The sequence below is a fragment of the Lathamus discolor genome, chromosome 2 (assembly GCF_037157495.1).
Source record: "Lathamus discolor isolate bLatDis1 chromosome 2, bLatDis1.hap1, whole genome shotgun sequence".
Classification (NCBI taxonomy): domain Eukaryota; kingdom Metazoa; phylum Chordata; class Aves; order Psittaciformes; family Psittacidae; genus Lathamus; species Lathamus discolor.
In genome coordinates, this window is record NC_088885.1 from 103,189,715 (window position 1) to 103,261,803 (window position 72,089).

At 36.6% G+C, this 72,089-nt stretch overlaps 1 long non-coding RNA gene across 1 annotated transcript; it reads right to left on the reverse strand.

Moving 5' to 3' along the window:
* Nucleotides 1-3,879: 3,879 nt before the first annotated feature.
* Nucleotides 3,880-35,579, reverse strand: LOC136009338 (uncharacterized). The gene is made up of 3 exons (XR_010610505.1): nt 35,512-35,579; nt 28,892-28,953; nt 3,880-3,976 (listed from the first exon to the last, which is right to left on the reverse strand). It is a non-coding gene; the product is annotated as an uncharacterized LOC136009338 (long non-coding RNA).
* Nucleotides 35,580-72,089: the final 36,510 nt, after the last annotated feature.

The window sequence follows — 72,089 nt, forward strand, 5'->3', positions numbered from 1 at the left end:
TATTTTGCAACTGTCTAGCACTGTCAGGAAATTAGTATAAGGAAACAATTCTAAAATAACCTACACAACAAGATTTTTGTTGTTGTTTTGCCATATAATTTGTTATAGCCTAAAATCTCTTAAAGGTCATTCTGCAAGGAAGATAATTATGATTTTGCTTTGGTAATGAACACTTTAATTGTTTTGACCTTTTAGAGTAGATAGCCATAAATATTCCTTCCCTCTTCTCTCTCTTGCAAGAATATTTTTTAGTCTAAGATCAGATAATTTGCTGTCTTAATACAATTGTTTTGGAGTTATTATGATGTAGCTCATGGTAACAACCTCATGGTCTCTTAAAACTGAAACAGTCTCAGCCAAAAAATTGCTTTTGAGTGTACCCAAAACAGAAGACATTGTACTGGAATAGCCCATGAAATCTTCATCTGCTCTTTCTCCATTCTTACTCAACAATTTATACTGCAGCATACTTAGAAAATATTTACTGTGCTCACTTGTGGAAATAATTGCAGTGAAAAGGGAAGGGTGCTTTGGGCCTGCCTTATTTCTCATCTGCTCTTTCATTCCACACTGTCAACGTAGTCTTCATTCTTCACATTGGAAAAGCAAGCTATGCTAGAGGGATGACAGAAGCTTAAGAGCTAAGACCTATAATCCTATCTCTGTAGGAAGTGCCCAGCTCTTTTGTGCATAAGTGACTATCTGCAGTTAGAATAGACCTGCGGTGACTTCACTTGCAATGAGGAGTTTGGCAACTATGAGGTACTGGGCTTGCTGGAATGAACCGGGATAAGTTCTTACTGCCTAAGAAAATGTGTGCCTTTCCAGTCAATTACTTTCTCATGTGGAGGGAATGCTCAGTCTTCACATTTGGATTAATGCTGTATCAGTCCTTAACTAGTCTGTCATGTCAGGGTAAGTGGAGGGAGGAAGATATTTACATACTGCCTCCCTGTTTCACCTAACAGTCTGTTATGAAGGTGTAACGACTCTGACGTAACTGGATTCCATCTTTTTAAAGTGGGTTATAAAACAGAAGTCTGAATTACAAGTGAGGAGGGACTCACAGATATTCATTGCTGTGCAGAGAGTGTTGAGAATCATGATCCAATTCACCACAGCTGGATTTCTTTTGCAGTGCAGTTTTGTTTACTTTCCTACCACTACAAAGGACTGCTGTATGGAAATTTTTGGCTTATGAAAAGGTGCATATTTATCCAAAGTGAAGGTATCAGGTTAAAACCCCCACATTACTCCGCATTCTTTTGCTGGAATGGTAGTAGTTTAGCTAGAGAAAACTGAGCATATAAATCTGCAACTATATGAAACCATCTGGTTTGCATTATTTTCTTCAGTACAAAAGAAATCCAGCTGTGTTTAAAACCCACGGAGGTAAAAATACTTCCTTCAGAAAATGGAAATCCAGTCATCATAAAGCAGATAGTGACAAAAAAATAAAAGGTAACAGCTGTAGTGGAATGCTCTCAAGGGAGAAACATATTCAACACCTCCAAGGCAGAGAAGAGAACTGAATATGAAGGAGAGGTCTGAATGGAGTTGGTGGATGAACAGAACAGCAAACTCAGTTCTTTCAGAAGGAAGTGGTCATTTCCTGCAGCATTTTGCACAGACGTAAAACTAATTGGCATGATTTGAGAGTGCTAACCAGAGCATGGCTCTGCAAGAATGCAGAGAAATAGCAAAGGCTACTCCACAGCCTCAAGAAAAATGTGGCACTGCTAGCACTGCCAGCACTGCCAGATATTTTGCATATGTGGTAGAGAATGTCTGGAGACATTTTGTGTGGAACATGTATGGTGCCTATAAGCTTCTTGAATTTGGATTCAACAGGAGAGACAAATACCCTTTTAAATTGTGTTTGAAAATACTATTAAACTACATTTTACACATTTTTTTCTGATTTAGCATAATTTAAATCAGCAATAAAGATGCTATTTTAGCTTAAACAACAATTGAAATAGTTTGTGAGGTCAGTTAGCGGTGTTCAATAGTAAATACTGATTTAATACTCTTTCTAATGTCTCAAAGTCTCATGCAAAGAAGAAAGCAAAGGGATTGTTGATGGCTTATGACTGAAGTTTCAGTAAAATTGCAAATTATTTTTGGTTTCTTTTTTAATGCTGTATTGAACAATTTATGTGGCTTAAGTAATAAATATTAATGTGATTTTCTATATATTGAGAATTTCTGTAGAAGAAACTTTTTTTGTGCTTTTTATATCAGTGCAATAATCTTTGTAATAACAATACAGGTTATGTATTTGTGAATCCAGTTGCTAAAACACCTTTTATTTCGTAGTGAATGGGACTTTAAGCTTGCCTGAAAATCTTTTGTAGAGTGGCCCTCGCAATGCCACCATCCATTTTTACCATGACAGAGTAATATTATATCTTATTCAGATCATTATCTAAACTTTGATAAATATAGGGAGACTCAGCCTGCAGTGTAGGGATGATTTTCTTCAGAAAGACATACACAACAAATGCAAGGCCTCTGTAAAGCATGTGCTGACTTTATTCATATCTTTTTAAAGAAAATAAATTATTGTGGGTGTATTTAGATGTCTGGTGGATTAGTATCAGCCCTGACCTGAAATCTTATCTGAAAGCCACTGAATTTCTTTGCAGGTTAATATCTGGGACACCAGATTTTCTGATTAAAATATATGTTCTTGACTGGTATGTTAGTCTAAAGCTGTGCTGCTCTGCTGGATCTATTACAGGACTATTTCCCGAATCTCCAGTTCTGCCTTTCTGCAGTGCTGAATTGCTGTTAAATCTGCAAATTTTATTTCTGAAACACTGCATGTCCTTTTCAAATGAAAGAGATTAGTCTGCCCATATTTGGTCTCAAGTGTATTCCTTGGCAAAACAATTTTCATATGTTTTGTTTCACAGTGGTGGCTCCAGTGCAGACAGATCTTGAGACAGGAGTGAAGGAATAAAATAAGTAATTATTGTTTGTTTTTTTTTTTTTTTTTTTCCTGCAGGCTTAGGAAGTGGGAGATACAGTAAAGCTATTAAACTCAGAGATATACTACAATCAAGGGCATGTACGTCAGTGTCTCTCCGTTATAAGGGAGTATTCCTCACATCACCTGCACACACATAGTAATGCCTACCACCCCACTCCTGTAAGGAAAACACAGTCTACTTATACAAACTGCTGAACCTGATTAAGGCAATCTGGCCTTCCAGGTGGCTTCTGCCAGTTTATATACTGGGCATGGCGTGCTGTGGTATAGAATATCCCTTTGGCTAGTTTAGGTCAGGTGTCCTGTGCCTACTTCCATCTGGCTTCTTGTGCTTCTCCTCCCTGGCAGAGCATGAGACTGAAAAGTCCTTGCTCAGGGTAAGCATTAATAAGCAACAACTGAAAACATCAGTGTATTATCAGCATGTTCTCAGACTAAAGCTGAAACACAGCACTGCACCAGCTACTAGGAAGAAAAATAACTCTTACAGATTAAACCAGGACAGGCATCCACAGCTTCTCTGGGCAATCTGTTCCAGTGCTTCACCACCCTCTGTTAGAGTTGATAAAAACCATGACAACATGCTATGTGGAAACCCACTTTGGCTTTCAAAAGGCATTGGCTGGCTTAGGGATAGATATTCACTCTCCCTGAAGATCCTTCCCTATAATGTATCAATGATCCCAGCTTTTACTTTCTCAGTCAGTAGGTCCCTGTGGAAATCATTGCAGTAACACTACTGAAAATCAGATCTAAGGAAGAAATCCACTCAGTCACCTTTATTTTTTTGTCATACAACATGATTCTCTTCCAAGTCTGTTTCAGCCTTTGCAGAACCGGAACTGAGTCTGTTATATCTGCAGGACACTTCCTCATTCCCATCCACAGCATCATCTCATACACTGATTCCTTATGCAGTATTTAGATTTCTTCCAAAGGGAGTTCTGCAGGTGGACAACAAGAGCAGAATATTCAAAAGGCCTGTAATGCAGATCAGAAAAAAAATTGTAATTACCTACTGAGTTAATTAAATTTTTTTACCTGCCCTCTCAGGGGTATTTTTGTAAGAAAAAAAAAGAAAAGAAAACCAAGAATTTGTCTGTATAATTTTTTTAATGACAAGGAATTACAAACCTGGATGACTTGCACAGAGTTAGGATTATACCCCATATGCTATTGGTTATATAGGTTTGGCCCAGAAACAGTTCACTAAAGCTAGATTAATATTTTTTGTTTATCTGACATACTTTAAGGGAAAGCAAGCAAAACATGCCAGAACACACTGGATAAAATTTAACATATCAGAAGTAACAAATGAAAAATAAGAATTAAATGATACTATATGGAATCAGATTTTTTTCTTTCAAACTGTTTTTATTCTTTTCCAATTTTAAATTTAGAAACTTATCAAAAACATCAAACTAATTTTTAACAAATTAATATTTATAGTGGAAAATATGTTAATTATACAATTTCTAATTATCCCTGTTTGTTTTCACCTCATTAGCTGCCAGCAGACTACTTTGCTGCTTTAGGGGAAAGAGAACCTTGACAAAATGAAATGAAGGCTGGAGCAATTCCAGAACTAAGTGTTTGTGCTCACTTATAAATCTATTTGTTCTGGCACAATTTGCTTGCTTTCCTTTAAAGTATGTCAGATAAACAAAAAATATCCTCCTTTTTAATTAATTACTGTGAAAATTGAGCTTTATTTAAATTCTAAAACAATTCCTTAGCATTAGTTTTCAGCTACAGAAATACATTTTCATTGACTAAGCTCATTGAAAAATTAATGTAATTCCAATTTACTGCATGCAGCCTGAGTTCCTAGATCCATCCTGGAAAGAGAATGTTGTTGAATGGTTTAACAGGAATCCATTCATAAGCATTTCCACATAGAGAGAGACATCAGACTTCTTCCTAGGTTTTACTTTGGATATCTGAACAAGAAAAGTAATGGTTGCTTAGACTTGGGAGACAAATTCTAGTCTTAAAGATGTTTCTGATTTTAAAACGTCTGTTTACAATTAGAGGTGCATTTGGGATAAAATGAGACCTACTCAGAGACATGCTGGCTTATATCTAGCAAAAGATATTGAAGGAGACATAAGAAGGTTCTTGAATTATATAAAGTAAGTTAGGAAACTGTTGCTATGCTATGAGAGTAGATTGGATGGTAGAGCTACAGTAAATACAGAAAGCTCCAGCATGTGCATGGGGCTGTTTTTCCTCAAGGGCAGGACTTTTTACTTTTCCTTATTGAACTTCATGAGGTCCCAGTAAGATAATTTCTCCAGCTTTTTGAGGCCCCTCTGGACAGCAGCTAGATTCTCTGCTATATCAGCCACTCCTCCCAGTTTTGTGCCATCTGCAAACTTGCTGAGGGTACAGTTTCTCCCATCATTCCCATCATAAATAAAGATGTAGAACAGGACTGGACATAGTATTGACCACTGGGGTACATAGCTAGCTACTGGTCCCCTGCTACACTTTGTTCTACCAATAGCCATCCCCTGAGCCCAGTAATTCAGACAGTTTTCAGTCCACCCCACTGATTTCTCATTCAGTCCATACTTCATTACGTTCTTTATGACGATCTTATAAAAACTTAGTGGAAACTAGTCAAGTGGAAGTTTTTTGGTTGAGCTTGATTAAACAAGGTTATGATTTGGTACATTTGTGTGAATAAAGATCATTTACAAAATTTCCATTTCTCTGTATTTGAAGTATGTCTTTTAATTATATAATGTTTTTACAAGATTTTAGCTAGTTTGAACTATCCTCACATAAAACATGGAAATATATTCACCTGAGAGCACACAGCACATGTTAAACCTTGCCTTAGTCACATAGACGCAGTTATGAAAGTTGGGAATTAATCCCGTAGGGATGTTAATGCACTTTTTTGACAACTGTTATTAACTCTAACAAGGTATTTAAATTGCAGATATCCTGCTGACTGAATATTCAAAGGGTGATTGACAGCCAATCACCAGTGTGCCAGATGCATTTTCCTATTCCAAGTGTATCCTATGTCTTTATCTTCAGGATAGTTTATTCAATCTTAAAGCTTTGGTGTCACAGATATTTTAACTCTTTATAGCAACAGTTTCCATTGTCATGAATTCAGCATTTGTATCAGGGAAAAGTTTTTGCTTGTTAAACTTTTTTTATAGATTAGTGTTGAAAGTTATAGATCTAAGCATAGATTCCTTTGGGACTGTTAGTAGCACATGTTGACCACTTATACAGTATACAGAAATACATATTCTTACTTCTTAATTAGTTTACAATCCACAAAATCACCTTTATAAGACAGCTAAGGGTGGTTTAAGGTTCATTGATGGAAAGATTATTAAAAGTTGTTTAAAAATACAAACACACTTGCAGCTACGTTTAGCTACCTAAGAGACTGTTTGTGTCAAAGACTGCTACGTTGGTGGGGAAGTATTATTCTTTACATAACCAATATAATCACTTGCCCATTAGATAATATATGTGTGTCTAATATTTTTGGAAGGGGGTTCTTGCTTATTTTAGTTAAAATATATTTTCATCTAATTTGCTTGATGATACTAAAATCTGACACACACCCTTAGTTAGTGGCTGCTTGAATTCTTCCTGAATCTCTTTTTGATAACTATTAACACACGTACCATCTTTCATTTTTACAGCAGTAATTCATTTTAGTGATAGTTGGTCGATAGTCTGTACCTGAGTTTGTAGTTCAGAATATTTGAAATTAAAACTTCTTTGGAACTTATTACTATATAGTGGCTGGTTCTTTCTTTTGTTTGGTTTGCCTTTGGATTAGGTTGAGGGGGTCTTACCTTGTTGTCTTTGTGTACTGCTACCTACTTAAACAGTCTCTGATACTTTAAAATCACTGAAGTCTTGTGAATATTTCTAGACAGGTATCCTGATTTTTCTTTTCATAGGAATAGATCTTGTCAGGCCTGTGCTAGGTTTGCTAGGTCACCCCTTTCAGGAACTTATGCAGATAAATAAGGTGAGAACAAATGTCTGGTAGTTATGTGTGTGCCTATAATTAGAGAAGAGCTAATGAGTTTGCAGCCTGAGATCTCCCTTGGTAATTTGTTCATCCTAGGTGAAAAGAACAAAAGAAGACTGAGGAAGGACTGGGGCTCTTTTGGGGAGCCAGCAGTGATTTATTGATTATGTAGTGAAACCTCTTCACTACAGCACTGAAAGTCTAAACATGATGTGAAGGAAATACGTGGGCTTAATATTCACTCTACTATTGAGATTATTTTAGTTAGGACTTATCACTGAAGTCCACCTCTACAGATGACTTTTAACTGCATGTTGGGGGGGAATTCACTTTGAATATTTCTCCACTTGCCGAGTCTATATTAGAATTACCTAGGTATAAGCATATCACTACATTTTAAATAAATAGAAAGGTTATTTTTCAAAGTAGTAAAAAACTACTTGTAAGTGTAATGTTATAAATGTGATGCATAGGGAGGGGTTGATAGCTACTGCTCTCATTTTTGTCTTAAAACAGAAAAATCCCTTTATGATCATGTTTGGCTTGTTCTCCTTTTTGAAACCTAAAGAGAAGTCTCTTATTGGGTTTGCCTAACACTTAGAGTATTTTTCTTGTGTCTAGCCACAGACTGACTTTTTACTTAAAATTTGTTTTCATTTTTTTTTATGTGTCCTGATATAGAAAATTAGAATGCAATAAATGAAATATGACTTATGTTGTTGAAAACTAAAAGTGTTTGTCATTGACAGAAACTTTTTTCTTTTTTTTTTTTTTAATTGTGGAAATATTAACAGTTGCTATTATACCATGTGATCTATATGACTATTGTATGTTGTATCACAGATCTTGCTTAAGTGAATTTAACCAATGATATTAAAACAATGAATATTATAAACTGTACATCTTCCCCAACATAAAAATCTTGTTCAAGCTTGATGTTTTTTGCATTTACTAAGAGTGCAAATCACTCATACAGTTTCTGTTACAGACCTTTCTTAGGAGAGTAGAGAAGAACTGGCATGTCAATGCCACTTGAAGTTCATTTTAAACATGTATTAAATCAGTATCTCACACTGTCATGTATGAGAATTTAGGGACCAAGTGAAACTGTCTTGCAGCTCACTGTATAGAAAACCAGACATTGTCCTTGAAATTTCACATATACAGAGGAGTTTGATAGAATGATCAATAACAGCAAATACATAGAAAACAGATACTAAATTTTCAGTTATTTGGCCTCTACATTGTTAGTCGTGACAGAATGAACACTGAAAGATCATAGAATCAAATCCAAATCTTGTTAAAATCTACCATGGTCAAGTTCAGGATATTAGGCAGTTGACCTATAGATCAAACTCCTTAGTTTCAGATGAGTGTGATGTTTGTATATGGCTGTGCACTACTGAGGTCACAAATGGTTGTAGATGAAATGCTAGAGCTGTTTATGTACATAATGAAAATGAGATATGTGAAAAGTTAGGCTGAAATGAAAGGTTGGCATTTACTGACCCAAACGTCTTTGGTCTTCTAGTAAGGGTAACCATTTAATTGTAACTCAGCTTTTCTTACCACCGTCTTGAAATACCATTCTGAAAATATTTTTAGACTGGATTCCTAAAATAATCTGGAAAACAGGTGAATGTTTTCACTACTCTTGCAGAGTAGCTACTGCCCAGAGCTACCAGAAGTTCCCATTTCTCTGTATGAGCATTCATCACTGAGCTGAACTATGAAGAGATGAAACCAAGTTGCTGGCAACTTCACTGAACTAGTCGAACTCTAACATTTGTGGTAGGTGACCCTGCACCAAAATTCTTGCCAAAACCCATGTATTTTATTGGTCTTCATCTTGTTAATTTGCAGGAGGAAGAAAACTGTTGAAACCAAGCCATGGTTAATGCAGCCTTGTTGATTCATTTATAAATATTGTAGTTTCTGAAGTATTTGGGAGGTATATTTGATTGTCATTCCAATAAATTGGTACTCTGCTGAATGATTACCTTCTCAGGGAAAAGATGAAAAAGAAATTACTAGGCCATTTTGCCAGAGGAAGGATATTGTTCTGTTACAGAAATGACCAGCACACAGAAACATCCCTAATCTGCATTATATACCCATAGTCTGGGGGAAGATATGAAGTGAAAGAACATTAAAATATCAAACCCCATATCACTGATCCTCTTTTGAATTCTAGAAGGATGTAGAGAGATCAAGAAAAAGCTTTTGTGCAACAGCTAAAATGTTTCTTTTCACTGCCAGCCTGTACAAAGCTTTCTTGTCCTTCAGTTTGAGGCAAGTAGCAATGTGGTTGTTGCAATATATAAGAATTGGTAACAATGTTCATTTAAATAAACATGAGGACTGATACGCCTCCATTTCTTTCCAGTGTTTTAAATACCATGGGCCATCAGTGAGCTCTTTCTGCATTCATTGTATAGAACTGCCAAGTAATGCTGTATGTCAAATAGGTCTTTCAGGAATAGTATACTTGAAGAAGTCATATAGTAGAATACTTCAAGTATTCTACTAGAATATCATTCAAGTAGAATACTTGAAGTCATCTCCAATCGTGAAGAACCTTGCTGAACCATTCTGTAGGTAAATGCTTGTACCTATTCTTTACTGTCATATCCACAAACTGTAGAAGTAATGGGAAATGTTATAAGTCATAAACTTTTGGTCATATAAATCACAAATTGTTAATATATTGTGTTTGAACTGTTTAGACAGAGCAATAATATGCAGTGTAAAATCATTGCATTATGTACATACGTACATAAATGCCAGTGCGTGATAATATGGAGTAACTTTTTTGTTTTGTTTTGCTTTGTTTCTGCCCCAGAATCAGTTAAATATGCTACCCTAAAATAATAAAGTTCCTGTGAGCATGATAAAAAGGATTTGCGTGTATTGTGACATATGGAGTGACCCTGCAGTTGCATCTGCATGTTTGAAACAATGAGGTCAGAGTTATACAGTTCTTTAAACCAACAGAAAAACTTTCATCCCTTACAAAACTAAAAACTAGGAGAAAAAAAAAAAAGTGGCTTCAAAACTGGTGTCTCTATGAGGGTATATTGAAGTTGTTTGTGTGATCTTGTGTACCTATGGCTGTAACTCAAAACTCTGTTATTTTCAAGTTTGAGAAAAATAGTAATTTTTCTGGTTTTATAAATAATTCTTCTGTTTTAAATTACAACGGTCCTTAAGCCTATTTTATCCTTCCTCAGTTTCTGTGTGCATAACCTAAGTATTTCCAATTAAATTTTGTCTGTATATATGTTGCATATTTTTAATTTAACATAACTTACCAAATAGACCACTGTGTTCTTGTTGGGCTTGTGGTTCACTGCCCTCATGTATCATGACAGAAAGGTCTAGTCTCTAACTAACATCTCAATTCCCTTTGAATGACTCACAGAGATACAGACTTTTCATAAGCTCATTCTTGCTGTTTAATTTGTTGTCTTAGAGTTGACTGACTAATCTGATTTCTTGGCCAAAAAAACTACAGATTTTTTTTTTTTTTTTTCAGAAATATAGCAACTACTATTTCAGATGATAATTAGACAATCTGAAAGAACACATGTTTTATCTGTTAATGTAATTTACAAAAGGACAATTGCTGTCTCCTTTATAATCTTACAAAACTGTTTTAAAAATTTTAGCTTTAAGTGTTCCTTACCTTCCCTAGGGAAAAAAATAATAAAAAAAGGAACGTATTTCATGGAAATTGGCATTTATGACACATGATACAGTAGCAATGCAAAGATTTCTTTCTGCCTCATAATGACCCAGAAATATATTTATTTCATATACTATAGCTATGACGTACCATTTTTTCAGACTGTATGTTTGACTGCTTTGAAAGAAGAACCACTAACTTGCAGAGGTTCAGTTGTTTCTATATATTTGAATAAGTGAAGCAATTAGTGCTGTTGCAATAAACTAAAATTATGTTTTAGGTCTTGTTTGTTATTTACTTTTAAACAGTATAAGCACAATGATTTATTTCTTTCATGTTGGTCATTTGTTTGTGTTGGCAAATACCATAGACTTTATACATTTTATCTGATAGCTGGAGTACCAGGCTACTATGTGAGATACCTAGGAAAGAGCTCAATCAGATGACCAGCCTTAGAAAAACTTCCTGTCTTTGAGAATTTTAAGGCAGTCTTATATAAAATTCTTCTACACTCACTTTTCTCCTGTCCTTAGCTAAAGTTTAAGACAAAATAACCCCAAGAGTTCTGTCTTCAAAATGTTTTTGAAATCGGTGAAGATTAATCATTGACATAAACCCTAATGTCAGAGCAGTTCACAATCGGCTTCAGTTACTGTGAACCTCCTCAGTCAACATTTAACATATAATCAAATAATTTTCCATAGTATAAGGTATTCCAACATTGTAAACTGTTGATCAAGACCTGTTAGGCAGTAAATCTTTTGGGGTTTACTGTATTTTGATTAAAATTTTAATTTTGATTCTAACATAGCATTCAATCTTCTGTATTTTCAATCTTTATGATTTTGGTAACAGTAATTCTCCCAAACTTGTAAAGAAAGTCATATTTAGGTTTGGTTTTCATGTATTTGACAGATTTGCTGTTTATCTAAATTGTCTGGATAATTAATCCTCAGTTACTGATAAGCAGAAGTATTCACACTTTGGAACAATAAGGTGTTTATTTAAATAGGGATATAAAAATATGCAGTCTTGGATTTTTTTTTAATAAATGTCTATATTATCTCTTTAATTAGGATACCATTGACTTTTATTCAGGTTTTCCTGGGAGCTGGTTGAATGTTGCTCTCTAGAAAAACTCTCTATGTAGATTTCCTTAGTAAGTACGCAAGACAATTTAAGTATTAAGACTCCATTCTTGCATCACGTAAGTTTTTCAGGCCAAAAGTCACATAAATGTGTTCAACAGCTCTGTTTACAACCTGTTTCCTGATGATACAATTCTGATACAATTCTCAAATGTTGAAAATGGTAAGGCTTGCAAACTTCTTGCCTGCAATGAAAATTGTCTTTAATATTGAAGTGTTAGAGGTAAGGAGGAAAGGAGTAACTTTCAGATCTATTTTGAGAATAGTATCATGTCTCATTTGCATGCATAAAGAGAATAAATTTGATTTAAAATCTGTTTCTTGTTACTGTTTTCAATCAAATATTGAAAAAATCAAATAGTATTCACTAAAACCTTGGTAGTAATGAGAAAGTAACATCTTTGATAACAACTGGACAAATAACATTAATACTGTAAAAAGATTTGCTTCTTAAATTGAATTTTTCTGTTGGTTTGGTGGTTGATTTTCTTTGTAAACCAAGTGAAACCTGTCCTTGGAGACCACATGCGCTATTATGTAAACTACATGTTGATCACCAGAGTATCAACTGATAAAGTGGAAGACCAGTAAAGATGACTTTTTTGAGGAAACACCATAACCTATAGTGTGGTCAGTCTATGGCATGATTGGTTTATTCATCCTAAAAAAATAATATAAAAAGATAAAATTCCTAATAAAATAGTAAGATTATATGTGGAAGCATTGTGTCCTGGGTTCAACTGTAGCAGTTATTTTAATCCTTAGTAGCTCGTGCAGTGCTATATTTTGGATTTAGTCTGAGAACAGTGCTGATAACACACTGATGTTTTTAGTTGTTGCTAAGTAATGCTTACTCTGATCAAGGACATTTCAGTCTCTCATGCTCTGCCAGTGAGGAGGGTCACAAGAAGCTGGAATGGAACAGAGAAACGACAGCTGACCTAAACTAGCCAAAGGGGTATTCCATTCTACAGCACATCATGCCCAGTATATAAACTGGGAAGAGTTTCCTGGAAGGCCCAGTTCACTGCTCGGGTTGGGCTGGGCAACAGTCGGAGGGTGGCAAGCAATTGTATTGTGCATTACTTGTGTTTATTTTGGGAGGATTTCTCTCCTTCCCCTTTTAGTTTTATATTCTCTCCCCTTGTTATTTCCCTTATCGTTATTATTGGTGGTAGCAGTAGTAGTTTTGTATTATACCTTAGTTACTGGACTGTTCTTACCTCCACCAGCAGGGTTTACATTCTTTCAATTATCCTCCGCATCTCTATGGGAACATGGGGGAAAGAAGAGTGGGGAGTGAGCGAGTGGCTGTGTGGTTCTGAGTTACTGGCTGGGCTTAAACCACAACATATTGGGAAATATTTGCTTTAACATATTTTGAAGTGCTTGGTGGGATCAAATAATACATAAAGAAGCTTCTCCATTGACTTAATTCCCCCCTTCTGGAGACATTGAAAACCCGCCAGTACATATTCTTGTGTGAAGTGCTCTAGGTGGCCCTGCCTTGACAAGGGGGGCTGGACTAGATGATCTCCAGAGGTCCCTTCCAAGCCTAAGGATTCTGTGATTATTATGGGTTATAAATGTATTAAGTAAAAGCTAAAAGAACATATTCTTGCTCCTAGAAACCTTGAATGAAGCACATTTTAAGTGAGGTAAAATTCACCGTAGAAATATGGAAACATTTTTTTGGAAATGGAATGGAATGGAAGTCTGCTTCTAGGGGACAGCCAGTTATAAGAAAAGATGGAGCTGATTAGCCTAGGTATGTATATATATATGAACTTTCCCAGTTCACATATGAAAGGGCTATGCCATTGACTCATCTATAATCAAAATGAGAGGCCAGGGAAACAGATATTGTTTTTTATTATCAGGGAACCAGGTTCCATTGCTGAAGTTAATGCTGGTTTATGCTGCCATATGGATTTTTTCTGATGAAAGTTGGAACCAAGAGAAAACCAGGCTTTTCTGCACTCCAATCTAACCTTTTCTCTCATTAAATGAAGAAGGAAAGCATTCTAAGAGTTAAGATTTTTTTTGGAAGACAAGAGCTGTGTTTAATTTAGGGCTCTTTTCAACAGAATATATGTCTCAGTTGTCAGTCCTTGAAATGTCCTGCTACATACGGCAACATAGTTCTCATGTACATCCGGGGAATTTCTAGCCTTCCTGTTTCCCACTGCTGTTCTTTAAAATAATTGTTCCCACTGGGACACAATTTGCTGAACCCATTCTTTTCTGGCTGCACTAACTTTATGACCTATGCATTTTTGACACACACCTGGAGAAAGGGCAGATGTAGATATAACAATGCAAAAAAAACCCTAGAACTGTAGGAGAAGGGGTAGGATTAGTATATTTTTCTTATATCCAAGAGAATACTGATTTTTCCTAGACTTCTGTGTTGTGATATCTTTGTGAAAAAAAGGACAGACCTACAGCAGAGTATAACATCATGAACTGGCATAGCTTTGCTCAATAATTGCACAGTTGTTTTCTACTAAGTGTTGCATTTTCTGCATTGTGTAATTTACGGACATGAATTCACCTGATGTGTCAGTCTGAGAAGATAATTTTTAATGAAAATTTCATGAATTTAATTATGACATAACATAATGACATAGCAGCCAGCATTAGATGTGATGTCACTCAAAATGCTAATTTGAATTTGAAATGTTATACTTCTCCAGTTTCTCATTCAGCTGTTTAAACTAGCTTTGCTTAAATCTGTGTTGTATCAGATTGCTTTATGGGGTCAAAGTTATATGAGTGCATTAAACCCATTCACCATAATATTCTTTGCATTTACATTCGATAAAGTATAATCACAGATAAGCAGAAGGTAGGAGCCCATACAGTCTTGACAAGAATTTAAAGAGGGGCAGACTGAGAGGAAAAGGTCATTGGAAGAGAAAATAGAGAGAGTATTTTTATCACTTGATTTAAGATCTAATCCTCTCTCACATACCAAGGCTATATAAATGCTCCTGCTACCTCATTGTTTAGGAGTGACTGCATCCTCTGTGGTTGTTACTTCTGTATACTATGGCCTTGTGATTTAATTTAACTTTTCTTCTTAAATGCTCCTATAATAACATGTATAACTCTCTGAGCCTTTTATTGTCCAAATAGCAAGAAAACATTTTTTTTTTCTATGAACTCTGCTTTGTCATAATTGGGGCTGTTGAAAAGATGACATTCTTATATTGTCCAAATTATTAAGATTAATCTGTATACTAGAAATATTCCTTCTTTGGAACATACAAAGCAAGAAGACAAACCTTAAATCCAGAAACAGAGGAACTATGGCAGATCAGTGAAATTCCTTCAGTAATTTAGTTTGAAATGTTTGTATTGGAGTCGTCGGAAAAAAATTAAAAAAAGCATACACACATCATTATTATACTAAACAGTGTACTAAATGTGATGAATTAACAGTTAATAGATTTTAAGAAAATCTCTTTGTAATTCAAACTGCATTTTACAATTTGCTAAAAAATAATAATAAGAAAAACATCAAACTTGGACTGTTATACCTGTGTAGGTTTTTGATGTACTACTTTGTGTTAAAATCCTGAAATTTGGCTAGTGGCATGGTGTCAAATAGAATTTCACAGCTGCAGTGGAGTTTAACAGTAATGTCTTAGTTCGCCCAAGCCTTGATTTCAAAGTACCTGTAAGAGTAACTCAGCCAAGATCAGAGCTGGAAGAGATTTACCATTCTTTAGAGATCAGGTTCAGCCTTATGATTTTAGAAAACATTTTATCTCAGTCTGTGTATAATAAACACAGTTGCTAATGACTGTATTTATGCCTTCAGATGCCTTTCTTAAAAAAAATATTTATAGGATTCCTTTTTTTTTTTTTAATTGGGAATACTAGTAAGACTGAAGAAAAATTATAAAATCTACTGGTAGGAATATGATGAATACAATAATCCTGCAAACAGATCTTGATTAAGTTCTGCCTGTTTCAGGAGGCTAATAAAGAATTAGTTTAATTTAGAGGCACTATATAGAGATAAAGAAATTTGAATTTTTTTTTCTGACTTTCTGTTTGTAAATAGCATGTAGGAAGTTACAAACAAACTGAGCCATAAAGAAGCTGCTTTCAAATTTGATGAGTTCCTGCAAAATTACTTTAAGAAACATTCTTCCTTCATTTCAGTCTTCTTCCTGTTTAGTTTACTTTGACTTTATCAATTTTTGTTTTCAATTACTATGTCTTAATTATCTAAATATATAAAATGTAATTTCTTCAAATGGGATATATCTTTCTTTTCATGTCCCCTTGAAACTAATTAATTTTTATCAACTATAGTTACATAATATAGTTAGTTGCTTCATTCTGTGAATTTGGGGTAATAATTCATGAAACACATTAATGAAGTTAATATGTCTCAATTTGTTTTCAAGCATATAAGTAAAGATTGGTCTTATCAGCTTTCATTTCACATATGTTTTCAAAATTAAAAACATTTCATGGTAGCTTTTATTTTTTCTATGTATAAAATTAATCCATAAATGTATCGTACTTGTGTAACAGTCAGAAAAAATATTCAAGTATTAGTTGAAAACTGGAAATTTTCTCTCTTTTCTTTCAGTCTTGAAAGATAAGAATTAGAAAAAGGGTGAAAGCTCTTCAAATTTAATTTCTTTTTTTTTTTTTTTTTAATCCCCTCATTGTCATCTTGGTCAATGAGAAAATGAGCATGAGCCGGCAGTGTGCGCTTGCAGCCCAGAAAGCCAACCGTATCCTGGGCTGCATCAAAAGGAGCGTGACCAGCAGGTCGAAGGAGGTGATCCTGCCCCTCTACTCTGCTTTTGTGTGACCTCACTTGGAGTACTGTGTACAGTTCTGGTGTCCTCAACATAAAAAGGACATGGAACTGCTGGAACAAGTCCAGACGAGAGCCATGAGGATGATCAGGGGTCTGGAGCACCTCCCGTATGAAGCCAGGCTGAGAAAGTTGAGGCTGTTGAGCCTGGAAAAGTGAAGGCTGTGTGGTAGACCTCATAGCAGTGTTCTAGTACCTGAAGGGGGCCTATAAGGATGCTGGGGAGGGGCTCTTCGTTAGGGACTGTAGTGACAGGACAAGGGGTAATGGGTTAAAACTTAAACAGGGGAAGTTTAGATTGGATATAAGGAGGAAATTCTTTCCTGTTTGGGTGGTGAGGCACTGGAATGGGTTGCCTGGGGAAGTTGTGAATGCTCCATCCCTGGCAGTGTTCAAGGCCAGGTTGGACGAGGCTTTGGGTGGCATGGTTTAGTGTGAGGTGTCCCTGCCCATGGCAGGGAGGTTGGACCTAGATGATCTTAAGGCCCTTTCTAACTCTAACTATTCTATGATTCTATGAAAATATTTCCATCTTTGGTGAACTGTAGAAAATTTGAAATTTTCTATAGAGAATATAGGTTTTAAAAAGAAATTAAATTTATAACACTTAACTGAAAAATATACGTGTAATCAGAAGTATTGACTAGATCTATGTCTACACAGCATTCTTTCTGTTCGCATTAACATGTTGTGAAGGCAAAGTAGTTAATCAGAAAACAATAACTAATGTTTAATACTACTTAATTCTAGGACCATACAGTAAATAGATGACTTCAAATAGTAAGAATCATGTTCATTCGCTTACTACATTGATTACCTGTATTAAAAAAAAAATGTACAAACTATATGGACCCTACATATAAGATAATGTTGAAGCTTACAGTTACATTTCATAGAGTACTTTGTCCCATAAATAAAAAAAAAAAAATAAAAAAAAAGAAATCCAGCTCTATTCACTGTTTTTTTTAAGTGACTGAGTTTTTTTTTTTTAAGTTGTCAAAGGCAAGGTGAGAGGCATATTTACTTTATAAAACAAGTTATTATACAATGTGTGAGATTTGTCATAGCAAATATTGCGAATAAGAGGTGACACAGTACATGTAAGCCTTGCTGGTTACAGTTCTGGTTTTGAGACGGTAGTTTTGTGAATTTTTGCTAAATTAAGAAGGTATGGAAGAAAATAAGTTTTAGCAATATCAAATGGCTTTAGTTATTCAAAGGTGTCATATATACTTTTTTCATTAAATTGTTTCTCATTAATATATAATATTAAAAGTATTTCTCTGACTCATAATACTATATCAGACTTGAAGTCACCACTGACTACTTTGGAAAATGTGTCGGGCCATTGAAATCCTGGCAATGCAGCACTTTGCTCTTAAATTTCATATCAATTTTGGTAGCTGATCTGTTTAGAAAGAATAAGCATGATAAGCTTTAAATCAACATGTATAATGGTATTCAAATATGCACTGTAATTCTGAATGTGCACCAAGATTATTGTTTTATTATGCAAATTAATTTATAACCTTCTTTATTATCAAGAGATGTACTTGGAAGCTGATTTAAAGGCCAATATTTAAATGAAATATGTTTGCTGAAGCATATCAAGGACATCTAACTGAAAGATATACTATTTTAGTACTAGTGGTGACAATATCTTCCTGATGTTACAATAATAATTCAACTAATTTTTAAACTGTCTAAGGAAAATTTAATATACGTTATTGCTGTGCTGGTATAAGGACACATTGAGGAAGTTATTATTCTGCTGGTTTCACATTCCTTACTGAGATTGGATAAAGAACCCATTTATTATTATTATTATTATTATTATTATTATTATTATTACTTTTTTTTATTTTTATTTTTATTTGTTAATTGAAGATTTTGGCTTCATTACGCATATGCATTATTCTTCTAAGTTTTAAATGTATACTGCAAGGAATATTGGTGTGTAGAAAAGGTCATTGAAGTTTTTAAAGATCTATTGTTCACACTTGGTGAATGCTCTAATTTGTACTGTCATGTCTATATGTACATTATAAGTAAGGGATGTCTTATAATGTACCAAGGGCAAAGAACCTTAATCACACATGGAATTCCATAACAATTTTGAATATCTATGGGTCTTTCAGCGTATGCACTCTCTGAGTAAAGAACACTGTCCTCTGGAGGCAAAAAACTTGAATACAACACAATTCATTTTAAAAGTGATAATATTTATCGAATGCTATGCTAATTGCATCGTGAAAGTCTTGTGTCTCTTGGCAAGTACTGTGAATGTTTTAAAAAGTTAGAGTACAATTAAGAATTTTGTGGTTGAGCAAATGTTTTTTTCACTTGATGTTTGTGTGAAAATGTTATTTTTTAAAAGTTGGAACATATCTGGATCTGAGTATTAGATTCACCTTTATCACTTTACCTGCATCTATATATGAACAAAAGACCTGGAGACTTTACATTTAACTGAGAGTTAAATGCAAATTTAATAGTATGAACTTTAGATTTAATCTACATACCTGTGGTAATTTCATCCTAAGCAATGTAATTGCTGTCACTATCTTTAATAAAAAAGATTTGTTGTTTCTCCCACAGTAGTTTTGGGTATCCTAACCATTTCACATAGACAAAGCACTTTGAAACCTTTACATAACAAATGTAGCTAAGAAATAGCTGATTGTTTCATTTCCTATTTTTTATGTGGCATATGAACAATTCTTCAATTTTCATAGAAAAGAATAATAGAGTAATTGAGAACCCTTTTCTTTATTCTTTGTCCATTTACAAAAAATTAGTGGATTCAAAGCTACCTGGACTTAATCACAAAAATAATAATGCTTGTCTCTAAATGATCACAGAATCACAGGATGGTTGAGGTTGGAACGGACAGCCATGGGACCTCTAGTCCAACCTCCCTGTTCAATGAAGCAGGATCACCTTGAAGACATTGCTCAAAGAATGTATCCAGACAGCTTTTGAATATCCCCTGGGGAAGGAGACTCCACAAGCTCTCTGAGCAGCCTATTCCAACACTCAGTTACCCTTACAGTAAAGAAATTCTTCCTCATGTTCAGGTGAAACTTGCTGTGTTTGTACCCATTGACTCTTATCCTATCACCAATTATAATTTATGTCAGCAATAACTTTCATATTCATTTGAATATGGACATGTTTAAGCTCACTGTTTGCCATCAAAATGACAAATATGGAGAATGCTTTCCTGGAACTGATTGTCTTTAAGACAGCTGATGGGAGAGTAGGATGCAAATACCAAAACACTAGTGGAGAACGAAAATATTAATTAAGATTGTGCTTTTCTCAAGGATGTGGGTCATTGTAACATCTGCTTGTATTTGCTAAGCAGGCTGTTAGTAGACGAATTTACATGGAGATTTCAAAACTTCAACATGAACTTTTTTCATTAAAAAGAACACAGTGTTGAGATTTTTACATATAGTCAGTGAAAACATAATATGTACTTGCAATGATATCAAAAGGAGAAATTAAAACCATCATCAAAATTTCAGACTCTTTAAAAGTAATTGCTTATTGGCTGTCATTTTATTAAATACTAAATCTTTGCCCTAAATCACTAAAAGACAATTTGCTTTTGTAATTTTGCCCTTATTAAATTCTTCTGTACCTGTTACATTCTTCATAAAAGAATTCAAAATACAATATATTTTTAATATATATATTTTTCCAGCTTGGAACTGAATGTAGATGTGAAATATTCTGTGCATTAACTAACTGTGCAACACACAGCCTTGAAAGTCCATTCACACATATTCATCTAAATTAGCTGTTTGTGTAACCTTTTTTTGTTCGTACAACCTATAACCATGGTAAGTTTACAATAGCAGCAAAGCTCAGTAATATTTAGTAAAATAATTATGCTTCCTTCTCTAGGTTTCTTTCAACACACAGCTTTCTTAGTATCTCAGTCTTAGTATCTGTTTTCTTAGTATTTCAATCTTTGTATCTCAGTCACGGTATCTCAAATATAACAAAATGTAATCAAATATAATCCTCCATATTTTATAGAATTTCAAATATATAAATTAATATTTGCTATTTCTGATTGATACAGCAGACTATGTCTCTCTTGAAAGCCAGATATATTAGTTGTGCTAATAAAACTGTATGAATGATAGTTCTACCACATAATGTAATTTATTCCATAAAATAACAAAAAAACTTAAAAAAAACCCAACCACCAGCTATACTTTTTCATCAAATAGATTGCAAGTACATATTTTTTAATGGGATAGAACATTTACACTGAATGACTGCTCATGGAGAAATTCACTGCTGTGCCAAAGTCCAGGTCTTCCTTGTTAAAGTGCGGTTAATGTATTGCGTATGATTTTTTAATGACAATCACCTTTAGAGTCATAGGATCATAGAAGAGTTTGGGTAGGAAAGGACCTCAAGATCATCAAGTTCCAACCCCCCTGCCATGGGCAGGGACACCTCACACTAAACCATCCCACACAAGGCTCTGTCCAACCTGGCCTTGAACACCACCAGGGATGGAGCATTCACAACTTCCCTGGGCAACCCATTCCAGTGCCTCACCACCCTTACGGTAAAGAACTTCTTCTTTATATACAGTCTAAACTTCCCCTGTTTAAGTTTTAACCCATTATCCCTTGTCCTATCACTACAATCCCTAATGAAGAGTCTCTCCCCAGCATCCTTGTAAGCCCCCTTCACATACTGGAAGGCTGCTATGAGGTCTCCATGCAGCCTTCTCTTCTCCAGGCTCAACAGCCTCAACTTTCTCAGCCTGGCTTCATATGGGAGGTGCTCCAGCCCCCTGATCATCCTCGTGGCCCTCCTCTGGACTTGTCCCAACAGTTCCATGTCCTTTTTATGTCGAGGACACGAGAACTGCACACAATACTCCAAGTGAGGTCTCACAAGAGCAGAGTAGAGGGGCAGGATCACCTCCTTCGACCTGCTGGTCACACTACTTTTGATGCAGCTCAGAATATGGTTGGTTTTCTGGGCTGCAAGCGCACACTGCTGGCTCATGTTCATTTTCTCATCAGCCAACACCCCCAAGTCCTTCTCCACAGGGCTGCTCTGAATCTCTTCTTTGCCCAACCTGTATCTGTGCCTGCGATTGCTCCGACCCAGGTGTAGGACCTTGCACTTGGCATGGTTAAACTTCGTAAGGTTGGCATCGGCCCACCTCACAAGCGTGTCAAGGTCCCTCTGGATGGCATTCCTACCCTCCAAAGTATCAACCGGACCACACAGCTTGGTGTCATTGGCAAACTTGCTGAGGGTGCACTCAATCCCACCGTCCATGTCACCGACAATGATGTTGAACAAGACTGTTCCCTGAGGGACACCACTCGTTACCGGTCTCCAGCTGGACATTGAGCCATTGACCACAACTCTTTGTGTATGGCCATCCAGCCAGTTCTTTTTCCACCATCAAATTGATATCTCTCCAATTTAGAAACAAGGATGTCATGTGGGACAGTGTTGAACGCTTTGCACAAGTCCAGGTAGGTGACATTAACTGCTCTACCCCTGTCCATCAGTTCTGTAACCCTGTCATAGAAGGCCACCAAATTGTTCAGACAGGATTTCCCCTTAGTGAAGCCATGCTGGCTGTCACCAAGCACCTTGTTGTTTTTCATGTGCCTTAGCATGCCTTCCAGGGGAATCTGCTCCAAGATTTTGCCAGGCACAGAGGTGAGACTGACTGGTCTGTAATCCCCTGGGTCATCCATTTTCCCCTTCTTAAAAATGGGGGTTATATTTCCCTTTTTCTGGTCATCAAGAACTTCACCTGACTGCCATGATTTTTCAAATATGATGGCCAGTGGCTTAGCAACTTCATTTGCCAGCTCCTTCAGGACCTGTGGATGGATTTCATCAGGTCCCATGGACTTGTGCATACTCAGGTTTTTAAGATTGTCTCAAACCAGATCCCCCCCACAGTGGGCTTAAGGTCTTCATTCTCACAGTCAAGAAGAGTACATTAATGTTGATTCATTAAGGTATATTACACATATTGAGCTAAAAATATATACAAAATTATTTTTTTTAATTAAGGAAAATGTTTTTTCAGTGTAATAGATTGGAATATCATGACTGTGTTACTGAATAGATCAGAAAGAAATTTTAACTGTATTCTCCTCTCTTCTCTCTTTTCCAGCTCTCCTTTCTGATTTCTTTGCTCTAATACTAGCTGGGTTTTGACTACTCCAGTTGTTTTGGTTAACCATTATTTACAACTTTTTTTTTCCTTTAGCGGAGGAAACTTCTTCTGTGCTTCCTTTCTGTACTTCATCCTGTAATGCTTGTCAGTGATGACCAGTTCAAGACTTCTTAGACCATTATCAGAGTAAATCGTGGAAGAACTGAAATATGTCTTTCAGAAGGGCTGTGTTTTGTTGTTTTGGGGGGTTTTTAGTTTTGGTTTTTTGTTTGTTATTTTGTGGGGTTTTTTAACCTGAGGTATAAATACTCAGTCTGTAACCAACAAGATTCAATCTTCACCTGAGGACTGAAAGAGCTCTAAAAGCTAATCAACAGCTGTTCACTCAGTAAAGGTCATTTTACATAAACATCTGCCATATACAGAAGGAATAGTTGTTGCGTATGTTTAAAGAAACCTGGAATGGTTTTCATCGAAGTTGAAAGCTATAAATGGCTACTTTCTGGGGATATTATTTCAATTTTATAAATTCTATTCATAGAACAGTAGCAGAACACACACCTAAGTGTAAAAGAAACCCCTAGTTTACAGGATAGCATGGAAATCAATGATTAACATACACTTAACTCATCTAGTTAAGTAACCAGATGAATTTGTATGAGATGATTAGGGTAGAAATACTGTTTAAGGACATAGAATTTTTTGCTACACATACTTGTGTATCTTCAGAAACATATTAGTCCAGCAAAATCAAATGCATAACATCCATCTCCTCAATAACAGGTCTCTTTCTTTTTGTCTTAATTGCATCATTATTTTGCTAATTGGGCCTCCTGAAGCTAAGCGTGCTTTGAAGCGCTGATATCATTACAGAGATGGTGTTTGAAAGATATTAAGGAAATCTCGAATGATAGTTACAAGAGTTGACAAACTACTATTATGAGATAATCTAAAAAGAAGTATTGTCATTACACATAATTTTCCTCTTAAAAAAAAAGTTAAAAAGGCCTAATTTCACATTCATTCCCAAGTGAAAGCATGATATTGAATATTTTTTAGTATTGCCTCTAACATTGTTTTTGCTCTCCACTGTGAATTAAATGCAATGAAAACATGCAGGATTTTAACATTTGAATAGATTTCACATTTTCTGTTTCAGCATGCAATAACAGATGGAGCTTGGCATTGTATGTTAATCACAGCACTTGTGTGACAGGCAACTAAAGATCTAAATAGCATGAAAAATATGAATAAATCTCATAACTTTGCCTAAGGTTATTTTTTTCAATCATTGGGAATTTTGTGATATATAGAAGTATGTAAAGTTAAGTTTTCTTTCAGAGGCCAGTGTTTATGATTTTCATGGACTGATATTGCGTAAGAGAAATTTAAGACAGCAATGAAAGGCTCATTCTTTCCAAGACCAGCTATCTTCAACGAAAAGTTTTGAGACCATACGCATATAGTCATTATCATAACTAGTACAGTGACCTCACAATGCTTTTGTACAATACTTGTATTTCCAGTATTAGATCTGTTAAATATACTAACATAATACAAAAGGATAAACCATTAGGGGTTTTTTTTGTCAATTGTATGCTGTATTTCCTAAATACTTTAAAATAATATTGTATGCAGCAGCTGCTACATATTCTTCCAAATTATTCTGAGAAATCTCAAATTTAAGTATTATTTCAAGAGACAAGATGAGATTTGCTCTCATGTGCTTTCAGCTGTTATTGCAGGAATAATCCAAGTTTTGACATTCAGTGGTCCAGGAATTTTGCCAAAACAGGAGGGAGTAGAGAAAGAATACTTTTCTCTGAGGTACTTAATCTGCATATAGATAAGCTTCTTCACTTTGTGAATCATAGATATCAATCATTCATGTTCATCAGTGTCTCATACATATTCATTAGAACAAACTGTTATGCTTGATTAAAGCTGTTACAAAATGACAATGCCATGTTTTGTTTTTATCTCAGGTCTCTCTGTGCTGAAAACTCCACTGGTTGTTTCCATCTCATAATCTGACACTTTCTGCTATGTACGAAGAACCAAAACTCCATATGAGTTTGCATGGATTTACACTCTGCATCCAAACTACTTAACACTTTTTAAGCTGTTGTAAAGGGATCCTGGAGGTTTTCTATTTTCTAAGCAAAGATTTCTGCAGCGTTCAAAGACAAGTTCCAAGCTTTCACGGATTAACTAGAAACAATTTAATGTGTTAATTAGCATGCAGGTACTGGGAGGAATGTTGCTAGGTAGGAAAGTGCAAGCACGTTTTCATATTTTCCCTAAATGTATTTTGTGACTGGATAGCTATTCTTATGCTTTCTGAGCTTCCATTTGGACTCATATTCTCAGTGATGCCACATCTGGTACAAGATTATGGGAGAAAAACAGAGCCCCTGTTTTGACTAAATTTATATTCCAGGACCTTGAACTGTCATTTATGCAGTCAGTTATGTAGAATATGAAGCTTTACTGATTTTAGTAGAAATACACCTAAGAGAGACAAGCCTAAAAAATACATGGATGAGTTTGTGAAGCCTTCAGAATATATCACCCATCTTTGCTTGATCTAGAAAGATAAAAAACCCTTTTGTTCAGTACAAAGATTTTCTCTGCAACTGTTTCTTCAAAAGACAATGGTGAGTTTGTTGTCATTTAGGAAAAGCAAGCACTTTATCTTTCAGCCTGGAGGCAAATGTTTTACACAGCCTGTCTGCTCTAGATCTTCTCTAACACAAAATTTGATAATCCTGATGAAATGAGAAGTGAAAACTAGCATTTTATTTTTTTCTTAAATGAATGAAGAACTAGTATTTCCTTAAGAAAACACTTCACATTCTTTGCAATTGTAATTCCATTATAATGACCATTTGTCATCTAAAACTGACTTGATCAGTGAGTTAGGGAGACCGAAGTGTATGTCTTTCGTTAAACCTAAACTTAGTTCAATTTTTTTTTCATACTCCAGTATTTTAATACTCTGCTAAGATCTGCAGCTGATTTTCTGCAAACTTGCTGTCAATCATCCTTAATCCTTGTATTTATATAAATATTTATATTCAATGTAGATAACTGAATAACATCCTAATTATATTTTCTACATTATTTTTTCAAGGCATGGATATCTCTCTGAAATCCAGTCCTCTTTGCCACTAGACCTACATGGATTTACTGTCACCTGCAGATTTAATATGCATGCTTCTAAATCATCAAAAACTCTCATGACATTTTGCTTGGTATCAGATTTAGAATATCAGAATTCCACCTTCAGTACCCTTCCAATTTGTAAGGTATCTATTTTGAACTTATTTTTTGAGTTTATATCTAGTCATAGCTTCAAATAGTGCCTCTAATATACTTATGCAACCATGTGAGATACAGTTTCAAAAGCATTACTGTGGAGACTATATATGACTAGATATATCAGTATATAGAATAGCATACTGTCCTATCTACAAAGCTTTTTAACCTCTTATAAAAAGAAATGAAGTTTCTTTGAAATGATTTGTTCTTCACATATCTCTTTGTTGCTTTCTAGATGTCTGTAAATTATTTCTTTCACTGCTGAGAAAATTAAATTTAAGGTTATAGATTTGCAGTTTTCTGCTTTTTAAGGCTAAGCACTGTATCTGCTTTTCCACACTTGATTCTTCAGCTCTCCTTATCATTTTCTCAAAGATAACAGTACATGGCTTTAAGCTTAACTCGGCCACTTCGTCTCCTTAATTACTCTAAGTTAAATTTCACAGAGCCCACCAGAACAAAAACTATATTTGAACAGTTTCTAACCTTTTACTTTAGCCTAGTCTAATTTCTTCTATGTTAATTTAGAGCATTAATTATGTTTGCTCACATTACCATCAGTTTTTTTATATGATGGAGATTGAAGCAAAATGGAATTTAATATTTCAGTCTTGTTGGCTCAAAAATCTAAGCTGTGTGCATACCCTTTCTGGTACAATGCTATAACACAGTGTTATATTTAAGGGAAATAATACATTGCTAGCTGGTGCAGCTATATTTGTTCAGAAAAAAATTAGAAACAAAAAATTTGATAGAAGAATTTGGAACTTGGAAGACATGCTATTTATCTAAATATTTTGTCCTAATATTTAGGAGCTTAATTCTTTCACACATACAATAGTCTATTACAGCAGTGAGTGAAATTAAAAGGGGCTTGAAACACAGTTGCATCTGGGTATTTTGTCTTGAAGACTAATTTTAGTCTTCTGTCCATCAAATCCATTTAAATTTCCTCTCAGTTAAACCCAGTAAAATCTGTACAGAGACACTCAACAAGTGCACTTAATTTCTTCTTCTCTGCCTTGTTGCAGCAAGTGATTCAGAGAGCATGAAATATTGTGCCTATGTCCTAGGCTCAGCAGTAGCAATAATTTTTCTCCTTCTTAGTAGCTGGTGCAGTCCTGTGGTTTTGACTTTCGGCCTGGGAACAGTGCTGATAACACTGATGTTTTTAGTTGTTGCTAAGTAATGTTTACTCTGACCAAGGACTTTCTGAGTCTCATGCTCTGTCAGGGAGGAGAGGAAGTCGTAAGGAAGCAGAGACAGGACACCTGACCCAAACTAGCCAAAGAGGCATTCCATACCACAGCAGTTCATGCCCAGTATATAAACTGGGGGCAGTTACCCGGAAGGGCTGTATCACTGCTCAGGTCGGGCTGGGTATCAGCCGGTGGGTGGTGAGTGATTGTATTCTCTTCTCTTGTTATTTCCCTTATTATTACTAGTATTGGTGGTAGCAGTAGTGGTTTGTATTATACTTTAGTTACTGGGCTGTTCTTATCTCAGCCGCTGGGAGTTCTTTCAATTTTCGTCCCCATCCCTCTAGGAGCAGGGGGAGGAAGGTGGGGAGTGAGTGAGCAGCTGCGTGGTTCTGAGTTGCTGGCTGGGCTTAAACCATGACAGCCTAACAGAGGGATGGCTACATTCCTTGAAAGGGCCATCCACAGAATCTATCCGTATTATCAAGATATTTCTTATTTGCAGGAGTCTGCACATAAAGTAGAGTACTGTCTACACATAAGAGGTCCTATTGTTTTGTGAGGCTCACTCCAGAAGTGAAATACATAACTGAGAAAAGCTCTGAAAATGAGCAGACAGTATATAGCTCTGTGGCTAGTTCTATACAGAAAAATGCTTGGATTCCTGCCCATGATTCTACATGTGGTTGTTTGATTTTTTTTTTTTTTTTTTAATAAATTACTCCAGTTATTTTGCCAGGATTAATCTAGAGTAATATAAAATAACCTGAGATTAAACCCAGATTTCTTGCAGAAGCATGCTCTAATTTCTAACTCTAACAAGCAAAATTTGAATTAAAATTTGATTAAAACTAATGATTGAATTAATAAAGAGAATCTCTGACTGTTAAAGATTAATGAGTATTTCGCTTGAAGAAAAAAATAAAAAATATGGGGGCATTAAAAAGGTAGAGAAGATGGTGATAGATGAAGAAAGGTAAGGAGGAAAAAGGAAACATGATCTACTGTGAGCAAATATTGGCAAAATATGGCCACCAAAATTTTGACAACTCAGTGCCAGGAAATGGTACGATTAAGCAGTAATCAATTAATTAGGGGTGCATAGATCAAACAATTAATTGCATAAACACAAAACTAAGTGAAAAAATCATGTAGGTGCAGCCAATTAAGTTGAAAAACTCGTGAGAAAAATACACAGACAGTTGAGTGGAATTAAACAGGCAAAGTTTAAGGATTAAGGATTACTTTAGCAAATAAAATCAATAAGTAGACAATCAACAGAAATAGCGAATCAGTTAAGCTGGATAAAAGGTAATTGCGTTATTAAAGAAGTCATCAATGGATCAGTAAATTAATTCTCCAGAGAGTGATGTAATCAGAAATGTAAGGACAACCAATCCAGTCATTATTAGTAAGCAGTCAGCAAGGCATGAGAGCAGCTACCTGGTGAAAGTTTAGTGGGTGTTCTGGGTACCATCAGCAGTCTCAGTAGACTCCAGAAATATACCTTTCTTACTGTATTTATCACTACAATGTTCCATTGTTTCTGTGTGAGGAATCATACTTTATCTATAGAAAAAAAAAAAAAAAAGCTTTTTTAGAGGAAAATCTGTAAGTAAAGCCCTAGGAACATCAATAGCTCTTTGAAAATCTAAAGGCATATAACCTACAACATCTCTATTGGTTTAGAATAACCATAGTTATTTAATAGTGAAATTATAACATGACAATTCTACTTAGTTCATAAAAAGGCAATAATATAGCTCAAGATTTTTTTCAAGAATATCTGCTTTAGGGTTTCAGTCATTTGTATTAAAAAAAATCAGTTTTGCTGTTTCTACCAAGTAGTCACCTGAGTATCTTCTGAACTTATGTCTGTAGACAGAAAAATTATAGTAAAATATTTTACGTAAGATATTAATGCTGTGGTTGCTTTTATATGTCTACAGGTATTTAAAGTTTGTTTTAATATTAGTAATTTTTTACAAGACTGACCATGTCAACAAATGGGATATTTTAAATAAACTTCTGCATTTTAGCTCTGTATAAAACATATGCAAGATTTTGAAGTAAGATAAATGAACTGTAAGTTTTAGGGTAGAGCTAAGGATTAGAGATGTTAAAAAGAAGCTCTCTGAACTGGTGCGGCCGTCTGACTACTACCCACTGCTGGTTTTTCAGGTTGGCAGTGACGAAATTATTACGAGGAACGTAAGGGCAATGAAGAGAGACTACAGGGCCCTGGGACGGCTGGTTAAAGGGTCTGGAGCGCAAGTGGTGTTTGCCTCCATACCTGTTGCAAGCGAGGGTGAAGGGATATATAAGAAGACTCTGCAGGTTAATGTATGGCTACGTGACTGGTGCCAAAGGCAGGGGTTTGGGTTTTTCAGTCACGGGCTGCTGTATGGGACACCTGGTTTGCTGGTGACAGGCGGGATACACCAGTCCCAGAGAAAAAAAAGGGTTTTGGGGCAGGAGTTAGCAGGGCTTATTGACAGGGCTTTAAACTAGTTATGAAGGGGGGAGGGGATTTAACTGGGCCTGTTGGGGACAAGCCTAAGAGGAACATGCTAGGGATTGAAGGATGGCGGGCTAAGGAGGACTATCAATCTCTTGTTTCACTTGTGGGAAAGGATAGCTCTTTAGACCCTGTCCCGCAGGGGAAAAAGGGTACTAGGACTGGCTCCCTGAAATGCCTGTACACCAATGCACGCAGCATGGGGAATAAACAGGAGGAGTTAGAAGTCTGTGTGCGGGCTAAAGGTTATGATCTAGTGGCGATTACAGAGACATGGTGGGACAGTTCACATGACTGGAATGTGGTCATGGATGGCTATGTCCTTTTTAGGAAAGATAGGTCAGCAAAGCGAGGTGGTGGAGTTGCTCTTTACGTGAGAGAGCAACTAGAATGTATTGAGTTCTGTCCGGGGTCGGATGAGGAGCAAGTGGAATGTCTGTGGGTACGAATCAAGGGGCTGACTGGCACGGGTGATACAGTTGTGGGGGTCTATTACAGACCTCCTGATCAGGACGAAGGAGTTGATGAGGCTTTCTACAGGCAACTGGAAGTAGCCTCGCGACTACATGCCTTAGTCGTCGTGGGGGACTTTAATTACCCCGATATTTGCTGGAAGACTCACACAGCCAGTCATTCACAGTCTAGGAGGTTCCTCGAGTGCATTGATGATAATTTCTTAATGCAAATGGTGGACGTACCAACTAGGGGAGCAGCGCTGCTAGATTTAGTACTCGCCAACAAGGAGGGTTTGGTCGAAGTGGTGATGGTCAATGGCAGCCTTGGCTGCAGTGACCATGAGATGGTGGAGTTTAGGATCCTGTGTGGGAGGAATAGAATACCTAGCAAAGCCACAGTTCTGGATTTCCGAAGGGCCAACTTTGGCCTCTTCAGTCAACTGCTAAGGGAAGTCTCATGGGAAAGTGTACTAGGCGGTAAAGGGGCTCAAGATAGTTGGTTAGCATTCAAGGACCGCTTCTTCCAAGCTCAGGATCGGAGCGTCCCAATGAGTAGGAAGTCAAGTAAGGGATCTAGGAGACCGGCGTGGTTAAACAAGGAGCTGCTGGGCAAACTCAAGTGGAAAAGGAGAATCTATGGATTATGGAAGGAGGGGCTGGCCGCTTGGGAGGAATATAGGACAGTTATTAGAGGATGTAGGGAGGCAATTAGGACAGCTAAGGCCTCCTTGGAACTCAATCTTGCTAGTCGGGTTAAAGACAATAGAAAGGGCTTCTTCAAATACATAGCAAATAAAACTAAAACAAGAGGCAATATAGGCCCACTGCTGAACGAAGTGGGTACCCTGGAGACAGAGGATATAAAGAAGGCAGAGGTGCTGAATGCCTTCTTTGCCTCTGTCTTTCCTGCAGACTCTCCCCGAGGGCCCCGGATTTCTATAGCCCCAGAAGGAGTCAGGACAAAGGAGGAGTTTGCTTTGGTAGATGAGGATTGGGTTAGGGATCAGCTATGCAAACTGGACATCTGTAAATCGATGGGTCCGGATGGAATGCACCCACGGGTGCTGAGGGAGCTGGCGGAGGTCATTGCTAGGCCACTTTCCATCATCTTTGGTAAGTCGTGGGAAACGGGCGAGGTGCCTGAGGATTGGCGGATGGCAAAGGTCACACCAATCTATAAGAAGGGCAAGAAGGAGGACCCGGGTAATTATAGACCGGTCAGCCTTACCTCCATCCCTGGAAAGGTGATGGAACAACTTATTCTTGACTCCATCACTAGGCATATCAAGGATGAGGGGGTCATTAAGAACAGCCAACATGGTTTTATGAGGGGGAAGTCATGTATGACCAACCTTATAGCCTTCTATGAGGAAGTGACTAGGTGGAGGGATGATGGTAGAGCGGTAGACGTGGTTTTTCTTGATTTCAGTAAGGCATTTGATACTGTCTCCCACAGCATCCTCATAGATAAGCTGAGGAAGTGTGGGCTTGACGATCAAGTAGTGAGGTGGATCGAGAACTGGTTGAAAGGAAGAAGGCAGAGAGTTGTGGTCAATGGCGCAGAATCTAGCTGGAGGTCTGTGACTAGTGGAGTTCCTCAGGGGTCGGTGCTGGGACCGGTGCTGTTTAATATTTTCATCAATGACCTGGATGAGGGAACTGAGTGCACCCTCAGCAAGTTTGCTGATGACACAAAACTGGGAGGAGTGGCTGACACACCAGAGGACTGTGCTGCCATTCAGCGAGACCTGGACAGGCTGGAGAGTTGGGCAGGGAGAAACTTGATGAAATTTAACAAGGGCAAGTGTAGAGTCTTGCATCTGGGGAAGAACAACCCCATGTACCAGTACAGGTTGGGGGTTGACCTGCTGGAAATTAGTGAAGGGGAAAGGGACCTGGGGGTCCTGGTGGATAGGAGGATGACCATGAGCCAGCAATGTGCTCTTGTGGCCAAGAAGGCAAATGGCATCTTAGGGTGCATTAGAAAGGGAGTGGTTAGTAGGTCAAGAGAGGTTCTCCTCCCCCTCTACTCAGCCTTGGTGAGGCCTCATCTGGAATATTGCGTCCAGTTCTGGGCCCCTCTGTTCAAGAAGGACAGGGAATTGCTTGAAGGAGTCCAGCGCAGAGCCACAAAGATGATTAAGGGAGTGGAACATCTCCCTTATGAGGAGAGGCTGAGGGAGCTGGGTCTCTTTAGCTTGCAAAAGAGGAGACTGAGGGGTGACCTCATCAATGTTTACAAATATGTGAAGGGTAGGTGTCAGGATGATGGAGCTAGGCTTTTTTCAGTGATATCCAGTGATAGGACAAGGGGCAATGGGTGTAAACTGGAACATAGGAAGTTCCACGTTAACATCAGGAAGAACTTCTTTACTGTAAGAGTGACAGAGCACTGGAACGGGTTGCCCAGGGGGGTTGTGGAGTCTCCTACACTGGAGATATTCAAGGCCCGCCTGGACAAGTTCCTGTGTGATGTACTGTAGGTTACCCTGCTCTTGCAGGGGGGTTGGACTAGATGATCTTTTTAGGTCCCTTCCAACCCTTGGGATTCTGTGATTCTGTGATTCTGTGATTAGAGGTTGCAAATTACTCAAAAGGGATGTGTAAATTCCTTCATATACCTCTCCCAGTTACTTTAATTGCCTGACTTTCCAAAGTCTTGTCATTCTCACACTGCTTAAAAATTGTCAATGGTACTGGTTTGTGTGAAGATCTTGTAATGAACATTAATTGCATAGTCTCATTTCTGTCCTCCTTTATCTCTACTTGAAACATAATTTTGAAATTGAACAACATTGTAAGAAGGTGAAGAATTACCATATTGCAATATATTGCAGCACACAAAATTTCGAATCTTAGAAATAGCATTAACCAGGAATTAAATCCTGGATACATACCAAAAGTTAAAGTTCAGAAATATTGCAAAAGGGTGGTAATATTCCTCAAAACACACAGTGCAAACCTATGGAATTAATATTTTTGCTTAAAGTGAAACATAACACATCATCATGAATGAATGGAAATGTTGAACTAAAGCATTCACTGTAATATTTGCCTTGCCATGATACCACAAGCAGCTGGTGAACAGAAGGATATGTAAAATCTTCCAGGTTTTGAATGGGATCAGTACAGAGCCACCACCTTGCCTCACGAACATCAAAAAGCAAAGAAAATTCTAACTTATTGCCTAAGAAGTGCAAATATGATGTCAGAATAAATAATCAGGAACAGTCTTAATAGGAACATTTAGGAGACTTTCATCAGCAAATGTCTTTTTGTTGAGCTTGAAATCTTTCACTTAAAACATTACAGGTTTATACTTTCCCTGTATGCAGAAATAGATTTTGTGTGTCTCTGAGCTGCTCAATATAGGGAAGATCTGTATTTCCTGCCCTATGGCAGTCCACTGGCCAGCTGTGTCCCAAAACCTCAAAAAAAGGAATGCTTAAGCTTCTTTGCCCAGGAGGTAACACACTGACTCATGGCTCTGAAACAATCTGTAAATAAGTGGAGCTTAGAAATTTGAGTTAGAACCTGGTAATCATAATCCTTGATATATCACATAATTTTGCGTTTGCACAATTACAGATCAGATAGGCAAATGACAAATGTTATCTAATCCTTTTCCTGATATCAAACTTCTAATACTTTTTCTAATATTAATCCAAGTATTAAAAAAAAACCACTTTAGCCTTGTGATCTCTTAAATGGGAATGTCCTGGTTTGAGACCTCAAACAGCATGTGAGTTGCATTTAAAATTCCTATTTTTCTAAACTTTTCACAGATGTATGTTTCATTGTAATTATAATTTAATACTGAGCTTTAAATAAGTATCTTCAGAGATATGACTGAGTAGGGAATTGTCCTATATATACTTACGGGAAAATGTGAATGTGTGTACTGATGGAAAACCTTTGCCTTGTAACCAAGTCCTTCAAGAAAGCCAACAAGCTTATGTAAATACTTCCTGCAAAAGTCCAAATAAAAATAGCTTGAAGTTTCACTATACGCTGCAGGAAACAAACCTAAGTTTTTACTATTTTAGGTGTCTGCAGGTAATTTTAATTATAGAATCAGCTTTAGTGATTTTCAGAACTTCTCAGGGGATTACAGTTGCCTCAGTTGGGGTTTGGCACATTGAATTCCAATTTTTGTTCCACAATATTATTAAGTATGAATCACAAACAGCTTGAAAATTGTTTGCAATATGTTTCAGTATACACTTACCCTAAACGGGGATTGAGACATCAATAAGGAACAAAAAAAAGTAGAGAACACTTAAATCTCCCCTAGGGTTCACACATCATTCTTGTCTGCTGGCAGAACATCTTGTGCGTTATGTGCTATAGGAGTTATTCCTACATTTTAGGCTAACTGCAGTATGCTATTATCTTAAGGATTTGCTAATTCCAAACAAAAAATTGCAGGGAAGAAAACAAACAACAAACAAACACAACTCGGCATCATACTTTTTTTGACATACATATTTCAGCACATATATTACTTCTGAAGAAAGAATCTTTTAAAATTATTTGGGGGTAATAATTTCAGATCTATTAGTTCTGTCAGCTCCCAGCTCTTGGAATCTTCCTCCAGCCAATGAGGAGGCTTAATAAGCACTTTGGTCCATCCTGGGTCTATACCCTGCTCATGCTATATTATGAATCATTTATACAAGGTAAAAAGTCAGCAACAGTAAAAATTATTCTGGACTGACAGTGCTACTTACCTATGCACTTACTGTTACCTATCTAAGACAACAAAGTAAAAGTGATTTATTGAAGGATATAACATGACTTAAAGATTTTGAAAGAGAAGTTTAGTTTCTGTGGATTCACTCATCTCCAGTACACAGATGTCTATATGTACAATTATGAGCACAGGCAAGTATTAAGAAATTGACAATTTCCCCCCTCAAGCAAAAATATTATGCCACTGTCATGGTTTAAACCCAACCACAAACTTTGTTCGCTCACTCCCCCCTTCTTGCCCTCCCCCTGCTCCTGGAGGGACGGAGAGGAGAATTGAAAAGAATGCAACTCCCATGGGTTGAGATAAGAACAGTTTAGTAACTAAAGTATAACACAAATCACTACTGCTGCCACCAATAATAATAATGACAAAGAAAATAACAAGGGAAGAGAATACAACACCTCAATACAATCACCAGCCGACCAATAACTCGCCCCACTCCCCCCAGCCGAGCACCGACCAACACCTCGTCCAACTCTGCAGTCCCCCTAGCCCTTCCGGGTAACTCCCCGTTCCATCCTGGGCATGACGTGCTGTGGTATGGAATACCTCTTTGGCTAGCTTGGGTCAGATGTCCTGTTTCTGCTTCCTCCCAGCTTCCCTCCTCCCTGGCAGAGCATGAGGATCAGAAAGTCCTTGGCCAGACCAAACATTTGAGCAGCAACTGAAAACATCGGCGTTATCAGCACTGTTGCCAGGACAAAAAAATCAAAACACAGCACTGCACTAGCTACTAAGAAGGAGAAAAATTGACTGCTACTGCTGAACCCAGGACAGCCACAAAACAGGATTTTTGTCCCTAAAGGTCAGATTTTCAGCTGTTATAAGCAGTCCTAACTCTCTTAGCAGACTTTCTACTGGTGTAAGCCAGCACTTTTAATATGACACTAAGACATTGTATATGGAGGTTTTGCTTCTGCATTTTATCGTAAGAATGAAGATATTGTGACCTTTGTATGTTACATTACATACTTTTTAATTTCAATGCATAGTTGATTGAGATATAAAAGATCAAAATATTTTCAAATAATCTGACACAAACCTATATATAATTTTTAAAAATTGATAAGAACTTAGAGCCATATTAACTTTTTGCCTTAATGCAATAGAAATAATACATTAATAAACTTAATTATTTAGGGTTTACTTTGTTCCATTTGCATTTTGATATCAAAGTAATTGAAGATGACAATTATGTTGGATGAGAAGTTATGCTTGGCATTGACTGTAAATTCTGGCATTTGGAGACATTAAATTAGTTTGACTTATGTTTACTGATGTATTAATTATTTTATGTTTTCTGACTGGATTCTAATGGCGTATTTAGACATTACTTCAGTACTGTACATTAGCAGATGAATGTTAAACTTTCTGGAGACCAGTACTAGGGAAGATAATTTTTCTTATATATTTAAAGTATGTTTGGCTTGCTGCAGTCTAAAAATAGGATTTGTTCATCTATTTGATGCAGCTCACTAGTCTCTTGAAAAAACCTTTGCATTTAAGAATATATTCAAGAAAACCTTCGTATCACCTTGAAGTTGGAAGGGAACGAAGAAGATCCAGGGCACTAGAGGTGATCTGGTAAGTCTCAGTCTCCAGGAAAATAATGGAATAAAAATCTCTTAAATGCTATTAATAAGTACGTGAAGGAAGGGAAAGTGACTAGGAATAGCCAGCATGGGTATCCCAAAGGCAGCTTCTATCTAAACAACCTGATAACCTTCTACAAAGAGACGGCTGACCTGTGGTTGAGAAAAGAGTAATAGATGTCATTTGCCTTTGACTTATTTCCCATATTATCTTTGCAGCCAGTGAGATATGGTTTGGAAACATTGGCTACCAAATGCATTAAAAATAGGCTGGAGTGTTGGGTTCAAGGCTTGAGGTCAATGATATAAAGTCCAGCTTGTGACTAGTTAGTGGTGTCCCTTAGGGGTCAATATTGAGTCCAGTACTCTTTAATGTCTTTAATAAAGACTGAGATGGTGAGACAGAGTGCACCTTCAACAAGTTTTGGGGGTGATACTAAAATGAATATGGAGGGGAGGTGGAGGAGGAAGGGTGACTGACAATCTGTAAGGCAGAGCTGCAGCAGATCAACCTTGACCCTGAAAAAATGGACTGATAGAAATCTACTGAAGTTCAACAGAGGCAGATGGAAACTTCAGCATCTGATTTGAAATAACAGCATGTAACAGTGTAAGCTAGGCCCTGACTGGAGAAAGAGCAGCTCTATGAGTCTTGCAAAGACCTTTGCAGGACTTGAAGGTTATGGTAAAATATAAGCTGAATGTCAGCAGCATCCAGAATCCTGTTCTCAGACTAGATATCCCAATATAAGAAAGTCACCGTCAAACTGAATACACCAGAGGACCATTGTGGCAATTGGGGCTGGATCACATTGCACAAGGAGAGGCAGAGATAGCTGGGTGTTGTTCATGAGGTTGGTGAAACCTGTGAGTAGAGCACGGACTGAGAAAGGTGGTGAGACCTCCATCTTTAGAGATATTTAAAAGAACCTGAAAAGCTCTTGAACAACTTCATCTGTTTGGACCTGTTTCTCTGAGGTAGCTAAAACCTCAAGATCATTTCTAAGTTTATTCATATTATGATTCTACATTGTCCAGGGCTTTTTATACAACTTGGCTCCTGCATATAGCCAGGTGAAATATTATTTTACAGAGCTGGACAAACGAAAGAACAAATGGACTGCCACTGAATAAACAGCTCCTGCTGAAAGTGTGCTTGTGTTATTCATTATCTACCAACTTTTTTGAGTTCCTTTTTTTTCCAAGTGTGCACTTTAAAATTAATAATTTGTGCATTTTGTCATTTTCTGTCATTAGGCAGGTATTATTTTCATGTTCGAGAGAGCTTTTTGTTGAAGCAAGAAGTTATTTGCAAGTATCTGCATAGCGTGATTTGCCAGCCCGTTGAGTTTTTTTCTATTTTTCCTCTTCTCTCTTCCCCAGATATTTATGGAATATCATTATAATAGTTCTGAAAGAACTGTTAGCAGTATATTCTTTGAAAACACTCACCTTTAGTATTTTTCTTCAGCTACAGTTACATCATGATCATGTGAAAAATTAAGCATAAAAAATCAGTGTGCAATATACATTTGGCATAAGAAATCCTGAGATTCAACATCCACACAAATATGTAGAAGGCAGTATAAGATTCAATGTAACTGATGATACTTGCCCTTCACCTATCTTCTAGTAATTATATTCCCATGTTTTCACCCTCAGTGAGCCTATGTTGCTGAAAAAAAGGTTTGTCTTCCTTTTCCACACATTTTTTACTAAACCCACGCATGATCGATCACTGTTTTCTTCCACCTTGTTTACTTACAAGCCATTTATAAGGACCTGAAAAGTGTGTTTCATTCCCTTTTTTCACTGCGTGGTTAGCCTGTGACCTACATCTATATCACAAAGATGTCTGGGGAAGATTGCTTGCTAACCAATTTTACTTCCGCGTCCTTGAGTGAGGGTCCACTGGTGGACTGTCGAACCTTATGAGGTGATCACTTAGTTTGGAATTGAGGAACTTTATGCTTATTCAATTTCCTGTCCTGAGTGACAATTTCCAATTTTTTTTTTTTTTTTCCTTAATCCATTTTGCACATTATTTCACCATGTCCATTTTTTTCCCTTTTGGTTATAGTTTTGTAATAAGACTGAAGTGTAATTATGTACTCATCTCAAGTATGAGAAAAATACCTTTCACTGTGTAATTATTTCACATTTAAAGTCTAACCATTGGATTATATTCCAAAGTACTTAAGTCCTATTTCTTGTTTAAAGTGTGCAGCTAGACTGTAGAATGTATTAACACTGGATCATCTGTTATTGATTTTTGGGAAGAAATAGCAGAGTAAATAATTATATTTCATTACATAAAATAAAGAAAATTAGTCATTACATTAGGATACGCAAACAACAATACTGAATATCAACTTATAGTCCTGTAATAGTCTTAGTACTAAGCAATCTTTCTTTGACTGTTTCCAAAGAAACAAATACAGTGTAAGTAATGAACATCAGACTTTAAAAGCTGGATCTATAATTTTAGTCCAGGGAATGTAACTGAGAATAAGCTAAACTGTATAATAGAAGAAGAACATGGATGGACATTCTTCCTCTGTATAACATCAGCTATTATGAGATGATATGACAAGCTGCAGACTGTAGTTCCACAGCATGGTCAAATGCTGTCTTACCTTAAAACAGAATTGAAGAGCATCTATATACATATATATATATATGCATTTATATATCTGCATATGCATCTGTCTGCTTAAAAATTTTTGTCATTGCAAATATATCAGAAAAACACACATAACTTATGTATTTTTAATGGTCCAACTGTACATACACTCTTCAGTAACTCTTTGTGACTTGTACAGACTTCAAAGTTATTTGTCAGATAGAGAAAAATCCAGTTAGACTGGATGACTGGAGAAGAAAGTTACTGAAATGTAAATTGGGGGTGGGAGATTTGTGTGCAAGACAAACCCTAACACCTTTAAAAGCATAGATACATGGGTCTTAATTAGAGATGGTGAAAGACAATGAGACATTGAGAAAAAGTGTAAGAGTTTATTTATATCACCCTTGTTCTTACTGAATTGCAAGTGTGCACAGAGAAACACCTCATTAAAGAAAAATGCTTGAGGAACACTCTGAAAATTGTGTTAAAAGTCAGATTTAAGAAAATAATTTTCCTATTGAAAAATATCACTACTGAGGGCTTTTCCTGCTCACCTCTACCTTTTTGTTGAAAACTACAAAACATTTAAAGACCAAGCATTAATTGGTTTGTTGGCCTTTACTGTCAGTTTAAGCAAACCATTTTAGACAAAAAAGAATAAGGCATAATTAAGGCATGATTGACAACATAAAAGGTGCTATTGTTTTCTGGGCATTTATCCACTCTTATAACAGATGATAATGATAATCCAGTCTGACTGGAGTTTTCTCTATCTGACAAGTAACTTTAAAGTTTGTACAGATGATAATGACTTTTGCATTAAAGCAGAAATTCTGCTTTTTCTCCACTTAATAATACTTGATTTCAAAACCGTGAACAATCTTTAAGTCTCATTTCCTCATTTTACCAAAAAGGAATAGATCACGTACACAGGTCTTGAAAATTCCAAATAATAAAAATGCCAACTAGATTTAAATGATGCTGCTCTTGACATGTCACATAATGACTTCACTAATCTGGAAGTGCAACTAATGAAATAAATGAAAGGCTCAGATGTTCTCTGCAGTGGGTCCACTGGAGTCAGCTGGAACCAGCTGTGCCATGTGGGCCAGGGCATCCTTGGTCTCTCCTCACAGGGGGCACCATACAGTTCCCCACCGCCATCACATACTGACCCCTGAGAAACACCACTTGTCTGCAATTACCATGCTTTTTTCACTGATTGTCCTTCCCTGCAGCAAAGCTGTATGCTGTTACCTGCAATCATTAGGCCATAGTAGTAGTTTTTGCTCCCATTCCAAGTGGCTCACCACGTTATCCTTATGTGTAAGTAAATCTGGGGAGTGTATGTTTATTGGAGGATATTTTTCCTTTGTGTTTTTTCTGTTGCAGTTATTAAAAGAGCAATGATGTAACCCTCATGTTAAATTCAGTTTTTACACTGTTATATAATTTGAAATTATTTTCATGTAAATACTAATGTTTGACATTTGTGCTTTTGTTATCAGTTATTTCCATGAAACCTGATATTGCTGATATGCAAAGTAATTTTTCATTGCTTTTACAGTGATGAATTATTTACGACCTTTGATTTCTGCATATTTTGGTGTAGGTACAAACGCCCAGGTTTTACTTTGTAAAAGAAGGGTAATTTTTTTGCTATATCCTATGTATCATTGATGATTCTGTCCCTCAGCACTACAGCTAGCTACTCCTCCCCCTAACAATAGTGACACTGATAGGAATGGTATTCTCTAAAGCCAATATTAAAAAATAAAACGAGGGAAAAGTCAGATGTTATTTATGGCACTACTTACTTTGGTGGTCAATACCATTAAAGGTAACTGACTGCCAAAGTAAATCACGAGGCAGAAATAGTTCAGCCTTTTTACTTCTATTCATGCAGACCGATGTAGCCTATTTATTCACACTATGCTAATGTATTTCTCAGCAGAATTTTTTTAAGGAAGCTTATTAAAAGCATTTCTTACAGTAACATTTTATAAGATCTCATCCTCATCTTTTAGAAAAAACTTTCACAGCCAAGCCTGTTCTTTCAGTGGCAGTGACTGGATCCCTGGAAAATATATCTTACTCATTTTGTACAGTATGGAAAATAAATGGTCCTTGGACTTTTCCTCTTTAGAGGAATAAGTCAAACATGACAATAAATAACTATAATATGCTGTACATTTAAATGTAAAAGTACCCCTGTTGGTTGTTCTAGTTGAAATAGGATGGAAAAAGACCAAGGATACATATTGAGGAAATCTTCCATGAAGTCTATTCTGTAAAATACAAAAGTTCTGATGTTAAAGGCCAGCATACTGTTATACAGTGACTTGACTACTGATCTGACAGCTAATTTGAGAACCCCAAATTTTCCTTAACCTGAGACAAACGTAACCTTCAGTCATATTTCTACCTATGAAGACAGTTTATGAGAAAACAAAGTTGCTGCTTAATCTTTAAAGCAGGGAAATTTAAAATGTGTTAGGAATTCAAAAAGTGTTCTGTGACCAATTATTTAATCTCTGCTGCCTAGAGAATGCAACATCTAGAGCCAGCTGCCCATACGAATTTCTGCATAGGCTAGTGACAGTGTGTGCACAGTCTACAAAGTAACATTTGCTCAAGACCAAAATAAATATGATGTGGAAATATGAATGCTTCTCTATGCCTTGTGCACTACAGAATCAAACATTAAATACCTTATTAATAAGCAATAAGGGGTACATGATATGCAGTTCAATGACTAGGTTCTCTCTCTGTCTCTTTTATTATGCCTTCATCTTAGATCCATATATTAATAGTTTATGTTGTTATTTCTGGTTCTTTATTCTATGCAGGGGGATTCAGTCAGTTTTTCTCAAGCATGATCCTTGTTTATAATGTATACACTATTTCAAATTATTCATAACATAGATATTTTAACTCATATTGAAATACAAGTCAGTTTGTAAGTGCAAAGCCAAAACTGTTTGTGGGTCCCTTCATAATATTTGGTATGCATTGATTTGGTTGAATACTTTAAAATGTTTTTCTCAACTCTTAAACTTCAGAAAAGTGCTGTATCTGGTTCCACAAACAAAAAACACTGTAGGATAAATGGTAATTAATGGGAAGCAATGTATTTTACTTACAGTGTATACGCTAGCATATTTGAAAAAGCAAATAATTACAGAGAGAAGCTGGTGTGAAAGGTTGTGTTTGTTACTTACATCTTACCTATTTCACAGCACTTATCAGTTGGTGAACCAATTACTTCCCAAGAGGTTTTTGCCTGTGTTGGTATTTTTTGTCTCTGACCACAGACACTTGACATGGATAGGATGAACACATGATACAAAGTTGACAGGACAGGACCCAATTTTATGTATAAATATTTGCTGTGTAAAAGCATGCATTGCTTAATGGATTCTGTTAGGCATATGACTATAAACAGAAGATTAAATAGCTTCAGGTCTTTTTTCCTTTCTCTGCAATCCTTGGTCAAATATTTCTGTTGCATTTGCTTTTAGCCATGGTTTCTAGTCCCTCAGTGTCTTCACATTATCTTTTCCTTCAAAATCTAATTCCAGGCTAGATTACCACACAAGGCTCCACCTGAAAGTCCCATGTTGTCTGAGGCTGCAGCAAACCTTGCAGTGCATTTCTCCAAGAATGCATACTCTGCTTACTGACACTATGAAAAGGTAACAAACCAAAGCAGTTTTGGATACCTCTGCTGGAGCCGTAAGATTTTCTGCTTGAGTATGGTGCATGCATCTATAGCATAAATTCTTTCTCATCTGTTTGCAAACAGGCAGGCAGGTACCTGCTTTGCATGTCCCTGTAGGAAAAGTACCAGTTTAGGTAGTATGCAGATTATGAGTTTTGGATTTTTTTTCCTCTTCTTTCTGTTTAGCTGATCTTTCCCTTCATGTCTGTTTTCTACTGAATAGTACATGAGAAGAGTCAGTGACTCACCAGGACAGGTTCCACCTAACTAAGCTCCATCCTGTCTCCCACCGTTTAGGCCAGCCCAAACCTGCCTTCACTAGCAGATAGTTCCAGTTTCACAGTTCATGGTAGATACCCAGTCAGTGGATTTTTGATGTGTAGCATAGGGTGTATTGCTGTGTATTTTCTGCCACAGATGTTGTGTAATCTCCATAAAATCCTGGGCTGCATTTGCACTGGTTTACTTATTTTCAGTATTTTAAGTTAACATCTGATTTTTGTAAGTGTAACTTCCAGGCCAGTATGCCAAATAATATAGTAGACATAGTTAATCTCTAAGGCTGACAGGTTGTTTATGTTTGTTGCACTGTGATACTATCACACCATCACACCAGGCGCTCATACTGTCAAGAGCAGTGGAGGTGGGGGGCTGGATACTGGTGGTGATTTGGCAGGATGCTTTCAATGAGGTTACTAACTCTGGAATTTCTTTCACTGGAACTCCTTTTTAACGTGATGCTGAGAAGATTGCCAAAAGCTTAGTTTTAATTTGTTAGGTTTTTTGGGGGGTTGTGAAGCAGAATTTGTTTGTGAGGTTACAGAACAGACTGAAAGAGTGACTACTTTGGACTTGACTGATAGTGTGAGAGGGCCTTTACGTAGCAATGTAACAAAATTTCAGATATATTTTTTTTACTAGAAACTGGATATAGTTTAAAAAATTAAAAATAGGTGCACTTTAACAATGCTATGAAGACAAATGGAAACGTGGGTCATCTGAAATACAAAATAATTTCCTTCAGATATTAATGTACAGATTTTGGCTAACACAATATAGGTCTTCCTAGTAACATAACTGTAAAATGATGGATATATTTTAACTTAAACTGACAGTACCAAGTCAATTTTTTTTTGTTCTGAATCCTGTTATTTCTGCTGCTCCAAGATAGTGAAGAGATGGAAAGAAAAAAACAAGTAAACGGCATTCTAAATGTATCCGTATCTTGCAAGCTTCATTCATCAAGACTGAACTGAAAAGGCACAACTGTGTGTGCTTCTTCTTCCGAGAGGGTATTGAATGAAAAAGTTGTAAGATTTCACAATGTTTTCAGCAATGGTGATGAAATACAGCTTTGACTCGAAGTTTTTTGGTTGCTGTTTTCTTGGTTTCTTGCTTAATCTGGTCTACAAAGGGTGTTATTAGAAACATATTTTACTTTAAATGACTGGTTTAATTTAATGAAAACAGTTGAAATAAAACCAAAGTTTTAACACTCTAATATTTGTTGGGAACTGTTATCAAATTGTGAATCTTGTAAGGATTTTAATATGCTTCAAGAATAAACTAATACATGACAGGCATCAACACAATCCCAGCCAGTCCTGACCAGAGTATTCCTATGCATCTGTCACAGAATACTTCAGAAGCAACAAAAACAATCATGAAAAGAAAAAATCCACTTTGAGGTGGAGATTAAAAAAAAACCTTTTTCTTATAAAAAAGTATAAAATCCAGTGAACTGAACATGCTAAATGCTACTGGCACTATGCATTCAAATACTCCTTGTGGTAGTCTAAAACCTGTCTTCAAACAGCATGGTTGTTGCATGTCAAATAAAAGTAAAATATATTTCAATAAAGAGATTATCTTTGAACTGACAGAATTATCCTCCAAGCCTAAAACCATAGAGTGAGCTCTAGGAAATCCTAAAGAATAAAGGAAATTAAAAAGTTAGCACTGATCTCATTCCAAATTCTCCATGGTTTGGTTCAGGGAAAGAATTGCAGCACAGAATCTGCTTCAGAGTTTTAACTGATTTGAGTGTGCCTAACTGCTTAGCTGTTGCCTTTTTTTCTCTTGTAACTTCCATTTAATCTTTCTTTGAAATGATAAAAAGACAGAGCAATAAAAGGAAAGTGGGGAAAAGAGACGTGGGAGCTGCTCCTCAGTGACTACAGATTTAAGTTTGTCTAGCAGGAAAAGCAATCATAGTAGAAATTACAAGGTAATCATCTATTCTTGCTAACCTGAAGCTGCTAAGTTAGTCCATTGACCTGAGACTAAATTTAATCTTAGGACGTGAGATTTGACAACAGATTGTTTGTTATTTCTTACAAAACCTTAACTGCTTATTACAAACATACCTTGTCATTTTGTGTTGAACTGCACTGATGGCAATCTGCACACTACTCTTGAGCTTTTTATTAAATGCAACCTTTTGTTTTAATTATTATGGGCATAAGTTCTAAAATTATATGGTCTGAACCCATGCTAACTCTTGCAAGAATCCATTACTTATGCTTCCAAACAAGCATGCAGCATCCCTCAGCATCATGAGTGCAGTAGTAGTAGTAGTAGTAGTATATTGTACTTTAGTTAATAAACTGTTCTTATCTCAACCTGTAGGGCTTACATTCTTTCAATTCTCCTTCCCATCCCATCCAGAGGGGAGGGGAAAATGAGGGAGGTGAGCAAATGGCTGCATGGTTCTGAGTTACTGGCTGGGTTTAAACCACAACATGGGCGATCAGTCTAAGCTTGACATATTTTATTCATTCAATATATTTATTTTCATAAGAATCTTTTACCTGCAATTGTTCAGGGCATACGTCTTCCTAACTGCACAAATAATTTAGCCAATTTTACCTCACTTTTGTTGAATCATACTATTATTACTATATAGCATTGCATTTAAATTTTATATTCATTTACTAAGCTAAAATAATTCCAGAAATAACATAGACATCCATTTACTGAGCTAAATAATTCCACAAATAACATAGACATTAATTTACTGAGCTAAAATGATTCTTCAAATAACATAGACATTCTGAATTCAGAAAAATCACATATTTCTTTTTTCTTTTGAATAACTAATGTGTTTGCTGTAATAATTTTAGGTAACAGGGAAGACATTTTAGTCTGTATCAGAATTTCCACAATTTAATTTGCTTATGTCAAATTAAATTCTATACACAAATTTCCCTGCTTCTGTTTATGAAAAAATAAAATGTCTTAATGATGTCAACAGTGGTTTTCTAAAATGTAGGAAAACTGGCAGCACAGCTGAAGAAAATAAATTGGTTTGAGTAGAAGTCTAATTAAGCCTGCAATCCTACCTCACAGGAACTTGTATGGGTAGTCAGTTTCAACATCGGAAGCTTTAGTAGCTGCCGAATGAAATGGAAAGCTTTTTGTTGCTGAAAGCAGTACACCAGTGTTTTCAAAATGGAAGAGTGTAAGGTTTTGGTTTTCTAAAAGAAAAATAATCTTGGTTACAGTTATTTGTTTTGTTTTGGAGTAACTTCCTACTTAAAAGAATAAAGTTTCTGAAAGTCGTTGAATAAGAAGTAGTTTTATAGCCATATGTTATTGTTGTTTAACATTCTATTACAATCAGGGAATGGAAATTCAGTTTCCAGATGACTCTATGTCCCAAGCACTTTGGAACCAGAAAACAGAAATTTGAGATCCAAAGTTCTTTAGCCATGACAACAATTTTTCTCTAGAGAATAATTTTCAGTTGAGTAAGTATAAATCATACTCATTTTTCTGGCTTAAGTAAATGTTTACCTTCCCATTTTTATCCTGAAATAGGAATTTCCACAAAAAGAATTTGGCAAATCAAAACTTCTTGATGACGTCTTTGACCTTTAGCAGTCATCATATGCTTCTACAGTGGCAAAGCAAATGCAGTTGGAAATTAAGCTTAATTAGAATTTTTCAACACATTCACCAGCTTTTTATTTAACATCTGTTGTAGCAACTTTCTCTTTCTTTCTGTTAAGTGTCCGTCTTACTTTCAATCAGTTTTTAAACACAACTGCTATGAAAAGAATCACAATGACTGTTACTTTTATTTTTGTTTTGAGTTTTCAAGTATATGTATGACATTTTAAATGTATGTGTAAATATGTAGTAATATTTAACACTATCTTTTTGGTTGCATGTTTCAGCTGAAGAATGTATTTTCAAGTGCAAAGGACACACTACACTTAAAAGCATAGACTTTTTTCTTGTACTTTCTTGCCTTCAACACTATTCAGATTTTATTGAATCCTATTCAACTATTCACTGAATCAGACTAATTTTGTAAATAGAGTTGTAATTTGTAGTTAGAGCTGGAGGACCAAGCCTTTTGAGAAAGAAATACTGTTATGAAAGAGACTGTCTGTTTCCAAAAGGAGAGGCATACAAGATTTCTTGAAGTAGATTGAATATATATATATCACAGTTGATTTTCAGGAAATTTATATCAGCAGTAACAGATAATTTCAAATTTAGTTTCTGGAAAGCATACTGTTCCACTGTTCAAAGAAGAAAATTGTTTTTTGTAAATCATCATTTTCAAAAGAATTTGAGCCTCACTTGTTCCTAGAAAACTAAGTATTACTGTCATTTATTTCAGTAAATTAAATTGGTGATTAGTTTCAAATGTATATGACAGATCAGACATCAAGTACTGCATTGTATTAAGCTATTAATATTCTAATTAATTAGCCTTATTATTCTTTTGTGAAAATAGGACTTAGGATTTTACAAATGATCTTTTGGTTGCAGTCAGGATTCCTGCGAAAATCCTCTCTGTGTTGGCTGTTACTGAACATACAGAGCTTTAGCTGTCCATATTTAGAATCTACTATTACCTATTTCTGCTCAGGTTATACTTTTTTTCATATAGTAGATGTTAGAGAAAACACAGTTTTTAATTTTTATTTACATATTTGTTGAAGTCTATAAGAGGAATTCCTTGTCTTAATTGCCTTTTAATACATTATCATACTGATTCTCTAAAACCAAAATCTTAAAAACTTTTTTTTGGAGGAATTTTAGAAAATGCATCCTAAACTGAAGTATTAGTTTGAAGGGGTGTTTTTTTTTTTTGTTCGTTATGTAACTGTGATTTTCCTGAAATGCTTCTGATTTTTATTGACAAGAACTAAATTTTTCTGATTTCATCCAGTGTTTCCTGATGTTATTATTTTATCAGAAATATAAACAATAAGTTGTGCCTCTTTCTACTAAAATTTATAATTTGACTAAAAAGCTGAGAAGCATTTTTCATTCAAAAATTCAACAGATGTCCATTAAAATGTTGTCTTTATTTCAGTCATAAACATATTTTCCATATGTATTTTTGTCATAGTAAAACAAGGCTTCTGCTTCTTACCATAACATTAAAAATCTCCAAGGTTTAGAATATTCAGATATAATAAAGAAATATTAGTTTGTAACGAGCAAATCAAACCTCAAAACCATGTTTAAATATATTTGAAAATCAGGCATTGATAGAACATAAAAAACAAGCACAGTTTAAATATGCAGTATAATAGGTAGCCTATGATACCTGGACATTTTTATGGGGTTTGCAAACTGATGCAAAAAGAGAGAGAAGACAAAAATTGCACTTCATTTTAGAGCATATTACCCAAAATTTTTGTTTTGAAGAGAAGCTGGTCTAATACATTTTTGCAGTTGCATTACCTGCTCTCTCCTCCATGCTCCAAATTTCCACTTTTGCAGTTGAGGTTTGAACAGGATATTTTGAAACAATGATGTGACTTCTCAGGCTTTTAAAACACAATTTAACTCTTCCCATTTTTCTGATCCAGCTTACAGAAAAACTGACAAAAAAAATCTGAGGCAACAGTAAATTCTGGCACAAGACATTAATTTCCCAGAGCAGGGAAGTGTGGGATGTTTTGCCAGCATCAAGATGAGAATAGGAGAATTATGGCATCAGGCCAACCACACAGAACTGAGCAGATGTTTGTTTGAATATATTTCTGGTGTTTTATTTAGGTGTTCACAAAGTAAATTGCAACCTAGATAACTACTATCACACATAATTATTCTTAATCCATGCATTTCCTTTTCATTATTGCACTTTAACACGGCCTCACCACAAAGCCCATATTCTAGAGCAGTAATAAGCCTATCACAACAGATCAGGTAACAGAGGAGCATCTTCTATGGCAAACAGCCCAGAATGCTGCCAGGAGAGGGGGGCTGGACTTCTGCCAGAAGCTCAGGACAGGGCACCTGTCACATCTTTGTTAGGTGACCCTTTGTTAGGTGACCCTAATAAAGCCCTAACAAAAACACAACAAAAGCCCACAAAAACTTCCCACACAGCTCTTGTCATGCCCACACAGTGATGCTCAGCAAGTACAAAGGTGAGGAAGCTGGGATTATCAGCCAGTGGGGTCCAGGACCATATCTGACCACGGATAGATTTAAGTAGGACATAAATGGGGTCCCGCCAGAGAAATGTTTTGAGTTGGTTTTCCTCAGAGCAGCGGGCCTGCAGTCGGGGACTCTCCCATTGGACCAGGGCACCATCCACAGTAACTCCTCAAGGTTGAGAGCCTTCCCTTTATTAGTTGAGTTATTGCACATTTTGGATCATTGGCCATAAACCTTAAGAATTAATTCTTGTGTCAGCAGTGTAGTGATAAATTCATGTGACATCCCAAATCTGTAGTTGATATTGGTGGAGCTTTAGTTGAGTTTCAACAATAAATTTTATTTGGCCTCAAACACAAAACACTTGTACACCACTTGCGCCTGCACAACTGTCTGGCTTCTACATCACTTAACCTTTGGAGATGCTTTTGTAACTGTTGTGATTTTCTTTCTTGGAAACCTTAACCACATCGTGCTTTCCTTATGTTCTATCAGAACCCAGAGATGGAGAACCAGTAACCAGAGATGAAAATCTCTTCTCCATCTTCTGAACATGTCTCAAGCTAATCCCTCTATGCACCAGCAGGTGAAGAGATCACTGACATGAATTCAAGAGGACAGATCTCTAAATATAACACTATCTCTTATAAAAACTAACACAAATTGTCAGTGTAATATTTCCTCCTACACTGTTTTTTTTTTTTCTTTGTTTTTTTTTTTTTTTTGTGTGTGTAATTGCAGTTTTGAATTAGAAGTCACATTCTCCATTGTTTCTCTGGTGCTGGCGTGATTTCATTTCTGTACATCCAAACACAGGAATCATTACTGGGACAGCCCTGATTTCATGGTTTAGCAGTCTGAAGGCTTGACTTTCCAGGCATCTGCAGATTTCCTGTGAAGTCTGATGTTTTCTTCAAGTGTGAAAAGATATTGTCTCCTGAGCGCTTTGTGTGTGTGTCTGTGCACGCCTGTGTGTGTCTGTGCACTCATGTGTCTAGAACTGATATATAAGTGGAACCTGCTTGCTGAAACTGTGAGGTTTTGCTTTTGAAAATGTAAAGTGTGAATGTAACAGTTACTACTGGGTGACAGTCCTGAATCATATTATCAGAGAAAGGTACTATGAGAATGAGAAAACAGTAGGAATGTCCTATCTGTGGACAGTGCATTTTGGTGGGCAAGCACTGTCTGTGAGGCAGGAGGTATATTTCTTCTGCTGTACCTTGCTTTTGACTCATAATGAAAAAGGAGCTTTTACCATTTTGCTTGTTAGGCTCAAGATGGGCACTGTTAAAAAAAAACCCAAAATATTCTATGCATAATTAATTAACTTAAAAATGTACTATGGCATCAAATTATGACTATTATGATCATTATTTGAAGGACACTATTTCTAAATATCTTTATAATTAGAACAAGTATAAATGGATGGGGCTGAGGAGGAATATGAAATAACAAGAAACAGAATAAATTCTGGTTTTCACTTATGTAACTGAAACTTTAAAAAGTTATGCAAACTATGTCCCGACTTTGGCCTTCTCATGGCAATCCAAACATTTTACAGAAAAAATGTTAAACATGATTTCTGATTCACTTGGAAAGAAACACTGAACTTTTCATCACTGGGCACATTCCATAAGAGAATTTTTTAGTTCTTCAGGCTTTGTTCTGAGTATGAGCAAGGTACAAAATTATTATGTTTTTTCCAGATCTGCTGGAGTGCCTTCTTGTGTTGACAGATAATTTGACAGTGGTATTTCTACTCAGATTTCCAAAATAGAAAAAAAAATGTTTGCTTTTATTTTCTGGTTGGTTAATAAAAAGCAGTGTGAAGGTAAACTATTCCAACTTGGAGAATAATTTGTGGGGTAAGAGTACTTAGGAAATGTTGAGCAAAAATATTTTTTTCATACTATGTGTACAGTTGCATTATTAAAGGATATCTTATTAAAACATTGCTTCATAATTCTTATTGAGATGAAAAGAAAACAAGAATGAAAAGAAGAACAAAAGCACATAGGGATTGTGTTAACTCATTTCTGGACTCATAATCATATCCCACAGGAAGATTCTGATTTGTTACTTTTTAGTAGTATACCAATGCATATAGTACAAATAATATTAATATTTCACATAGGAGTCATACACAGTGTAAATCACCATAGGTATATTGCTATGCTGAAATTCAGATTGTTTAGCATGAGAAAAGGATATCCTTAGTCCTGATGGGGTTTCTCCCTGTAGCTTATTTTCCTAGTCTGTATGAATATTGTGTTTTCAGCATGTTCTGCCAAAATATTCTCCAGGTTTTGTTACAGATTGATTTTTCCCAGCTGTTAAAAATAATCCACATTCTCATCTGCTGGAGTCCAACAATAGCAATACAGAAATACTCGTTTTTAAACTCAGCTACAAAAGTACCTATAAGTTTGAAAAAGGAATTGATCATCTTTTGTTCCTTTGCTCAATGATTTGGATTTCCATCATCGGGTTTAGCTTGAATGAAAATATTTATGTTTTGTCTTATTCTTTAAAGATACAAACATAAAAAAAAAAAAAAAAAAAAAAGCAGTTTCCAGTAGGAAATTAACATTCTATATGAAAACTCCTGAATTTTTTTTGAATCTTTACCTTAAGTTGTGGTTTTAATATTGAATCCTCCTTTCTTGGTTGTTGTTTTAGTGTTTTATAAGGAATTTTAATCAGTTCAAGTCGATCAGTGTAACTGAAGGTTGTAAGAATTGTTAGCTATAGTCACAGATTACAAAAATGAGTTTACATTGGATTGAACAATTTCTTGCATAAAACTTGCTAAATCTGTACTTGCAGATCTTTGGGACTATTTAGTCTCTACCACTGTCTATGAGTTTTCTCATTCCACCTCATTCCCTCTTCTAAATACACCTCATTTCCTCACCAAAAAAACTACAGTTTAAGAGAATCTATTGCAAACCCATACATCCTCCAAAATCCCATCCTGAATTTCTAAATTGAACAAATTTTCTTCTCTACTCTCATTTTTGTTCAAAAGAACTCTAGCTAGCACACCATGCAGAAGTTGGCTCTGATTTTTAGTATTTTTTTCTGTTTCTTTCTAATTATACTTACATGCTGTAAGAAGAAAAAGATCCAAAGGATGAAAAGCCTATAATATTACAGAGTTATAAGGTTCCCAAGAAATATTAGATCAATACTGACATATGGTGATTTTCCATTATGCTGATCTTTTGTAACTTCCTAAAATATGCTTAACACTTCATGTATCTTACCCAATTATTTTATTCACTTCGTTTGGATTTCTTTTTCACTTTCTAGTGGCAACTGGGGCTTTCTGGCAGGCACAAATAATTGAATAAACTTTAATTAGAATACTCCAGGTAGGAATGGTTCTTTAATGATGGCTCAGGAACAGGGCCTTTAATCCTACAAAGCACTGCTAACAGTCTGATGAAGCTTTTGTGAGTCTGAGGGAAAGGAAAAGTGGATATCACATATATTTTACACGTTTTGTAAAATATATGTGCATATATAAACATGAATGATCTTACAACACTGAAAAAATGTTTCTGCTTAAACTTACAACTCTGTCCAAAGAAGCAGCTTTCAAACTTACTTTGGGTATAGCTTATGCTCAAAGAAAATCGGGAAGGGGAACCAGGCAAAGATTTCTCTCATACATACCAGGTTCCCTAGAGAACATCCATTTCATAATCGAAACATAGTTGGTAGGACCCATCTGGCAGATGGGAGGATCAGTTGCTTCTTTTGAACTGTACTCAATATGCTAGTAGGAGTATTGTTTGTCAAGTTTTCTTTTTTCTTCTTCCCACCCCCTTCACTATCTTGTGTATTTTCTCTTTTTTTTTTTTAATCTTACTAGCACAGCCAAGTGAAATTTTCTTTAGTACTAGTCTTTGACTAGAAAGGATCAAAAGCCTAAACAGTGACAGAAGAAGACTTTCTTTTTATGTATTATTTATATTTCAGCAAAAAATGTGAAGCTGAAATATATTACTTACTGAACAGTTCTAATCTATGACAGACTGTCCTCTTCAATAATACTCAAACAACCAGTTAATAATAAAAGATAGTGCACAAAGAGCAGTGCAGAATTTTACGCTCCTAATCTCCCATCTAAATGCCAATAGACATAATTAACATGCTCTGAACACATGCCAGTTGGCTGTATTTTGCAAACAGGTTTTAAAATGCTGAAAGTATAGGGCCTAAGGCATCAGCAGCATATTTTTAAAGCATGATATAGAGTTATAATAAGTTTGGGTTTTGTGGGGTTTTTTTTTTTTGTTTTTCAGTTTGGTATTTTAAGCTTATATTCAGAACTTTGATATTAGAAACATGTTTTCCTAATAAATAAATAAAAATAGCTTTTTTCCCCTAAAATTATCAACTCTTGTTTCAAGAGTAAATGTCAATAAAACATCTCTTGAGAACTATTCGTTTTGCATTTGACCTAACGCATTTATGTCTGGTTTTGTTTTTTTGATTTTTGTTTTGTTTTGTTTTGTTGTTGGGGTTTTTGTTTGTTTGTTTGTTGTTTTTTGTTTGGGTTTTGGGTTTTTTTGGTTGTTTACCTCAGTTTGGGTGAGTGGAAGAAGAAAATACTTTCATGCCCAAAGGAAAAATGTCCATTAAATAAGAAAAGGGTGCACATGACTTTATTGAAAGAAATCAAATACACTTGGAAAGAATTTTCAGAACTTTCTACGGAAGAGGTTCCTCAGGCTGGAGAGAGCAGGAGAAAAAAACAACATTGTGTTGTTAGGAAATATGAGTGGTCACATGTCATATTGAAATTTTTCCCCTAAACCCATAAATAGAATAGAGAGAATAAAAGTGTTTACTTGCCTTATTTTCAGTCATACACAGCATGAGTCTTATCCTGGAAGTGGGAAGAAGGGCTACATACACAAAAAAGGGAAAAGTTATTAGATATGGTCATTTTCCACACTCATTTTCTTTCCTTTGTACTTTAGTCGACATTTCAAAATTAGGCAGATATAATAATAAAATAGATTGAAATCATCAAATGGTATACTATAGCTGACTTCTTCGTGACACATTGTTAATACAGCAAATGCATTACAGCAATATATATATTTGCTGACATAGATAAAATTGTTGGCAGTCTTAGCAAGCAAGCTAATGCCTGGATACACAACTGATCCATACAGTGGATAGCTCTCCTTTTCCTAAAGAAAAAGAAAAGCTGAATGATGAATCTCATCAACTCGGCATAACTGACCAAAGCTTTTGAAGAAGGGAACTTCTCTTTAGAGACCAAAGAGGGGGGTGGGGGGATGGGGGGGAGATAGTTAAAAAAAAAAGTATAAGCTTTAATGAATTAATTGAATGAAAAAATCAGTTTCATTGAAAATACCATTTTTTTATAATACTCTAACCCTGGGAGGGGTCCCAAGTGAACCAAGTGCTGAAATCTAGTCACAGGAAAAATAATCTGCAGGAAGTTAGCTAGATCATCAGTAGCCAACAAGTTTACTTGGGAGTAAATCTACTCATGTTCTTCAGTGTTCTAAATTTCAGTATATTATTCAGGTGATTTTTTTTTCTTTCTATAACTTCTGTATTGATAAATGAAGGCGGGCTTGTTGGCAATTAGTCCTTGCAAACATTTTTAAGCAAACACAAGATTAATCACAGGTATCTTCTGATTAAATGTGATAACTTACTCTTACAAGCTCTTCTTCTGCCCCTATGCAATAGAGACTACATATAACATGTTCTGTTTCATTTCTAATATTCAATTTCTATGCTCTTTCAGATCTGGCAAAAAAAGTGTATAAAATGGTCACAATTAAATGAAAATAAAATGTTACCATTGAAGTGTTCCTTCCTTCATATGATGAAAGAAATAAAATGAAGGCTGACTGAAATGTTGATTACTTTTATTATTTCATGATTCATTTTTATCTAGATCCTATTGAAAAAAATCCAAACAAACAAAAATACCTCACATCCTAAATATCAAAAGGAAAAAAATCTATAGAATTTCATTGGTGTCATATAATTTCATTAAAAGAAAATACTTTGTAAAATATAATCCAGTAAAGGGATCTCCCCACTTCTACTAGGCATAGGAACATCTCTAGTAATAGCAAGCTGCATTAGTACTGCTCAAAGTATCACCTCAGAGGGACATCCCTGGTCTTCAAGACTCAGTGGGACAAATGAACTCATGTCCTCACTCCTTAGCTGACAGCCAAAGCTGCCTGGGGCAGATAGCTTTGATCTCACTACGTAGCTTGTGGTCTGGACTTATATGTGGTGCTCTTGTTTCTGTAGAAGCTGTTTTAGGTTTGTTCATTTGGTTTGTTGTTTGGGTTTTTTTGTTTGGTTTGTTGTTTGGTTTTGTTTTTCTGCAGCTCACAATGTCTGAAATAATATGTGGTCGTACTAAAAGTAACATGTTAAACATATGAAGCTTAGGCTTTCAGATGCTTTTCTTGACATATGGCATGAGAGTGCCTGGCATGAAGGGTACAGTATCTGCTAGGATTCTGAAGGATGACTTGATATGTGGGCTGCCATACCTTGTGGGAACATGTTTAAAATACCTGTCAGGATTTCTTTTCCCAGAACTACTCCCACATCAAGTGGAACTCCAAAAAGAAAGACTCACCATTCTGATGCGTAAATTGCCTGGGGAACAGGACCTGGGAATGAAATAGGAAGCTCATTTATTCTTTGATTTTAGAACTACACATGAAAGAGTAGCTGGGATACACTGTAGCTGTGTAACAGTTAATATAATTCTAGTAATCAGCAGTTCTCCAGAGTCCACAGGCTGTTGAAACTATTCTGAAACTGATAAAGATGGAAGGTTCTTTAGAGATTCCCAACTGCTGATTTATCTTGCTAAAACCAGAGACGACTCAAATAAAGCATATTAAATCAATGTGCATTTCCTACACAGGTGCTATAGTGAAAGACTTAAATGGAAAGATAAAAAATGTGCTAGTCAATTATTTTTTAAATTCTAATTAGTGTGATCATTATTGTATGCTGGGTAGGAGAAGAAAAGCTTTAACTGAAATTTCTGCAGATAGACAAGAAAATGTATTGGAAATTAGATTAAAATATTAACAACTTCTAAAGTTAAAAATAAATTTAGGCATTTCTTTATGTCAAGATAAAAGAACAAACTCCAAAGAACACATCTTAGACTGAATATCCCATTTCCCCAGATTTTAGATTTTCAGTAGTTTAACCTTTGTTGAACACCCTCCTACCACTGACTCTTTTGCAAAAACAAAGTTTATATTTTTACACAAAAATTTCCAAAGTAACAAAAATCTTGCATATTCAGAATTTCAGGATGAGTCAAAGCGATGAGTAATGCCACATCTGAGTACTCCCTTGATATAGACCTTTTGTCTTATGCATTGCCTGATCTGTTATACTCACACACAAAGCACTGAGGAGACATTTTCACAATCTAAGAGATTTAATATTTTGATTAACTTTAAGAAATTTGCAGATGCCTGGGAAATGTCAAGAATTTGGACTTGTGACACATGAAATCAGGTTGTCCCAGTAATAATCACTGTGTCCAGATGTATAAAAATGAATATTCACCAGCACTGGAGAAGCAATGTCACATTAGAATAATGTAACTTCTAATTTAAAATTATAATAATAATAAAAAAGCATATAGGAAGGAAAATTGCAGTTTGTGGGTGTTTGTTTTTTTTTTTTTTTAATACAAGATGCATGGCAATTTTCCATAGGTTAGCACAATAATACTGTGATGATGGCACTTTTGGATGCTGCTGTGGAATCTTTCCTGTGGATGTATTAACTTGCAGTCAAGTTGATTGGTTGAATGCACTTTTCATAATCACTCAGCAGGTGTTTGGTCAAGATATCCTGGCTCCAAAGGGACAGCCACCCTCCTGGGCTTGATGTGGGGTCTTTGCGTTAAGTGTTTCCCTGGTGTAATGTTGTGAATTTTTTTGGGATTAGAAAGCATTTCCTCGATCGATTAGACTTTCCGCAATTTAAAGTTCAGTTCTCTGGTTTTATTCTAGATGTAGAAGATTGTATGCTCTTACTGATACCTGTTGGTATCTAGAATGGGACGGAGCCATGGCCAAGTTTATCAATAAAGAAGGAACAGCCCTATAATGTGCATTTCCCTTCAATATGCATATCCATGTATTCAGTGTATATCTTCACACAACAGATCCTGTTGGACAGTTTCTGTTTCTCCATAGCCTGTTGCAAAATGTCTAGAAGCTTTCACTCATTTTGTGGACACAAGCATAGCTATGTGGTGAGTTGAAAGTGAAAGGTAAGAAAGGAGCTTTATTTAATTGCACTAGTACTGGCCATTAGAAGGAGGGAAAAAATCAAGAGAAGCTGGTGCAAGATTCTGACCACTATCTGTAAACAAGTGTGAAATATTTGTACCTGAGGTTCCTCTCTGTTAACATCACTGGAGTAGGAACTAAAACAGGTTTCTCTTTCCAGGTATAAAATACTCAACTATTAATTTGAGTATTCTTTCACCTGTTCTTTCTTAAAATTATTCCATGAAACTTGAATAGAAGGGCTTGAGAGCCCTGGTCTTTGCGGATTAGTACACTCTCCTGAGAGGGGACAACTACAGATCTATATCTGTTCAGATAAAGCAAACAATGGTCAGTGTTTATAACATTCTGGATGAGTGCTTTTATCCTCTGAAAAGATGCATATCACCACGATGTTTTGAAAGAAAGCAGAACTCTCTACCTCTTGCCAAAGGATGTCAAGATTCCAGATTCCAAATGAAGTCTGGAAATCCTTAGTGACACATCAAATCCTCAGACACATCACAAAGTGAGGCACTTCTGTCATCAGGAAAATAAAGGATTTCTCCACAGAGACTGTGCACAGCAGGCTATGCGTTATGATGTATTTTAATTGCTGAAGTTGTTTCTAAGGCAGGTACAGCTACCACAGGTTGTAATGTGAATAGAAATTATTTGCAAACAAGCCCATCCCTGAAAAAAAACCTGATGACAACAAACCTCCTCTGTCCATCATATTTGAAAAATCATGGCAGTCAGGTGAAGTTCTTGATGACCAGAAAAAGGGAAATATAACCCCCATTTTCAAGAAGGGGAAAATGGATGACCCAGGGGATTACAGACCAGTCAGTCTCACCTCTGTGCCTGGCAAAATCTTGGAGCAGATTCCCCTGGAAGGCATGCTAAGGCACATGAAAAACAACAAGGTGCTTGGTGACAGCCAGCATGGCTTCACTAAGGGGAAATCCCATCTGAACAATTTGGTGGCCTTCTATGATGGGGCTACAGAACTGATGGACAGGGGTAGAGCAGTTAATGTCATCTACCTGGACTTGTGCAAAGCATTCAACACTGTCCCACATGACATCCTTGTTTCTAAATTGGAGAGATATCAATTTGATGGATGGACCACTCGGTGGATAAAGAACTGGCTGGGTGGTCGCACAAAGAGTTGTAGTCGATGGTTCAGTGTCCGGCTGGAGACCAGTAACAAGTGGTGTCCCTCAGGCATCGGTGTTGGGACCAGTCTTGTTCAACATCTTTGTCGCTGACATGGACAGTGGGATTGAGTGCGCCCTCAGCAAGTTTGCCGATGACACCAAGCTGTGTGTTTCGGTTGATACACTGGAGGGAAGGGATGCCATCCAGAGGGACCTTGACACGCTTGTAAGGTGGGCTGATGCCAACCTTACGAAGTTTAACCATGCCAAGTGCAAGGTCCTACACCTGGGTTGGAGCAATCCCAGGCACAGCTACAAGCTGGGTAAAGAAGAGATTCAGGGTGGCCCTGCAGAGAAGGACTTGGGGGTGTTGGTCAATGAGAAAATGAATATGGGCCAGCAGTGTGCACTCGCAGCCCAGGAAGCCAACTGTATCCTGGGCTGCATCAAAAGCAGTGTGACCAGCAGGTCGAAGGAGGTGATCCTGCCCCTCTACTCTGCTCTTGTGAGACCTCACTTGGAGTATTGTGCACAGTTTGGTGTCCTCAACATAAAAAGGACATGGAACTGTTGGGACAAGTCCAGAGGAGAGCCATGAAGATGATCAGGGGACTGGAGCACCTCCCGTATGAAGATAGGCTGAGAAAGTTGTGGCTGTTGAGCCTGGAGAAGAGAAGGCTGCGTGGAGACCTCATAGCAGCCTTCCAGTATCTGAAGGGAGCCTATAGGGATGATGGGGAGGGACTCTTCGTCAGGGACTGTAGTGACAGGACAAGGGGTAATGAGTTACAACTTAAACAGGGAAAGTTTAGATTGGATATAAGGAAGAAATTCTTTCCTGTTAGGGTGGTGAGGCACTGGAATTGGTTGCCCAGGGAAGTTGTGAATGCTCCATCCCTGGTGGTGTTCAAGGCCAGGCTGGACAAAGCCTTGGGTGGCACAGTTTAGTGTGAGTTGTCCCTGCCCATGGCAGGGGGGTTGAAACTAGATGATCTTAAGGTCTTTCCCAACCCCAACTAGTCTATGACTCTATGATTCTAAGAGAGAATGCAGAGGAGAAAAGTCAATGTTACTGTTGTTACATGATATATAGGAAGTCGGGTGCCTACTTTAGTAACACGGATGTCTGCAGCCAGTTAGGATTGGCAATATTTTGCTCGTTAAGATGACTTAAACCTAGTTTGCAGATTAAACAGTAAGTTTCACTTAGATTTGTGTGTCTATGGACTTACTATATTCCAAATGGCTTAATAGGTTTTGAGTTACTTAGACCTTGTACTACATTACTAAGGTGTTTCAGACACTTTGGATCCTAGTTTCTAGAAAGTATTTGCAAATCTTAAGCGAATGGGACAAATAAAGGAAGTTAATATGTACCTAAAATTAAGATTTTAGGTATACTAAACTATACTGCCTTGTACTAGAGTAATTAAGTAGCTTGATTTTTGAAGCGCTGGAACTTCAAAATTCTTTTGTCTCTCAATGGAATTATCATGCATTTTCTTCTTGGCAAAAGTAAAATTCTGCAAATAATTGCACCATCTCTTTGTTGTAAGCAGTACTACAGTGCCTGTTGAGAAGCATATGTTCAACACAGTGCAGAGTTCTATTAATGCAGCACCAATGTCAGATATTTGGCTGCTTCCCAGAATCAACTGACAGCATTGTCTGGACTTTGTATATTTAATATAGCTTCTCCACACTCTGAGGAATATGTGATTTGAGCAATGGAGCTGCTACAAATCTCAATATCCATCCTCCCAACAATAAGGAAGAAGCAAGTTATTGTGCACATCTGCTAAAACTGTATTTTTATTTTTAATGAACTGCCAGAGAAAGACATAATATGTACAAATTTTATTTAATTTGCAAGTTTGGATTTTTCAGTGTCTTCTGTCATCTGAAATGTTCTTTCTACTGCTGCTGCTGCCTGCAGTTAGGTAGATTTTTCTATTTTGCGGGTATCAACTTTTCTATTTATTTTGTTTAATCGTATCTTTCTGGACTTGGCATGCACAGCATTTCCTATTGTAAATATTTTTAGAAAAGACATAAACATTAGATAGATAAACACATAGAAGGCAGTTTTTCTTCTTCATGTGGATGTATTTCATGGGTTTTTTTCCCTTTATACACAGCAGCTTCAGAACCTGAGCTCTTCTTTCCCAGACAAGCAGCTGATATTTTTCACAAAGGTAAAATACATATCTTCAGATTCCTAATGAGGGACTTTGGCTCATCTCATAGTTTAGAGATATTCACTGGTAGTACATGGTAGGCTAAAGCAAAGTATAAACCTTTTGCATTCCCTTGCTGTCCATCATTTGGAACTGTTATATTATAAGACTTTTACTGTTTTATTTACCCTGATGCATTAAAAATCTAGCACAAATAGGATCTAGAGGCATTTTGGATACCAATTTTTCTACCAGGAAACAACTCTCCATCGCTATCTCTAAAAAAATGAATTAATAAAAATCTTTGGCAATGCAGTTCTTTAAGGGGCATATAAGAAGATATTCTGTCCTGATAGTGTTTATATCATAATCATTAAAAGAAACTAGAGATGACACCTTTGCTTAGGAAGAAACCCTTTTGGTTATAAAAGTATTATCTAAAGACATCTTCCGAGAAATTCAGTCTACCTATTACATCCAATAAAATAGGGACTTTCCCTGGGACAAATGGGATATTTTTTCACCTAAAGAGGTTCTGCCTAGTTTTTAGTTGTGATATAAATGGCTGAAACATGTTATAGTCTTTTTAACACTTGAATTTAGCCCAAACATTTTGGCAGATATGAAAATAATAACTAAGCATACATAATATAGCCAGAAGTATCTTGCCAAGCAACATAACTGCAGCAGCACATTTCATCCTAGGAACAGCCAGGAGGTATGGAACAGTGATGTAAAAGAATCAGCTCATTGCCTGTGGCTTAAGCAGAATCCTTTCCTCCTGTGGCAGTAATTGCACGTCAACTAATGTAGTTAGTCATGTACCAAATATGATAAAAGCCTGTGATATAAACCTAAGAGTTTATCCACATAGGGTACGATGGAGGTTTTTCTGCTTGCATTTTTCTTTTCTTAGAGGCTAGTAAATGAACGCTATTTATACCAGAGATTATTATTTACATTAGAATTGACTCGCAGCTTCAGGAAAAACTGTGTTTTGGAAGTGCCACAACCCCCCTCCCATTCTGCCTTCCAGAAGGCAGAAGCAGCAGTGAATTGCTCTGAGTAATTCAGAAAGATTTTGTTAGGGCAGAGATTCCTTCACCATTCCTTCTATGATGAAAGCAGTAGCAACCTCTGTCTCTGGGGAGGGTTATAAGCAGATGTAGGACAGGCCATTTGACTCCTTGCACAGTACTTCCTTAACAGTCATTCCCTTTTCTGTGGGGAAAAGCCAGATGAGGAAGATTCCTATGGGTTTATGTCAGTTCATGATGCACGACTTGGATCGCTTTAACTCAGGCAGGGGAAGCACTCAAAATTCAAAAATACTGGATTTCATATTCTTTACACATACTGAATACACCTCTCTGGGTGCAAGTATATCATGCATTTTCTATTGACATCATACCATGGGATATTTCCTTATTGGAACCTATGAATTACTAAATATCAGAGATGAGAAGCAAATATAGACTGAATGGGGCTGCATAAGCAACTATCGAACTGCATTTCCTGACTTTGTGTTTAACTGTAAATCTAAAGTAATGTTCTTCCAACCTGCTTTTTGTAGGTTTGTTGGGTTTTGGGTTTTTGTTTAGTGTAGATATAGGTTTCAAGAAAGCAGGCCATAACACCTAAGAGACAAAGCAGTGGAATGAAGAATGGCCAACTCCACTGTTTCTATTTGCACACTTATTTGAAAAGTTACCAGCACTGATTGTTGTTTCTGTTCATTTTACTTTTAAAAATAGTTTTAGAGAAAGAATTATAATATAAAGAGAACTGTTTAGTAGCAAAGATATTTTGAATATTAATATATATACGCATATTAAAATATCATAAGAAGACAAATGTATTTTTTGTCGAATCTGGAGTCACCATACAGCTGGACATCAAAAATACATAGGCACAAAATAAAAACTAAATACAAAGCACTGAGCAATTAGAAGGAAATGTGTCTGATTTTAATCCCAGAAACCAAGTATTTGTCGAATATACAATCTCTGGAAAATGCACTGTAAAAGCTTGGGCAAGTCTCAGAAAAGAACTAACATAGTAATACTTGACTTTTAGAAGACTCATCACTAGGCCCAATATGTAAAGTAACGTAACAATTTTACATCCAAATCAGTAAATACATGCTACATTCTTAAATATTATGGGATAAAGGAAAAAGCAAACCAAAATAAAACAGAAAAAAAAAAGATGAAATTCTGATTTTATAATTCTACTAGTATATGTACTGATCACTAGCAAAGGGCAGAAAGGAAAGGATGATGATTTGTTTGTACAAAAAGCTTCTCTGTTTGGATCTGGATGACAACAAAATAGAATATGTGACAGCTTCCCTTAGTTTGTCAGAGCATAATACCAGCTTAAAGAAAAAAAAGCCTTGCCTCCAAAGAAATGGAATCACAGTGGAGGAAACCTATGTGGAAAGCAGAGATGAAGAAAACCTAGCAAAAGTGGGAGACTCTCCACAATATTTTAAAGTAGTGTTTGAATTTCAAGCTCCATTACTAGTATCTCTCTGAAGCCAGAACAGTTCAGTCTCTAAGGAGATCTGAGCTCTGCCAGCTCCTTTTTAAAACATTTTCAGATAGACATCAAGGAAGCTGATTTTGTATTCTTGGAAAGCCTTTTAACAAACACAAAGGAAAACAAAGAGAATATGCATGCACTGTCAAAGGCCCTAACACTGACTACAGTCAAGAGACATTACCCAATTTCCACTGTTATTCACATACTATTCTTTTTGCTGAGATCACCTGCTAGCTGATCAATTACTGGATATGCACAAACATAGTAAAAACATTAGTTAATCACTGTCCTGGGTTCAGCAGTAGCAGTCATTTTTCTCCTTCTTAGCAGCTGGTGCAGTGCTGTGTTTTTGACTTTCAGCCTGGGAACAGTGCTGATAACACCGATGTTTTTAGTTGCTGCTCAGTAATGTTTACTCTGACCAAGGACTTTCTGAGTCTCATGCTCTGCCAGGGAGGAGGGGAAGCCAGGAGGAAGCAGAGACAGGGCACCTGACCCAAACTAACAAAAGAGGTATTCCATACCACAGCAGTTCATGCCCAGTATATAAACTGGGGGCAGTTACCCGGAAGGGTTAGATCACTGCCCGGGTCGGGCTGGGTAGGGGTCAGAAGGTGGTGAGCAATTGTGTTCTCTTCCCTTGTTATTTCCCTTATCATTATTATTATTGGTGATGTCGTAGTTTAAACTCAGTCAGCCACACAGTTTCTACTCCCCCCCCCCCCCCCCCTTTCTTTCCTTCCCCGCCCCCCTGCTGTGCACCGGTATCTACTAGAGCCTTATACTTCTGCGGGACTGATGTGCCAGGCTACCTGATCCACACAGTCCAGTAAATCCGATTGTCCCCTACCTCCACCTGGCTGGAGGTAGGGCCCCTCTAATAGTCATCACAACGCTGGACACTTAAGTCATGTTGAAAGGGATTATTCTTCGTTATCACAGGAGCTGGAGTAAAATCAGCTCTTCCACTCCATCTGGGAACCTGCTCACCAGAGACTGAAGCCGCAGCTCTCATGACATGATCAGTCTTGGCCCTTGTTCCCCTCTTCAATTCACTCACCTGTCCCTCCAAAGCTGAAGTAGGTTTTCCATCCCATTTCGTCATATCTTCTCCGTGATCCCGCAGGTAAAACCATAGGGTGGCCCATGGCGTATACCTTCTATATCTTCTCTCTCAGACAATAGCATACCTTTTGTTAATAGCTGAGACGTGTGTTGGTACACATGAGGAGCTGGATAAATCAGATAGATCGTCCCTCAATTGTTTGAGATCCTGGGACAGTTTTTCCACAGCTGAGATGATGGAAGGGGTGAGATTGACTTCAAACTCTTGGAGTTTATGTTACTGTTATGTTACACTGTTAGTGGTACTATGTCATTCTAGGTTACTGTTGCCAATGAATGGGCATATGATGGCGATGCATTCCGTGTAAGTTTTCGCCACATGGGTCGTGTACATTCGACTTCATCTGGTTCTATTGGTATATCCCTGTTACTCAGTTTAATGTGACAGATCATCCCTACAATGGCCAATTCCCTCAGAGACTGGATGACTTTGTCTAAAGTAGTCCAATTGGCCGAATGACTCATAACATCGTCCTTGTGTGGAAACCTTTCTTTCACAGCTGCCAAGAGCCGCCTCCAAAGACTGAAGGACTTTTTCTCTCTTGCAATTGCTTTGTCAATTCCCCCTTCTCTAGCAAGTGATCCCAGCTGCTTGGCTTCACTACCTTTTAGTTCATGACCATCGGCTCCATTGTCCCAGCACTGGAGCAATCAGGTGATGATGTGCTCCCCTGGTTGATGGTAAAATCTTTTCCCATATTCCGTAGCTCGGTTGAGGTCCGAGGATTCTATTGTATTACAAGTCATTACTATAAAGTACAATGAGACAAGAACCTTAGCCCAAAACCCACACTTGAAAAACACTAACACAGCAAATACCTACTCTAAGTAAGGTATGATATACTGAAACTGTGAGATCAAGATAAACAACTTTGAGACCCAATAAATCAGCATTGTGACGAGTGGCTATTAATCTAAAACAATGAATGCTTATCAGAAATACGATTAGACTCACTCCAGTCAGATCTGTCATTACCTCAACCCCTCGTGCCCCAAGTTGGGTGCCAAAAAACTGTCGTGGTTTAAACTCAGTCAGCCACACAATTGCTAATCCCACACACCCCCCCCCCCCACCTCTTTCTTTCCTTCCCCTGCCCTCCCCCCGCCCTGCTCCCGGAGGGATGGGGAGAAGAATCGAAAAAATGTAACTCCCACGGGTTGAGATAAGAACAGCCCAGTAACTAAGGTATAACACAAACCACTGCTGCTACCGCCAATGGTAATAATGATAAGGGAAATAACAAGAGAATACGATACCACCGCCAAACGAGTTCAACCCGCCAAAGAGAGACTGTGCCCTTCCGGGTAACTCCCAGTTACCTCCCTGGGCATGACGTGCTGTGGTATGGAATACCTCTTTGGCTAGTTTGGGTCAGGTGTCCTGTCTCTGCTTCCTCCCGGCTTCCCCTCGTCCCTGGCAGAGCATGAGACTCGCAAAGTCCTTGGTCAGAGTAAACATTACTTAACAACAACTAAAAATGTCAGTGTTATCAGCTCTGTTCCCAGGCTGGAAGTCAAAACACAGTGCTGCACCAGCTGCTATGAAGGAGAAAAATTGACTGCTACTGCTGAACCCAGGACAGGTGGTAGCAGTAGTGGTTCGTGTTACACCTTAGTTACTGGACTGTTCTTATCTCAACCCGCGGGAGTTACATTCTTTCCATTCTTCCTCAGCATCCCTCTGGGACCTGCGGGGAGGAAGGGGGGAGAGTGAGTGAACAGCTGCATGGTTCTGAGTTACCGGCTGGGCTTAAACCATGACAATCACACATTAAGTATCTGGATATTTTTTAGCTCATATTTATCAGCAGAATCTATGCATAAACCTAAATTTCACTGAATCTTCTTACCTAGCAGGAATGGCTATTGCCAAGTCTGCATTAGGGAACAGTGCGTGGTGCAGAGGTTCCCAGATCATGACCACCACAGGATCTGTGAAGACAGATAGATCAGTTGTGAAAGTTGAGAAAACTTTATTTGTATGGCCTTATGCCTGAGCAAATAAATGTTGTCTTACAAATCCCACCATCTTGCTAACATAAGCTTCCAGTTTTCAGCTGGTACAGAACGGCTCAGAAATTCCTACTGTCTTGGTGTAGACATAGCCTAAAAAAGCATGACTGGAGAAGAGACAGGTCCCAAGTCACATATAACAGAGAAAAACAATTGCAGAGATTTATCTCCAGAAATTAATGGAAAGTTAATACAGTCTCTGGAAAGTGAGATATAAAGCTCCTTGTAATAATTAAGACTACACAAGTTTAAAATAAATAAAAAATAAATAAAAAATTAAAGGTAACAAAACATTATGAAATTGTGTTCCTAAGAGTCAGTGTCATATGGAGTTATAAATCTGCAAATATAGTCTGTGCTACAATCAGTAGTCTAGGAATTTTAGCTTTTTTAATCATTACTACCACTACAAAAGCCAAGATAGTGCATTGGAAAAAGTGCAAGAGTAGATTTTTAATTTTTCCCACTTTTTTTTTCTCAAAGATAGCCGGAAGAAGAAAGTTGTGTAAACTTCTGTTTGTGATGATAAAAATTAGTGTAAAAATATATTTATGTAAGTTCTTTCCTATCATTTTAAATATTAGCTGTCAGAAGGAGTAATGTGGCTTAAAGACTGAGTATATGTTATGCTTCAGATAAAAAATCCAGCATAATAAAAGCATAAAAATGCGGGGTTTGTTATTATAATATATTTTTATACAAGTGACCCATTAGTAATGACCTTGACTTACTAACATTTCTTAGAAAATTAATAAATAGATGGAAAAAATGACCTGTGGAAAAGACTTGGGCTACCAACTCTCCTGCTGGTTATTAACCCCCCAAAAGTGCTACAGACCCTGATCATTTAGGCTTAATTAATGCAATCATACAGTGTCTAAATACTGGCTGCATTTTCTTTTTTTATAATTAACCTTTGGGGAATATTTTATTAACGGAGAAAGGTAATATATGTTTTCAAAGGAGGTGCCACATTATTTCTTTTATTCATAGTAAACACAAATAAATTATGGAAAGCTCTTCATGTGTTTGCACATTTCACACATCTGAGAGCTGTTGACTGCTGGAAATGAAGGGCAAGGGCATGATTAGAAAGACTCATTACGCACCGGTTCAATACCATGGTGATATTCATCATGAATGTGTTTTGCACTCAAACACAGCAGTCTGTGAATTCTCAGCAGGGCAGGCAAAACTGAATTTTGTCGCTTCTGTCACAGGGAAGCTAAAGGACAAGGGATAAGGGCAGAGCTGAGATGACAGATCTGGGAAAAGATGTTGAATAAGACTGGTCCCAACAGCGATCCCTGAGGGACACCACTCATTACTGGTCTTCAGCTGGATACTGATCCATTGACCACAACTCTTTGCATAAAGCCATCCAGCCAGTTCTTTATCCACTGAGTGGTCCACCTATCAAATTGATGTCTCTCCAATTTAGAGAAAAAGATGTCATGTGGGAGAGTGTTGAATGCTTTGCGCAGGTCCAGGTAGATGACATCAACTGCTCTACCCCTGTCCATCAGTTAAATGACTTTCTTATAAATTTGTATTTTCCCTGTAGATGACTATCCAGCTTTTATTGCATCCATATTTTAAAAAGCAAACAAAAATAAAACAGATCACAGTTTTCCTTACAGCTATTCATGTTGGAGGACACTGAACTGACATGTAATTTGATCTGTGGAAAACAAATAGTGGGGAAAAGTGGAAATGAATTGATTAAACTAATAGAGTTACATCTTCATTGTATTTAATTGTTGTCTATACAGAACTCTATCTGCACTTGTTTATAACTGCTGAATATAAACCACAGCACCAAAAGCATCTGTGTGGGGTGTCTGCCTTAAGCACAATTGCACAATTTTTCAGTGAATTCTAACCTACAATAGTAATTCTTCATAAAAAAAAAAAAAGTTAATGCTAAAAAAAGTCCATTGTGAAACTCTAGCATTTGCATTCTTTTGAGAAAAGGAATTCGTCAAGGCTGTCAGTCTTATCTGCCTAGTGTCAAATGTGTGCCATTTCACATGGGAATTATAAGGCTGGACCAAGCCTACAGGGAGCAGAGGAAATACAAGAGCAAAAGAACCACTGCCAAAAAAATACACAGACCTTGGCTTCTGTAGTAAGAGAGGGAAGGCAGAAGTTTGTCTGTAATGCTGAGTAAAAATCAAGGCTATGAACATGGAGTTTCTGTCTTCTATTTAACCTGCATTTTCCCCTGCTGATGTCCTGGTGAAGAGGAGGAAGCAGAGTGGAAATAAGTGAATAGCCTGGAGGGAAAGAGGGAAAGAGGGAAAGGGCAAGGTCAGGAAACAAAAAGCAGATCTTATGATGTTAGAAGATAGGACCCTTGAGGAATAGGAGACAAAAAGGTTAGGAAGGAGCTATGAAATAGGAATAAAAATTACTTCATCTCCTACTATGCCATAGCATTTTTTCTGTCTCGTGTCAGGGGGGGAAAAAAAGAAAAAAATCCTTTCCATGCTAGAGGAAATCTTAAAATATACTCTTTTAAAAATTGAACATTTTAGTTGTCAGCATCTCACACCATTTTCCTTATGCTTGTTAATGCCATTTTTGCTCTTGTGCTTACTTTTGTTTGAATGCAGATCCTAATTGTTAGACTGGTAGCTCTGAAATACCCTGTCTCAAGACTACAGCATTATGGAGAACAATTCAGACATCTATTACAAAGTATATAAACTAGAATTACAAAATATATAAACTAGATTAGGAAATTTTTAAGGGAGACGCATAGAGTCTGACAGAGAAATCACACAACAGGAAAAAATGCCTGAAAATCTGTGTGTGGTAGTTTATATTTCGGTGAGGTAATAACTTAAAAAAAAAAAAAAACAAGTATTACAACATCTCTTTTATTGTTGATGTTGTTTTCCTGGAAGTGGTTGTTATACTCTCTTCATGTTCCTGTATGACCGCACCTTACCTGGATACTTCAAACGTCAGTTTGGAACAGCAAGAACATTTGGATCTAAAAGTAAAATGTAAGGAGTAAAACATAACTTCAATTAAGAAAAAAATAAAAGAAATGTAATTGAGCACAAAAATAATTATAAAATTTCTGCAAACTACTTTAATATGTCTGGTGGGTTTGCTGTGAAGGATAGAGAAATGGTATCTCTCACCAGTCTTTCAATATCTTCAGCCAGAAAGGAACTTGGCTTTGTGCCCTTATTCACACATAGTACAAGCACTGTGGAAATCCGCTCATGGTTCCATTAACAGACTGAATTTGATTAATTTCTTTATTAAATTAGTAAGCTTCAAAGCCCTCTAAACAACTGCAATATAGTTAGTAAATTCTTACTGAAACAAAGTTCCTGTGATACTCGGGCCTCTATGTAACTAGAGATAACTGGAAACAAGCTCTTCCTTCAGGAAAGTCTTTGCAATTTACCTTTGTAACATTATAGCAAAGACTGCCTGCTTTTACTTTTTGATTAGGATTTCAGAATAAGAGATGGAAAAGGGCACTTCAGAGAGCTAATTTAAAAAATAAATGTAATTAATAACAGCATTTGCTGAGTTTTGAGGTTCAGATGCTCCCTTTCCAGAAGAAAATGCTACCTTAGTTTTCCTTCACTCAGTAGCACTTGACTTGAAAAGCAAACCCAACACAAAACTGCCTATAAAAAAAGTGGTGGGTTTTCTGCTTATGCTGGTGGAACTAGGATTTACCCTTGCTCTTCAATTTGAGTCAAACAAAATCTACAGCTAATGCAGATTTACCACCTACAAAATCATGAACAAAACATTGTCCTATATTTAAACCAATCAACTGATAAATTAAACTGCATACAACTTTGTTGTTGTATAAGTTATAACTTATTTTTAACGTATTCCCTCCTACAGTTCAGCATTTTTATTAAAGAATTCTTTTCAACACTTTCCTCTTTCCTTCCTCCTCTTCCTTCCTCTTCCTTATATGTTTTTATAGAACTGTCAATGAAAGTCACACAGTGAATTTCAGAGTCCCAAATAAAGCTGCATTTGAAAATAATGATGGTAGTCATACATTACCCCATCACAATAGTTACTCATTAAACTGCAGTCTCATGCTATTGCTGAGATGAAAACAAACTACTTTTATAGCAGGATATTTCTTCTAATGCTCCATTTTTTAAATAAATTTGATGCAGCAGTTCAACAAAACTTCAAATATTGTACAGTGCGTGACTGACGTACTGAATTATTTCACCAAATCTCTGATGCTATATAAGCCCCATTGCTATAGGCTAACTTGTGTCTTTTACACAGATTTCCTTGAAGAATATGTTGTATATCTCAAACCGTAATATCATGACTGAAATAGACGTCGATTTCTTTACTGTTAATGACAAAGATTTGCTTTGCTGTTAATGACAAGAGATTAATTTAATGTCTGATAAGTAGGCAATAGATTCTTCTTGACTTCAGATAGTGCTGGGCTGGATACCAGACACTGGATTAATCTCCATCTACATTGACATATGTAAACCAGTCACCTGGGTCTCAACTTGTTATCTAGTCTTCTTTCAGGTACTTTAGATGATAAGGACAGATGCTTGGCTTAATATTTCTCCTTTATTTTTCTTAATTTTTTTAGGACAGTCCCAATCTCCTTTGTGGGCCATTGAACCCAGAAGGAAATTTTAAAATGCTGGGGTCTGGGCAAACCTGTCCAGTTTAAAAAAAAAGCTAAATTCGTTTGAAATATTAAAATTTCTATCTTCTTATACTTTCACTTTCCTTTTCTGACTATGGTTCTATGCTTTATATTTGGAAGGCAAGTATTTTGATTTTTAATATTCTTAATAATAGGTGTTGTAATTATGAAGATAAATAACTTATTATTCTTTTTTTTTAATTTGTCCTGTTTGATGTTCTCAGGCAACTTCATTTGCTGAAGATTTGCCTGAAAAAATGTTTACTCTGTGGTAGAACAAAGATAGAACAAATGCTTGAACAATTGTACTATTTTCTACTATATTCAAAACACTCATGCTAATTTAGCAGTAGACAGAAAATTCTTAATTTCTTATTCATTAGGTTGTTAATGTCTCGGAGGTCATGAGAAGGTTGAGCACCTTGCCCTTGACAAGTGAAGTGTCAAGGAGATGAGGAAAATAGAGATATAAGTGGGTAAGATCTCTAGAAATTTGCTCATTTATTGTCATAATTTCAAGAAATTTCATGTGCTTGCCTAGAATGTTTTGATCCCATCAATCAGAGATATCAATAAATCACTTACCTTTACAAAGAACTGTCAAGAAAATCCTG